This window comes from Eleginops maclovinus, chromosome 19 (assembly GCF_036324505.1).
Source record: "Eleginops maclovinus isolate JMC-PN-2008 ecotype Puerto Natales chromosome 19, JC_Emac_rtc_rv5, whole genome shotgun sequence".
Lineage (NCBI taxonomy): Eukaryota > Metazoa > Chordata > Actinopteri > Perciformes > Eleginopidae > Eleginops > Eleginops maclovinus.
In genome coordinates this window covers 8,662,313-8,734,401 of record NC_086367.1, presented here as the reverse complement: position 1 = coordinate 8,734,401, position 72,089 = coordinate 8,662,313, and the positions used below count along the sequence as shown (strand labels likewise).

The 72,089-nt window shown below is 41.6% G+C and overlaps 2 protein-coding genes and 2 long non-coding RNA genes across 4 annotated transcripts; 3 read left to right on the top strand and 1 right to left on the bottom strand.

Moving 5' to 3' along the window:
* The first annotated feature begins 15,717 nt into the window (after window positions 1-15,717).
* LOC134882052 (uncharacterized) lies at window positions 15,718-19,192 on the top strand. The gene is made up of 3 exons (XR_010168113.1): window positions 15,718-16,101; window positions 17,036-17,215; window positions 18,647-19,192. It is a non-coding gene; the product is annotated as an uncharacterized LOC134882052 (long non-coding RNA).
* Window positions 19,193-20,037: 845 nt separating this feature from the next.
* On the bottom strand, window positions 20,038-58,563 carry LOC134881611 (uncharacterized). Its single transcript, XR_010168069.1, has 3 exons — window positions 58,404-58,563; window positions 33,454-33,545; window positions 20,038-20,712 (listed from the first exon to the last, which is right to left on the bottom strand). It is a non-coding gene; the product is annotated as an uncharacterized LOC134881611 (long non-coding RNA).
* Window positions 53,457-54,334, top strand: olig4 (oligodendrocyte transcription factor 4). The gene has a single exon (XM_063909658.1). The coding sequence runs from the start codon at window positions 53,600-53,602 to the stop codon at window positions 54,332-54,334; it is 735 nt and encodes a 244-aa protein (XP_063765728.1). The 5' UTR covers window positions 53,457-53,599.
* bsdc1 (BSD domain containing 1) lies at window positions 58,492-64,724 on the top strand. The gene is made up of 11 exons (XM_063909090.1): window positions 58,492-58,664; window positions 59,263-59,317; window positions 59,904-60,020; window positions 60,185-60,352; window positions 60,630-60,684; window positions 61,115-61,230; window positions 61,432-61,500; window positions 61,802-61,886; window positions 61,973-62,464; window positions 62,609-62,712; window positions 63,251-64,724. Exons 1-11 carry the CDS (start codon window positions 58,654-58,656, stop codon window positions 63,278-63,280), a joined length of 1,302 nt encoding a protein of 433 aa, XP_063765160.1. The 5' UTR covers window positions 58,492-58,653; the 3' UTR covers window positions 63,281-64,724.
* The last annotated feature ends 7,365 nt before the right edge of the window (window positions 64,725-72,089 follow it).

Genomic DNA, 72,089 nt, shown 5'->3' with positions numbered 1-72,089 from the left:
CTTTCTCTTCTTCTCAACACAGTCAAAAGCACAGGTGGCCCAAAGAAATCTTAATGGAAACAATGACGGGATCTTTCTTGGCCCATGTTACCGCCTTCAACCAACTTTCTTGAAAATTCAGCCAGTAGTTTTCTGTATCAGTCAATGAGTCAAACAAACAATTCGCCCAAAAATCCATCATGCCTTCCTTGGCTCTGCTAGCTACAAGTGGCCCTCTCCAATCAAGCTACGCTCATAATGGTTCACTTCAAAGCACACAACCTGCCTTCACATTCCCCGGCCTTACCGCCATCTGCTTCAATCATCCTAATGAAGCACCCCCACTCCCACACTGGCCCTGTTAGCCTCAGAAAACTTTACCCTCTCTGGCAGTAGTGTTCCAGGCCAGGCCACGTCTCGGCCCAGATCGGTCATTTCATCATCACCCGGCTCTTAATGAACTGGAGGATGGAGGGCAGTGAGCAGAGAGGAAACCACAAGCGTAGCCCCTTTGTACTAATAAAGAGACTCTTTCCCTAATGAAAGTGGCTCTTTTGTTCCACAATGGGCACACTTACAGGACGGGATTCTGCGGTTGAGGCGCTCTGACCACTTTAACATTCAGCTCCGTGATAAATGGTCAAGTCGTGAATTATTTTCCCCTTTTGGGAGGTCTTTCTTCTCATATGGCAGCTCGGAATTAAGCACTCATTTTAACTGATTGGTTCCTTTGTGCTTACAGGCTCACGCTGTTAACTTGCCATCTTTCATTCTATGTGTGTAAAATGTATATTTCTATGCAGAGACAGCTGTTTCTTTGCTCTGCACCCGCTGGGAAAGTCATTCAACATCAAAGGAAAGACTTAAGACCCCCGAATCACAAAAGAGTTAAGTACGTTTGACATGGCTGATGGTTTTTATTTTGCTCAGAACAGTCCTTATAGGTCAGACGTGTTGCTCGGAAACAATGATAAGCGATAAGAGATGCATTGCCATTGAGATGAAGGGGGAAATCAAGGAGGAGTGGCCTTGAAGAATATTACTTTCAGCACACTTTCAACGTTATAATCGAGCATATTAATCATTTATATAACCCCCATCCACCACACACCCTGCCTCACCCAATGCCAGATTGAGGCTCTAAATATAGATCCTCCTGTTCCCCCCCTCCTCTCTACACACACGTACTGTACACACACACAGCAACTTTATCAGACTTGTAACACTTTCCCTGTGGCCGTGGAATCTCTGATAGAGCTCCAAGTAGATAACTCGCTTCTGTATGGACACATGCCAGAGAAAAGCCAGTCAGGTTGGAGCAGGGAAATAACTGAATCAGAATCAGAAATACTTTATTTATCCCAAACTGGGATTTTTTTTTTGTTGCAGCAGCCAAATACAAAAAGAAGCAAAACAAATAACAAATAATTAGAAATAAAAACTAAAACTAAAACCAAAAATAAATAAAAATGTGTGTGTGTTTTCTGATCATCTGCAGGCTGCAGAACTTTACGCTATGAGGCTGTGTTTAAACAAACTTGATTTATATGGTATTCTCGTAAAGTAAGCCCCAGCGACGATGGTGGTGCATTTCCATTTAGAGGAGTTTTATTGAGGCTGCAGAAATGATAAAGCGAATGATTTATGAGCAGGGGCGACATGCCAGGTTAAATCTAATCCCGCAGCGGGGAGGACCTGGGGAGGGCGGAACCAACCAATTCCATCCTGAAAGAGGGAAGAGGGCAGTTTGGCAAATTGCAGATTGTACAAGAAGATGAGAACAGCTTGTGATGTAAAGGGATATGCTACAGGTTTTGAGTATGGACTAATAACATTTTAACGTGGTGGTGTGATGCATCGCAGATTGAAATCTACAGAAGTGATTTTCGCTTCCCATTAGTTTACCTGACAAACTTTGCCACTCCCAGGGTAACAGTATGGCAATGGGAGGTTAAAATTAAGTGTATCCCCAAAAAGTGATTTTACGGAAGTGCCCCCTGAATGAAGCATCTGCCAGTGTCTTCTGGCTACTCTGCACTCATTAGCAGGCAGACTGGTACAGGATTTTCTCCATCTGGTAGCCCCGAGCAATGCACACTGCACTGCACTCAGCCGAGCTCACACTAAATACCGTGCATTCAAACAGTGTGTGCAAGGAAACGAAAGGACATTCATGGCTTTACTAAATCATTGACTTAGCATGGACTTTACACAGCCTTGGATCCATTCAGCTTTATAATATAACATTATGTCAAATCCAACCTAATAAATGTTGTGTTTATTAGAGTTGACATACTGTATGTAGCAGCGATACTATAGAACACTTAAGATCCCATCAGAGTAAGCACTATACTGAAGGCAACAGGAGAACACCATCAGGTATAATAACAACAGCCTGGCCCAAATTATACCTCAGTTCTTTTTTCAAGAGTCACACACACCTAGGGAAACGCACATTTTGTTGTTTGAAAATCCCATCAGAGCATTAAAGTTTTACAATCTGAATTGTCTCTTTTAAACAAAAACTTCAACTCCGAAAAACCATAAGCCTCTGTTAAATATATACATAGCAAATTGATGTGTCAGTTTAAAAGTGTCCCTGTCCAAAAATGCTAAATCTGCCTAAGAGTCACACTTGGCAGGAAGACGAGAAAAACAACCACAATCTTATTTTCTGAATATTTGACTTTACTCACAAACACCATGCTTTCTCACATTTCAAAACATCAGTGCAGATGCAAAGTGAGCACCATGCAGTCTGTGTCTGTGCTGTTTCTTAACTCATGGAAAAGCAGCTGGGACGGGACACTCCCTAACAGCACTGACAGTATGGGCTGTTTTCTACTTGAAGTTCAGTGGTGTAATTTACTAGTTGTATTTCGTCATTCTTTTGCTTTACTTGAATGTTTCCATTTTATACAACTTTATACTTCTACTCCACTTCAATTAATAAAGACAATATTGTACTTTTTACTCCCCTACATTTATTTAACACTAGTTTTTTTTATATTATCTTACTTTGATCCGATACAGCTACTAAAAGTCTCTAAAACTGGCTCCACAAACTCCAAGATTTAAATGTGTATTCATCTCATAAAAACAGGAAATTATAATATGATCTACTAATAAAATACTGTGAAAGAGCATTTGTGACACTTTTAATGGGTAACTATACTTTAAGTGCATTTGGCTTAACAAACGTTATGTTAGTGCAATTGGCCATTGTGTACATTTTACATGTTGATACTGATATGTTTGTCATTTTACTCAAGTAAAATTATGTATTCAGAATGTTTACTGGTATAGAGTACTTGGAGAATGGAATGTGTACTTACTTAAGTACAGGATCTGAGTACTTTATCCACTTCTGCTGAGGTTACAGTATGAGTAACTCATGTGGAGGACAAATGAGCAAATCTTTCTAAAAGTAAGTCTGAAAGGCTACTCAAACCAAACAAATCATCTGGGCCTGTCTGTCATTCTCATCCCTCTCCTGTCAATGGTACATAGTGCAACAGTGCATTACCATTCCTGTCATGCTAGACGGGAGATTTGACAGCATGGCACATCTGTACGCTGTGGTACTTCAGGGCGATCAATGTGATGAACAGAGTCCGGTTTCTTATTCACCATTCAGGGGAAGAAATCGAATCACCTTATATGCTTGAACAAATTCAATGAGGGGTTTTTATAAGATGAGGTCCCCTGAATCCATAAGGAGTGTTCATTGTAGAAATACATTCATATACACCGTTTCGCACAATGCAACTGCTTGATAAGAAACACAGGGCTGAACATGTGATGGTGTTGACAATTCCCTCTGCAAGTCATGAGGCACAATGGCAGGATCAGAGTTGTTCCATTCATTGGAGGGACAGGGACAGGAATGAAGAGGAAGTTGGAAATGAGGTTGGCTTGACTGACAGTCAGATGGAGAGCCAGAGGAGAAGGAAGGAGGTCCATAAGGTACAATATGTATGAATGCGTGCAGTTCAAATATAAATGAGTTACACACTGAAATGTAATGTAATTCTTCAAACAATTATGAAGGAATGCATTGCATTTGGTTTAGTAGAACAGGTTCCTAGTGACTCACTGTTATATGTTTTACAGGGCATGTAAATTCATGTAAATTCGACATTTACATTATAGTTTTTCAATGACTTCTGACAAGGACTTTTGTAAGCAAAGGTTTGTAAACTTCTATCAACAATGTACTTCAGCTATCAGTTTCATATTAATGCTTAGTCTTTTAAGTTTTTATTCAAAAGTATCTTCTCTTTGTTGTTATCAATTAAAGTTTGACTTTTAATATTAAATAAAGGAGGTCATCTTCATAAGCCATTTAGGCTTCTAATTTCTGCACAATGTTCTGTCCACTCTCAAATGCTTATTGTCATTTGTATATTAACTCAACTGAACCATGATGTTTAACAGCTATATTTACCTTAATAACATTTGGAGAAGATTTTAATGTAAGGTAAGGGTCCAAGCATCAATAGTGCTAATGCTGTACAAATTGTAAAGCCTTGAAGGGGGCATTTGGCTTTGGGTTGTATGAGTAAAATTTACAGGATTTTACTATTTCATTCAAATCACTAAAAGCGACAAACATTGCAATCTCTAAATTCATGAAACATTTCAACATGGCTAACAAATACAAAAGATAAATGAGCATGGCAGTAGAAGCACATTGATTGCATTGTTCTAAAACTAAAACTATGATCTCAATATAAAAACAAAGTCTTATTTAAACTCATGTGAGTCTTTAACTGTGGAGAGAACACTACAGCAGTCCAGCTGCTTCCCCAGGAGTGGCCAGTGACAGTGAGTGTGTGTCAGTGATGGAGAAGCCTTCTGCTCTCTATGTCCAAAGGCCACTGAGCCAGATGGAGACCTGATGGGATGGTCCTTATTGATGGACGCTACACACTAGGAGAAGGATTGATCGACAGGAAAAGTGATTTCACATGTGGATTTTGAATTGTGTTCGACTATAAATCAAAAAGCCAACCACAAGGTTAGCTATCTCATACATATTTTAGATAATTATCCGCCTCAATGAATGGGTAAAAAAGTGGTGTGTTAACTCTTCAACACTTGTAGGTCTGCTCCTAACCCTCACTGGCTGTAATGTCTGCATCATTTAGCTGGCAAAGCTAATGACATATTAGCAATTAGAGGAGAGCAGGTTTAATGATTTCATCAGGCCCGGCTTTATTTAATCGCAGTCTACAGGAAGGCCTGCCTGAAGGAGAGTGTGCTGCTGATGGAAGTCACACAACATGTCGGCATGTTTTAATGAAAATTCAATTGCATTTGTTCACAGTGACAATTGTTCAAACAAGCAGTTGCGGAGGTATGTGAATTGGATAGTTTCCAAAGCAAATTTAAATCTTAACATAACAAAAAGTTGTCATGATAATGCGATTTCCTTGAATTATTAGAAAAAAACTACCTTAAATATTTTACTTAGCTGCATGACTGCTAAAACAAATCTATACCAATAAATATAGAACTGATCTTGTAGTGCAGTTTTAGGAAACCAATAAACCATTTTTGACTGTTGTTGGTAAAATAATTTGTTGGTTTGTGTTTTAAATGTTACATCCCAGTGACGGCCTCATATAACTTGTTACCTCGGTCAATTATAGCTCTGTCGGACTGAGCATCTGTTTGTGTGCTCACTTATGATATGATTTGAACATGTATAGCCTCAAACAAAAAAACCCAACGTATTTAAACCTGGTCATACATGGCCTCTCTAAACCTATCTTTTATTTCTTCCATTTACCAAAAATATTGAATCTCTCACACAAGCTCAAAGGATGCATTTTCAAAATGATTTTGCAGTTGAATGGTTGGTTACCCACAGTACATGAATTTCTGAGAGGATTGGCTGGGATTATTAGTGAGATTGTATTATCGCACTCACAGATTCATGCTCAGGATGAACATTAAGCGAGCCTCCTACAAACAGGGAACACATCAGCATCAAAGTCTAAAATTGGAAATTAGATTTAAAACTATTTTCCAATCCCTACATTGTTAACACATTTTTTTCGCTTACACCTGATAATCCAATGCAAACGTTTTAAGTATGTTTTCTTCAATCTTAAATATCACCCGGCAGTTAAGGCTAGGGGCGCTTGTTAAGGCTGTTAAAAATATGGTAACAATAGCATAGTGTTAGGCAGCTAAAACCCTGGCTTAATGTAAGGTAAACATTGTTGTTGCAGACCCTCTTTTCACCCTCTTTCTGAAACCAGAGCCCAGTCTGCTCTGATTGGTTAGCTGGCCGGCTCTGTTGTGATTGGTCAACTGTTCAGAGATGTCCAGCCCCTTAGTGCATCACGTACAATGTGTTGGAGCGCTAGCCATTAGAAGCGCAATTGTTACACAGTGCTGTCACTATGTTACGCAAGTAAACCAAATAGCCCAATGAAGGAGTTTCATGCTACTGGCTATAAATCTTGGAGTCAGATGTGAAAAAGTGACAACTGTACACAAAACTTCCAGATTCACTTGCACCAGTCCCATGTTGGGTGTCCCTGATCCTATCATGCTGGACTCAGTCCAAGACCTTCTGTCAGCTAATGGTGTCATTGCTTCATTATTGGCTGTAAGTCAGCACCCATTACCTCTCTGAGCCACCTCTCCATTTTCCCATGCCAGCCTCTCACCCCACCTCTCATCACTGCCAGCACCAGTACAGGAACACCCCGCTGCTGGGGTGCCTTCAAGCTGAACTCCAAACTACCACGCTCTTCAGGAGCATTGCCACCGGCGTTGTTCCCAATATATACTTATGACAGCAACAGTGACAAAGGTGCTATAAGGTTTAATATTGAATTAATGGTAGGGATGGGACATTTGTGTTGATGGCCAGGACAGGACAAAACTGTTTTATTCCACTAACACAGCACAATATATATGGAGCAGTACATCATGTTTGTGGTCTCTTATAGATTATTCTAGTGTTGCTGCCCCCACTGTGGGAGTGCTACAGCCTCAGACAAAGATACCTTGCAGCTGGAATTGAAATCCATCAATCCAGGCAAAGGAACTGCAGGTAAAGGTGTAAGACAAAATCAGAAATATCCCTTTTTTTCCTTCACTGTCACATTATCGATGAAGACTTTTTGGGTCTTTTCCTACAGAATGAGAGAAAGTGAGGCAGAAATCTTCAAAATAGACACCAGCGTGAAATAGATTAAATAAGATTCACTAGATGTTGGAATGAGGGAATAAATCCTCTCTGGGTTTCATGTAATTTCTCCCTCTTGGCAGAGTTATTAATGTCTGAGCCTTAATTACTTTGTGGACCGTGGTGAGTCAACGCTTATCCCGAGAAGGACTCATTCTTTTTGCAGAACATGGAGAAGCTCTTCACAAAGGCTTGTTTTTCGAGGAATGCACTGGAGGATAACTAATGAACGAGATGAAAACCATGAATAGCAATGTGGCAAATAAGTCATTTTTTTAATGCTCTTCACTCTTCCCCCCCTTCTTAATTTTTCAGCATGTACGCACAACTGTCGAAGTAATTCATTTGTCTGTTTAAGAAATGGATGTGTGTTTAAGTGTGAGAGTGCTCTTACTCATCGTTCATCTTAATCTTAAACCAACTGAGAGTTCCTACTGACCCTGATAATGTGCTGCCAGAGGCAACATACACCACCGCCTTCAGCCTGCTGTAAATCTCCCTCATTGCCTATTATCATTCAGAGCTCTGGGGCCGATGACACCTTCTTGGATTGCCTTTTTGGATGCAAGGAGCAACGTCAGCACTTGCGAGACATTCCCTTTTCTCACAAACCTTTTCTCGTGTGTGTGTGTGTGTGTGTGTGTGTGTGTGTGTGTGTGTGTGTGTGTACTTTCTTGTTTATTCACGTGTCACAGAGTCATGTTGGATAAATTCCAAGCCATTTTACCAGAATGGATTACCGTCATCAACGGGTCAGGATCTAAATCATTCTGCCTGATAACACATACCAGCTGTGAAGGCTATGCCTATTGCATTACCAAACAGCAGCAAACCCTGTAATCATCACAATTCCTCAATCGATAAGGCGTCCGTTCAGTCCTCCAACTGACAAATGGACTCCTTAGCCTCCAGCTCACCTGCTCTTCATCCCCTCTTTCTCTCAATGGCTCCAGATGAAAGTAGAAAAGGCTTGGCATCCCTTTAAACCACATTGTGTGTAATCCCCCCCTTTTCTACAGCTTTTGGGGTATTCAGCCTTTGGACTGAAAATAGCATAGGATTGTTCAACCTAAGCATCAATAATGTGGCCGCTGGCTCTTGGAGGGCGTCTGGCACAATAATTCCATTTAGTGTTCAGCTCCGCATCAGCATAGAGGCCGACATTTGCTGCCTCAGTTTCTTCCTATCGTGCGTCTCTGCAGGAAGATGTTTATTTTTGTACACATGCACAGCAGGGATGTCTGGTCACCATGAAAGTGGAGCTGACACATTGATATTTAAGAAGATGCAGTAGTGGGGTTTCTTCATTGCTGCCCTGGTAAAGTGCTGATAGAAAGTCACCACAATCTCCGGACTGGAGCTCATATATGAGGGATCAAATTGGACCAATTTTAGTTAACCCGCCTGCCCTCCTGTACAAGGAGTCAGCAACCTACATGTCCGTCAATGAGGCTCACTCAGCTCTGATTGACTAGGAACTGAGCCCCTTAGGTGTATTTCAAACCAATTGACTTTCCATCTTTATCGTGTTCTGTCAGTTCAATACCAAAGAGGGTGATTATTAAGAGCTTAATGGAGGAATGATCTTTAGCAGTGGGTTGTAACCTGCCTCATTTAAACTGATGGATATACTGTATGTAGGGCCATGTGAAGGTGTTAAAGGTTGAAAAGTGAGTCAATTCTTTCATCAGTTAGCTTGGAACTTCTACTGAGGTTGTACAAAAGAAAGCAAGTTTTGTGAATTGAAAACCAATAAATGACGTTTTCCAAACAAGTCGAATGGTGGCGTGCCATGCTTTGGAAATGCGGCATTCGTGACTCATACATACTTCATGGAGGATCTGACATTTGTGTTGGTAGTTGTCCTAAAGTGACTTTATTGGCCCAACATAATGTACTGTACAATGTTCCCGAGTATGGGTTACGTGCAGTGGTTTGTGGGTGTCACCGTGCATGGTGGCTAACAGTTTGTGAAGTAAGCAGGTCAGAGTGGCCTCCACAGGCCTGCCACTACAGATGGCTCATTAGACTAGTGTTTGATACAACCCCCACTGCTCTCCTCTTCGCCTCCATCTCCTGTCCCTTCCTTCCCGCTGTCATCCCTCTTTCATCAGCCTAACACCCTACCAGCTGCTCACATCTAACAACCACAAGAGTTCAGACACCAGATAGAAGGAGAAAGCTGTGAAACATATTGCTAAACAGAAACTACTGCAAGTAATTCATACGGTAGACTCCCTGTACACTCTTTTCTCACATGATGCCAACACAGAGATTTCTTCTCTTTCTTTCTCCTGGTAACTCCTGGGAATCAGGAGCTATATGCGCCTTGAGCTGTCAAACTCAGCCTATAACTGTAGCGCACTGTTTTCTAAATGATGATTTACTGTCTACATCACTCCATCAAAATGAGTGAAAAAATTTTCATTTGTAGGGATAAGCAGGTACTTAAAGAATCATATCCAGCAAATGCCACGTGTTACTGTCAGTATTCGTGAATGTAAGTAAGAGTAAATTAGGTTTCATCCAGGAGTTACGAGCTATAACATTTATCTAGTTTCATGTTTGATGAATGCCCAGTATTAACTCTGCTAGCTGTGTTTATGGTTCAATCTAACTCATGAGGGAATCATTTGGTAGCTCTTTAGCAGCTAATGCTTTGTTAGCATAAACAGCATGTTGCTAACTGTGTATGTCTGCCTTTTGGTGCAGTTTGTTTTTTTGCTAAAGACTGACAATGATAGTAGTCGAAAAGAGGGTAAACGTGAGATGGAACCAGAACAGTATAGTTGCCGACTGGGCGACTTAAAAATGAATGGGAGATTCTGAGGTTTATAAAGAATTTTCCTTGCAACCAACGAACACATACCTGAATGTCTTTGATAAGAAATGTTATTTGTGAACCAGATTGATAACTTATGAGTTTGAAACTAGAAAATAGAAAATAGTCCCTAAGAGCTTTGGGTGGACTCTAAAATGGATCTACAAGTGGTGGGCCCAACCCAATCCGATTTTACTATATTATTATTTGTATTAGTCCTGCAGCAGGGAAAGTTAAGGCTTGGCGGTACAGTGCTTTCAAAGAAAAAAAAGAGTATTTTATGGTAAATAGTATTATGAAAAAATATAAACAAATAAGCAATTCCACAAAAAATACACCATGGTCAAAAATAAGTAGCAGTATTTTAAAACATAAGGAAATATAAAAGAATGTGGAAGGAGCTGATTGTAAACACCATTGTTAAGTAATAAAGTGTAAGTTGTACATCAATGATGAAGAATAAGAAGAAGAACAGTTTTTTTTTACTTTTGCAAAAAACACTTTATTACATGTTTAACAAATGTACATTTACCTCAAATAAAGTGCTTTATTGTGCAATAAAAATCAATTTACCTAGAATAAATAAATAAAAAAGCTAAGCCTTAAAAACTTGTGTAAAGTGCAAGTCCTCGTTAACCACAGAACATACAATGTCTTTATAACACCAACGTTGTTTGAAAACTTCCAAGTCCCCGATGTGTTTATAAAAACGATGCTCTAGCCAGAGTCTGGCTCTGATATTGCACAGCCAGATCGCTTTTGCTTCTTGTCCCTTCCTGTTTTCGACTCTGTTCTTCCTACTTAAATAGATAGCCATTTTTGCTTCACCAGAGAGGTAGTTTAGGAGCTGCCACTTTTCCTTGCTTGTCTTTCTGTATGGAGCCCCCATGATAAACACGCTCTCGGTAAAAGCTATACTAAAAAGACTAAAAACCAATGTTAAAAGAGAGAAGAAACCTGTGAGTCTCTGGCACTCTGTAAAAACATGGAAAACAGTCTCTCTAAAACCACAAAATTGACACTTGTTACTAACAGCAGGATTAATGATGGAGATAAAAGAATTGGAGGCGATAGCGCCGTGTAAAATTCTCCACTGGAGGTCGGCAGTACGTTTTTTTAAGGGAGATTTGTACAGAATCCTCCACTGTGGGCCTGGTCCGTTTCCGGCACCCAGTCTGGTGCTCCACACAGTGGAAGCCCTGTCCTTCAGTCCATTTTTGTTTATGCTTTTGACAATGTTCATGTATATTGTCTTTTTGTCAGCTTTGTGCATGGTCATTTTCTCTGGGTTTGCAACCTTGAGCAGGGGGCCCGTCAGCTCTCCGAGCCCTGGGCTCAGGTATATCTCCGGGAAAGGGTCTGTTGGGTCTGGTTTGGCTCTGCCCTGTCCGTAGCTCCTTAAAAGTCTCTGTTCCTCAGCGCAGAGGCTCCGGCTCCAGAGTTGCAGGATCCTCTGGGCCACCCGGACAGAGTGTAGACCCAGCAGAGAGCCCAAGGCCCGGGCATCGCTCAGCTCCGGCCCCACTGCATCCACCACCTGCTGAAGGCTCAGGGTCTCAGATCTGCACAGCGCCACCGCCAGTCCTGGTGTCTCGCTGCAGCTAACGTCCAGCCTGGCTCCATGAATCAGAGGCTCTTTTAACAACCAGTGCAGAGAGTCAGTCTTTGGACAACTTTTATGGTTAAAAAAGGGCCCAAGACTTAAAAACACCCTGATAAAAAGGAGGTAACCCACTTAACTTTACAATGGTTAAATCAGTTAAAAACAGAGCAGCATCCAGCCCCAGGTTACTCACGCATCTTAGAATGCAGCTGCTCACATCTCTCCACACCAAATCAGCCGGGCTGGTAAGATACCTTTGCAGAAACTGCATTCTAAAAGTGGCTGTTCGGCTGGCCAGGTGGACAAGGCCCTGTCCCCCCTCCTCTCTAGATAAAAACAGCACCCCCTGTGGCACCCAGTGTAGCCCATCCCAAAAGACATCTACCAATTTCTTTTGTATTTGGGCCAGTAGGCCTGAGGGAGGGTCTACACAGGTAAGACGGTGCCACAGTTGGGATGCCACAAGGTTGTTTAAAACCAAAACTCTACCTTTAAACAACATCTGCGGGAGTAGCCACTTCCATTTGCACAGTTTTTCCTCAATCTTCTCTGTGACGTTCTCCCAATTCTTCTGGACTATGTTTGTGTTCCCTACGAACACACCCAGGTACTTTATGCCATGTGTTTTCCATGTCATGCCCTGGGGAAGACGCGGGAGACCGCCACGCCACTCACCGACAGCGAGGGCCTCACTCTTCTTCCAATTGACCCTCGCTGCCGATGCTGAACTAAAATCTGTCACAATATTGGTTAAAATGTCTGCATCCCTCTGGTCACTAATAAAAACAATGATGTCGTCCGCATACGCAGATAAAACTGTGTTTCCATTAAAACCAGGTAAAAACAGCCCTTGCAATTTGGAGCGTATTTTGCAGAGGAGGGGTTCTAGGGAGAGTGCATAGAGCATCCCTTTACACACTCTAAAAGGAGCACACAGCCCACCGTTGAACTTCAGCACACTCTCAATCGTATTGTACAACACTTTGATCTTAGCTATGAAACCAGCGCTGAACCCAAACTTCTCCATTACTTTCCAGAGGAAGCTGTGCTCGACGCGGTCAAAAGCCTTTTCCTGATCTAGAGAAATCAGACCAGTATTAACGCCCAATGAGCTGGAGACCTCCAAAACATCTCGAATCAGGTGAACATTGTCCACCATGGACCTGCCGGGCACACAGTAGGTCTGGTCCCGATGGATGACCTGCTCAATAGCTCTCCCCAGCCTGGTGGCCAAAGCCTTGGACAGAAGCTTGTAATCCACAAACAGCAAAGACACAGGGCGCCAGTTTTTGATGTCCTGCAAGTTCCCTTTTTTTGGCAGCAGCGTGATCACCGCTCTGCTGCAGGACATTGGCATAGAGCCAGAGGCCAGACTCTCATTAAAAACGTCTAACAGGTCATGAGACAAGATGTCCCAATAGGCTTTAAAAAACTCTACCGAGAGGCTATCGATACCAGGAGCCCGCCTTCCCTGCATGCCTTGCAGTGCGGCCTGCAACTCCTGCGTCAACGGCCCTGCGAGCTGTGAGTTGGCCGCCTCAAAGACCTGAGGTATTTCCACACAAAACTCCTCTGAGAGCGTATCGTCCTCATTATACTCGCTCGTGTAGAGGGTGGAATAAAAGCTCACAGCTCGCCTCCTGATCTGGCTTGGCTCTGTTAATTCCTGCCCTGTGTCTGACAGCAGTGAGTGGATTACCCGCCTCTGTCCATTCTTTTTCTCCAGGCCGAAGAAGAAACTAGTGGGAGCATCCATCTCACTTATGTTTAAAAACCGGGACCTGACCAGTGCACCCTGAACTTTAACGTCCAGCACGCTGGCTAGAGCCATCTTTTTCTCTTTGAGGATTTCAATATATCCTCGATCTCCTGTGGAATCTTATTGTTTCTAGTTCCACTTTATCACTCTCCAGGTCTTTCATAGATCTGATGTTGTCTTGTGTGACATTGAGGGTGTGCTGTTGACAGAGCATTCTTATCTCAGTCTTACCATGGTCCCACCACTGCCTAAGACTGCTAAACTCTCCCTTCCTCTGTCTAAAAAATACTCCAGAATTAAATAAGGGCCTCTTTAAAATGTTTATCAAATGTTAAAACCGAATTAAAATGCCAATAAGCACTTCTCAGTAAAACATTTCTAATAAAAACATTACATAGAAGCAAAGAGTGATCTGTAAAACCAGCAGGGAGTATACTGCACATTTTAAAAGTATTAAAATGATGCTTAAAGCAATAAATGCGATCTAGTCTGGCTGATGAAATCATATTCTCTCGGATGTGGGACCAGGTGTACTGCCTATCGTCTGTGTGCATCCTTCTCCATACATCCACCAGGCCGTGGGAGTGGACCAGCTGCCCCAGAGCATGCTGGGATGCTGGATGCGGCTCTGCATGGTTGCGATCTAAAGATACATTTTCCGTACAATTAAAATCCCCACCCAAGAATAAAAAATCCTCCGTGGCACAGCCGTTTAAAACATCATTAACTTTTTGTAAAAACAGCTTCCTCTCTGCACCGTTTGTTGGAGCATACACATTCATAAAAACAGCCGTAAAAATGTCAAACCGTGCTTTTATTAAAAGCAACCTCCCCTTGATAAACTGCTCGACCTCCAGTGAGACAGGATTAAAAGACTTGGAGAGAAGGAAGCCCACCCCTCCACTGAGAGAGGTGTTGTGGCTTAAAATGACTTCCCCCTCCCACTCTTCTTTCCAGTCATTCTCATTAACAACGTCGCTGTGCGTCTCCTGTAAAAAAAAAAAGCACCTCGACATGTTTTATTCTTGCCGTTTGATAAATTAAGGCTCTCTTTCTTAGCTCTCTGGCTCCATTGACATTCAGGCTTCCCACTCTAAAAGTGCCCATTGTGAGTGAGGTAGTGCATACAATAATAAAAACAAATAAGTTAATTAAAACACACATAAGGGGTTTTAACCTCATTGCTGCTTATTTGTTTCCTTACTCTATACACAAGTTTTCTTAGTCTCCAAACTTCTTGTTCTGTGAAGACAGACTCCTCTTTTTGGCTAAGATGGAATTTGGCCGAGGAACAAAAAACGACCAAATCACGGAAATACTCTTCTACAACTACCCCATGCTGGTTCTTTGTCTGGAGTAGATAGTTTTAAATCATTTCCGCTGTGTACATTTTTTCCTTTTGACTGTCACTGAACCCCATCACGTCACTGCCATCCACACACACTCATCCCCACTCTCATCTGTCTGCCATTGCTCTCTTCCTTTCTTTCCCTCGCTCCCTACTTTGCTGCTCTTTCTAACAGTAGGTGCGTTGTTCCTTGTGATTCTACGGAGCCCCTAAGGTCACATGAAAAAAAAAAAAAAAAAAGTTTAGTTGTGCTCACCTAAAATTTTCATGTGCTCACGTGAAACTTTCATGTGCTCACGTGAAACTTTCATGTGCGCACGCAAAATATTTTCATGTGCGCACGCAAAATATTTTCATGTGCGCACATGTAAGTTTCATGTGAGCACATCAAACGAAAACGATTTTTTTTTTTTTGCTTTGCTTTTTCGCGCGTCGTTTTCAGCCAGTGCCACAGTCAGGATGTCGGCTGAAGATGAGTTGGAGTTGGAAACGTTCCTGCAAAGGCGACAAATACCAGACAATGTACTACATAAGTTAAAAAACGATAAGGTAAGTTTATCTTGCTTTTAATTCATTGTATGTTGGTTGAATTCATTGTATGTAGGTTGTTCAATGTCAACGTTAGACATTTAGATGCCAATACTGCGACTATCCTAGGCTACTGTTAAATGTAGGCTGTTAGCAATAGCCTATACTAACTAGCCACCTTTGCTAGCTCTCGCTGAGTTAATGTTAGCCTGTGCTGACTTAATTTCTGGAATATTTTTGTCTTTTCACACGTATTTTTCAGATCGACGTACATGTTATAACTTTAATGTCAGATGAAGAGCTGGAACAGTACATCAACACATATGGAGACCGAGTTGCTCTTCGTGCATTTTGTCGGCAAAGAACTCTAACAAACAGTAGTGAGTCCGTGAAGTCAGCCCTGATGGACAGGGTTCGAGGGAAAATAGAAGGAAGAACCACCATCAACATCGACACAGCTCGTAGACCCATCGGCAACAGATACGCAGAAAAAGACACTCGGCGGGTAGAAATTGGATGGCTTCACGTTCTGAAGGGTGAGTGTCACCAGGTCCGAACCAAAGGTGGCGGTGGAACACGGCACTTGTCTGTGGAGAAAACAGTAACCGTGGCTGAGCTGCTAGAGATAGGCAAAGACTTATTCTTCCCAGACGGACACTCTGCCAAAGGACCCATTGGGAAGTTCGAGTTTGACCTTCGTGATTTCAGCCAGAAGTCACTTCCTCTTGATTGTACCGTAAACCAGCTGTATGAAAAGACCAAGTTGAGAATGCTTCGCGTTTATACGTGCTCCAGGGATAAAGACAGCTCAATCGTGCTCTCGGATGCATCCTCAGACGATGAGAGGCCAGTGAAGGTAGGCACTCTCTTCAACCACATTCTGTTTAAAAGCATATTGTTATGGCAGAGATGGGGACTCATAGAGTTCAGGTAGGAATGGCAGGATTTTGCTTATAGGGCCCCTTGAAGGGCTGAACCGGCACTGCCTGCCCCAATAAAGGCCTGTGCTTGCAGACTAAGTAAATAAAAGACCTCGACCCCAATTTAAGGATTTACGGTATGCAAGAACAGGTTATTTCAGGTCACAAATGCAGAGGAGTATTAGGCACATGCTTCATCCAATAGTTCAACTACAAAAGAGGATCCCCCAGAGAAATCTTCTGATTCAGATGCAGCACCTACTGACTCAGTCCAGGAACTCATGAAAGCGTAAGATCCAGTAGATTTAAGCCTACTACATTTTTACAGACCCAATCTGAGATATGTTGTGCAGTGCTTCCCCAATCACATTCTGTGTCAGAGATGGAACCCCCATAAAGACATGTTATGTTATGGTAGACTTGAAAGCTTAAATCAGATCATGCATAGACCTCTGAAGTTCGCCTACAAAAAGGAACCAAAGCTACCATCTTTGCCCATATACCGAGATCCGGGTGTTAATTGAAGCTAGCTACCTATGGCAAGTTTAATTAGCTCTGGGGGTAGCAAAGATACAAGTGTGCCGTCTTCACGAAGTTCACAGTATCCACTCAAGGGCAGAGGACAAAACTGTGTAGAGCAAAACGTCAGCATTTCTGATTTCTTCCTCTCTGCGAGAGTTAAACAGGTGCGATAATTCAAAATCCCCATGTTATTTTCCCATAGAGAAAATCTCAAGATACCGGATCTCCTTATTTGGGCAAAGATGGTAGCTTTTTTTTGTAGGCGAACTTCAGAGGTCTATAAGTAAGCTTAGGTGATAATTCTGTGTTTGTTCTGTTGTTGCTTTTTTTTTGGTTGATTACTACCAGACAGGGGAACCAACCAGGCAATCAACAACAGACCAGTGCAGTCATGAGGTGGATTCCCCACTTGCCCTTGCCATCAATGTGTCTCTTGAAGACTTTGAAGCACAGTTTGGAAGTATTTCTGCTGATATTGGTGAAGACTCCACCCTTCTTTGGAATCCTTGTGACCTCAACAATATCCAGGTATAGTGTTGAACAAGGTTATTCCTAATGGTGATGAAAACTTTTGAGTCATGTAAATACAATTTCTTATGTAAGGTATAATGTATTGTCCACTGGTCGGACAATACATTATCCCGCTTATTATACGACTACTTGCCAAAAGTAGCCGTGTAATAAGTGGGAGTTCTTTTCCTCCCTCTCTTTCATTAATTCCATTTAACAGGACACCTCGGTGGCCGTTATCCCTTACTTACAGTTTTTTACGATTGTTTACACACTAAAATAAAAGATTCCACACAATTTGCGCAATTATACTCCAAGGAGAACATTACACACAATATCTGCTTCACCCTCTTTGCAAAACATTACACACAGTGATTTGTAAAACTCTACACACATTTTTATACCTTAGACACAGATAAGGATTGTGAGGTTACTTCTTTGTCATTACAAAGCCCTGGACTGCCAATGACAACACTAATGAACGAATTGGATAATCACATCCACCAGGCGTGGAAGCACTCATGTGCTAATTTGAAAACTCAGCACTCAGGTGTGCTATACAGTCTTGTTGCTTTTACAGAAGTTGTTCTTCAGAGTCAAAGTGTATGTACTTTATGCAGTCATTTTTATTTGTCTACAGATTTTATTTGTTTCATTGATTTAATTGTTAGTTGATTACTGTAACTGATTATGGTAAGAAATTCTGTAAGTATTGAAAGAAATACTTCAATATTCAGTCTGCAGCATCAGTGTTGTGCAGTGCAAGTGCAAGTTTATAGACCTATTTGTGTACATTTTCCCTATATCTCAAACTAATCTGAAGAATGTTGTGGGGTTGTCACTATTTTTTGACATCTAAATTATCCCTTACATAACAATGTCTGGCCAAAAATGTAGCACATGCTATTTCCTAAAAGAAGTTTTTTTTTACAAATGTGTGTTGCATTTATCACAGCAGTGTGAAACTGGCTGCAATAGTGTCTGATGATCATTGAGGACTGTGTTTGTTAAATGAAAACTAATAGCATTTTCACAAATATGTGTATATGTTTTGACTGAAGTGTGTATGTTTTGACTGAAGTGTGTATGTTTTGACTGAAGTGTGTCATTTTGCAAACAATCCAGGAATTATGCAACTTGAGTGTGGCATTTGGATAAATGTGTGTATATTTTGATTAAAAAAAACCTGTTTTTCAAAATTGTGTGTAAACAAATGAAAAAAACTGTAATAGGCTGTAACCTACCTGCCAATCAGAAAAGACTATTTCTTCTCCCTTGGCGATAATCATAATTTTTGCTGTATGATAAATTGCTGTATTTGCTGTATGGTAAACTGAATGTCAACATGTATTGACAGTCATTAATTGATTTTCTGTCAGTAAACTAACTTATTTAATCAATCAATAATTCATCTAATTGTTTGTTGTTGTTGTTGTTTTTAAATTGCAGCATTCTTCATTGAACGATGGACCTGCATCATCGAACAGTCTTACAGCATCACCAGATCAGTCTGAAAAAGAAGTCCTGTACGTGGAATTAAGACGAGTAAACATAGTTCATGATGTCCTTAATGTCTTCATGGAACCAAGAGTACTGAATGTTAATCTGAAAATGGAGTTAATAAATGAGAAAGCTGTGGACAGTGATGGTGTGTCAAGAGAGGTGTATTCCGCCTTCTGGGAACACTTCTTGGAACAGTGTGAGGGGGAAGAAGAGAGAGTTCCCAGACTACGACCAGACTATTCTGAGAAGGAATGGAAAGCAGTTGGAAGAGTTTGGTTGAAAGGATACTTGGACCACGGTATCATGCCTATCAGACTGTCACCAGCTTTTGTTCTTGCATGCTGCCAAGGAGTCAGCTCAGTGGATGAAGAACTCTTGATGACGTCCTTTGCCAGATTCCTATCAGTGACTGAGACACTTTGCATTGAAAAAGCAATGCAGGGCAACATGGATGAGAGTGATGAGGAGGAATTACTCGACCTCTTCTCAAGAATGGGCGCACACTGCCTGCCCTGTAAAGAGAACCTAAGGGCTACCATTCTAACAATGGCACACAAAGCTCTTCTTCAAGAGCCGAAATGTATAATTGATTGTTTCCAGTCCAGTATTCACACTGCTTTGCCAACTCCCATAACCAAAGGCCGCCTAATGGAACTCTATAAGTCTAAGAGACCAACCAACAGGAAAGTGGCACAGATGATTAAACCGTCCAATGAAACCTTAAATACACAGGAACAGGCAGCCCTCAACCACCTACTACGATATGTCAGAAGCATTGACCAAAAGAAGCTAGAAACCTTTTTGCGCTTCTGCACAGGGTCCACTGTGCTGTGCAAAGACAAAATTGAGGTAACTTTTAATAAATTGTGTGGTTTAAGTTGCAGGCCTGTTGCACACACTTGTGGAGCTGTACTTGAATTACCATGTACCTACAGCACATACCCTGAATTTCGACAAGAATTTGACTGTGTACTGTCTGGTGATTGTTTCACAATGGATATTGTGTAGACACAGTTACACTTGTCACCCTTCTAACAATGATACATTTGTTCTCATTCGCACATAAATGTTATTCTAAAAAGTGAATCTTAAAGGAGTTAAAACATGAGATAGCTGCTGACAATCAATGTTTGTTGTTGAGTTGTTGTAATGGATGTAAGAAATGTCAATGTTTGTTTTGTAATGACACAGAATTTGATTGGTGATTGATTTGGTGATGAATTTGATTGGTGATTGTTCCACAATGGATATTGTGTAAACACAGTTGAATTTGCAGATTTGCATTTAGCAGTTAAATACAGTACACACTGTTGCTGTTCATGAACGTGTACAATGATTTTTATTAAGATAAATGTTGCATTTCACACGTTGACTTGTTTCACATTTGAATGGCAAATACCAATGGCTGTTTTTGTTGAAGCCTCACATGGTAAACATACTCAAAATATCCAAAATACTGTAAAATGAAGATTACAATTTCCTCATTCGTATCATGCCTCATTTCTTTGCTGCGCTTGTGTCCATATTTCCCTGTTAATGACTGATGTGAGGGCAAAGCACAACATCCTACATTACCAAGATTCATAAAACACATAACATAACAGACAAATTAACAGTGCCAGTAGGCTATAATTTATCAATTACATACTGACGGGGGAATGTTGATGTGTTTCATGTAGATGGAATTAGAGAGTGGATCTGATTTCATTTCTTAAGTGCAGATACAAATCCAATGCTTGATAAGCATCAGCCGGAAGATGCAATTGGGATTCAACCATCAGGAAGTTGCAGATGTTGTAGATGTCTGTGTCACATGGTACTGTTGGTCGAAATGTACAGCTACTCTGACAAAGCTGTAAATCGGCTCTTTCCACTGGGGAAATGCAATCATCGGCTCTGTGGAGTTCAGGGAACAGGTACATGATTCTGGGTCGACCACTGGGCACTCTGTCATTCTTTGATGGCCTGATGACATGGGAATCCCACACACGGGTAGTCTCATCTAACTCATCCTGGGGGAAAAAAGTTTATTGGGAAGAAATTCAGTGATTTTTGCCATTTGTTATTCTCATGGGGTTTTTTGTTGTGGTTTGTTTAAATATGTAACCAAAACTAGCTTGTCGTTGCTAACTCTTCTAGAAACGCACCCCTGATAAGCACCTTTACGCACTCCAGAGGGCTGTATTAAGGTCGAGCGGCCACTAGGTGAAACAGATCGATGTCGACAGTAGGCATAGTTCTAAGCCTAATCATAGACATCATGACATTATTTCCCATGAGGCTACATTAAATAGTGAAAATCCAGTTAGGCCTATAATCAACCACTTAGGCTACATTGGAGCTTAAGCATCTTCAGTTTTAACTTGACCAGAAATCATTATCCCATACCCTAGCCTACTTCGTTCAATCTGTCCAACTTCACCGGCACAATTGAACAGTAGCCTGATAATAGCCTACGTGTTAGAAACCGAGTGTAGGATAACGACGTTTCATTGGCAAAAGTAGGCTATTAGACCAACCAACAATATGAAATATTAAGAAGAGTTATTTTATTTCACCGAGTGTATTAGTGCTTGTGGACTGATTTATTACCCCGGCCCGGCCGACCTTTATTTGTCCAAATTGACCAAGCCCCCGGCTATTAGGCTGCTGTAGGTGTGTAACAATGTAATCAACAGTGTTTTGTGACAGCCTCGGTTTACAGTAACAGGCTATGTGTAGCTCACCTGAATGATGCCCATGAAGCAGAATTGAATTAGACCTCTGTCCAAATATGCACCGTCGAACAAGCCACGGTCCTTCAGATCAGCAAACAGACAGATGTAAAACTCCATTGATTCTCTCCTGAGGAAGCCCCACCAACTTTCTATCCTCTGATTGGCCGTGCTTGCCCCTTCAAGGTAGCTGTCAATTGCAGAGCCATCCTGGATGTTTCGACGAAGAAAGCGCTGGCAATCTCTCACTTTGCCATTCTCAGTGCCTCGGTCGCCTCGGACGACCCTCGGACAACCGCCCAACCTTTTCACCGCCTCCATATAATAACCACCAATAAGTTTGGGGTCACTGCTTGTCGTAAACGCGTTTAACCAGATGATTTTACGCGAGAATCCGTCGATGCAGCCATTAATACATATTCCAAAAGGCTTCAATTTGTCGTAGGAATCTAAGTGCCAGATGTAATTAGGCCCTTTGGCAAAATAGTTGCGGCGACGCAGCCGTCTCCTCACCCTGAGCTCCACACCCCTAGGATCAGGCCCGTCGCGTTCAGGTAGGCATGGTAGGCAATTGCCTAGGGCCCCCGAGTAGGAGGAGGCCCCCCAAAGACGACAGGTTAAGATTTTTTTATTTTTTTTTTCAAAATTCAAAGAAAAGTCTGATACAAATGCAACATGAATCAAACAACATGCATACCAATAAGACAGGTCATGTATTCAACAGCAATGACGATTTTAAATAGCTTCATAATAATAAGCAGTCATCTGTATATGAAGGGCTCTGCTGCGACTGCGAGGGCAGCAACAGCGCCTCCCTAGAGCATGCGATGTCCGAAAAGCGCAACGACACATTGTAGTCGAAATACCCCAGCTCGAGGGGGCCCCCCTTTCCCATGCATTAGCGCGACAGCGTCAAGTGCAAGTGAAAAGTGAAAAATTAAAATGAAGCGAAATTATCTCTCCGGCAATCAAAAAAAAGAAGAAGAAAAGGGAAGAGGAGCAGAAAAGAAAACAAGACACCGGTAAGTAGAATATACACAATCAACATGAAAATTGTGCCAGGCAGGGTATACCATATTTTGCTAGAGTAGCGAGGTTGTAACGACGACTAGCTAGGAACCAGTGGTTTGGCATGCTAGCATGCTAACCAAACTTAAACTGCTACCTTTGACTTCACTATAAGTTCATAACGTTATCAGCTGGCCAAATTGATCAACGATTAATTCCTCTTAATATCCTAAATAAACTTCACATATGTTTTCAGTCGTTAGAGCCTTGAGACAACCAGTGAAATAGTTATTCCTGTAGTAGCTAGCTATTTAATAGGAGATTAACATGGGAGTTTACAATAATTTTGCTAGAATACCATTGGGTTGATTTACTTACTTTATTTACATTTTAACGGTTAACATCCCGGCGCAGATCAGCCACATGAAGAAAACAGCCACTTTAGTGTCAATTAATCCTTTTCTAAACCTATTCTGCTGTTTGTTGTTGTTGGTCTCCATGATAGCTGTAAATACCACTGGACCACCGTTAAAAACTGTACCGATAGCTTTGAGCTTTTTCTATGGGACACAGACAGTACACAGACACACACAGACACACCACGGGTGCGGGGATGGCGCTGTTGCCACTCACAGAATTGATTTCAGGAAAACAGCTCGTCTTAGTGACTGTATTTCTGTTTTCAAACCAGTGAAAACGGGATTATTGTAAGATTTTATTATTATTATTTTTTTTACTTTTTTTTGGTGAAGCAGTGCTTCACCTGTAGTCGTATAGAAACCGCCACTAAACCGCCTAGTAGGAACTGTGTGTAATGCTTTTAATATCTATTTCACCACAATTATCAGACTGTAAAATGATAGGATTTCAAAAGCATTTGAAAAATAACCAAGCTAATCATACAGTACTTATTCTTTCTCCAAGGGGCATTGCTGAAATTTCTTCATCCCGCTCTACCAAGTGTTGTCTCTGGTGCTACTGAAGGTAACGTTCTTTTCTACCTATTATTAGTGCCTTCTATCAACACACTTGATGTTATCAAAATGACTTTACATTTTTCTAATTCAAGTCATAGTTGTGTGTATTCATTCCACTTGCCCACAGAGTCTTCTGGACATTTCAAATATGTGGGACATTCACTAATGTTAATGAATAACTGAGTTGTTGAGATCAATGCATGCAAAATGTGCAATATAAATAAAAAGAATATTATTTATGTATTTATTTATTTTTGCACCAGGGCCATCAACATCGTCTTCGTCACATGTTTATGAGGAGGAGCAAGTGGAAGACAACATTGCGGCGTCCACACCACTTCCCAGCAGTGGTTCAACAGAAGGTGCATTAAGCCGCACAATTTCAACTTATCACCTAACACCCATGTGCTATGAAAGTGTATTAAAATGACCCTTTCTTTTTAAAGCATTATACAAGTAGATCACCATTCCCTAGTTGCTGTACTTACCACATGGCAATTGTGCTATAAATTAATTTGCAACTATATGTTTTCAACAGTGCCATCAACTCCATCTCCACTTCATGAGGAGGACAAAGAGGAAGATGACATTGACATGGCAGAGACCACCCCACCATCCAGAACTGGGGTACCTGTAGGTATTGCAAGCACCACATTAAGTGATGACCCAGGATGTTGGCCCAGTGTCCTAACAAGCAGTATGCGCTGTGAAATAGTCAAAAAAGGACCTGTGCAAATCATGGACATTGAATTCCCGCAAAACTTAGACAATCCTCCTCGAAGATTCACCAAGGACAGTTACAAAAGAACCATGAAAAATGGTGAGAATATACATCGATCGTGGCTGGTGTATTCCATCCACACAGATGGAGTGTTCTGTTTCCCTTGTACTGTTTTCGGGAAGCGTGAGCGTGACAATGCCTTAACGACCTGTGGCTACGGTGGATGGAAGAACCTTTCCTATCGCCTAAAAAAACACGAGTGCACAAAGGTGCACTGTGACAATGTGAAAAAGTGGCACGACCTTCAGAGGAGACTGCAAACCAGTACACTGATTGATCAAAGACAGATGGAGTTGATGCAACTTGAAGTTGAACACTGGAAAGGCGTGATTCGGAGAGTGATTGCCATAGTTTCCCATCTGGCAGAACGCAACCAGGCTTTGAGAGGAACTACCAGTACCGTGTATGATCGCCACAATGGGAATTTTCTGGCTCAAGTGGAACTCCTAGCACAGTTTGATCCGGTAATGAATGAACACATCAGACGAATACAATGCAAAGAGACAAAGGTGCATTACCTGAGTGGAGTCATTCAGAACGAAATCATTCAGCTGGTCGGAGACAAAATCCTACAGGAGATTGCAAGAAGAGTGCACAAAGCAAAATACTTCTCCGTGATCATGGATTGCACTCCTGACATCAGCCACAAGGAACAACTTTCTGTTGTTCTCAGGATTGTCAACTGTGAAACACCTGTTTCTATTGCTGAGCATTTTTTGGGATTTGTACATGTTGAAGACACAACTGGTAAAGGGCTCAGTGAAATCCTGCTTGACCAGTTGGAGAAGCACAACCTCAGCATTTCAGATTGCCGTGGGCAGTCATACGACAATGGCAGCAATATGATGGGCCACAAACAGGGTGTGCAGGCAAGAATTTTAGAGCTGAACAACAAGGCGCTATGCATCCCATGCAGCAGTCACACACTAAATCTGGTTGTGTCAGATGCTGCCAAGTCTTCAGTGTTGTCCATGTCTTTTTTTGGTATGCTGCAACGACTGTACAACCTTTTCAGTTCCTCTGTGCACCGCTGGGCAATTTTGAAGCAGCATGTGAAGCAGCTCACCCTTAAGCCACTTTCAGGGACGAGATGGGAGGCCCGAATTGACAGTGTGAAGGTAGTGCGGTACCATCTACCTGAAATACTAGACGGACTGTCAGCACTGGAGACATATGCTACAGAGAAGGGGGACTCAGAGACCATGTCCTCAGCAAAAAGCTTACATGGTGAGCTTAAAACATGGTCCTTTCTTCTGTGCACAATAACCTGGTACAACGTTTTGTATCAGGTTAACCATATGAGCAAGCTCCTCCAGAGCCCGGATGTTTCAATGCAAACACTGAAAAAAGAAACCGAGGGAGTGACAGAGTACCTAGAAGATTTCAGGGAAAATGGACTTGCATCAAGCCAAACGGATGCAATGGAGATTGCAGAAGATCTGGAAATTGAGAGGAAATTGCCTGAGAAAAGGCAACGTAAAAAGAAAAGGCAGTTCCTTTACGAGAGTACAGATGAAACCCAATCGACCCCAGAAGAGGCCTTCAGAAGGGACTTCTTCCTGCCTTTGGTTGACACTGCCATCACCAGCCTAAAAGACAGATTTTCCAGACTGGAGGGGGTGTATGCCCTGTACGACTTCCTGTTCAGCATTGATATCATGAGGGCCACAATCAAGACTGGGAAATTGCATGAGAGATGCAGGAAAGTGGAACAAACCCTCCATGATATTGATGCAGACGACTTGGCATTGGAGATCAACTCTGCTGTCCACACCTTTCCAGATGAAGTATCCAGGTGCCCATTTAAAATGCTGGACTACATATACAGTGAGAAGCTGTTGGACCTGTACAGCAATTTAAGCATTGCACTGCGCCTACTTCTGACCCTTCCTGTCTCGGTTGCCTCCGGAGAGAGGAGCTTTTCATCTCTGAAGCGCATAAAGAATTACATGAGGTCAACTATGAGCCAAGAGAGGCTCTCTGGACTGGCACTCATGTCAATTGAGAGTGACGTCCGCAGGTCTTTGGACTTGGAGGGGATTGTGTCTGCATTTGCTGAGGCCAAGGGCCGCAAGCAGCAGTTTCAGTAGGAAATAAAAAAAAAAATAAAGGCTACTTTTCAGTGTATGTTTGACCTCTTTTGTGATTAAAACGCACAGAATTGCGGAATTTTTTTTTTTAAAGGCCCCCAACAACTTCTTTGCCTAGGGCCCCCAAAATCCTAGAAACGGGCCTGCCTAGGATCTAGCTCTCGGAGTATTAAACGTACATCCTCTTTTCTTATTTTGATTCCATTTTCCCTGCATTTAGTGTACATCCACCTATAACCGTGGAGCTGGCCAGATGTTTGCAACTGCTCATGGATGAAGTTTATTGCCGGATCCAAATCGCTGAATCCCTGGCGCCGGAACAGATTACACGACTTTAGAATCCTTTTCAAATGTCGTATCGAAACAACATGATGGTGACGACTTGCGAGCAAAGCAGCAATGTCCTTATAATAAAGACCGAGATTGAAATATAGCGCAACTAACTCCTGTACTGTAGTCATTTCTTTCACTGACTGTCTCCAGTAGCCCTATGGGCCAGGCTACATCAATCTACAGCTTTCATGTGCTCACCTAAAACTTTCATGTGCTCACGTGAAACTTTCATGTGCTCACGTGAAACTTACATGTGCGCACATGAAAATATTTTGCGTGCGCACATGAAAGTTTCACGTGAGCACATGAAAGTTTCACGTGAGCACATGAAAGTTTCACGTGAGCACATGAAACTAAACTTTTTTTTTTTTTTTCATGTCACCTTAGGGGCTCCGTATGATTCTGCGTTTATTAGCAGTCTTTTTTTTTGTTGCTATTGCTGTTGCCACCTCTTCATCCTCCATCTCAGCAATCTCCATCTGCTCACCCCATGTTTTCCTCTCCTCTCCTGTTTTCACCATAGCGTTTCGTTTTCCATATTTTCCTCCTGTGTTTCGCAGACTTCACCCGTCTCTACCATTTTTTGATTATCTCAATTTTTTTAGTTTTTTTTTTACCATCTTTATTATTTTTTTTCTTTTTCTCTACCAACCTGATTTTCCTCACCTCTACACAAAACCACATCCTCCCTTTCGTGAACATCACCCACACCCTGTGCAACACCCCCGCATGCCCCGTCTGACACAGCAACAGCAGCAGCCGGCTGCTTCGGAGCAGTGGCGCTGTCAGCAGCTGCGGCCGCCCCCGGAGGAGAGCCCCCCACCGCCACCGCCGCTGGAGACACCCCTCCCTCAGCAGCAGCCGCCGCCTCCGGAGGGGAGCCCCCCACCGCCACAGCGGCCGCATTAACGGCCACCGCCGCTGGAAACACCCCTCCCTCAGCAGCAGCAGCCGCCCGCTGCTCCACTACAACCGGAACGGCCGCAGCCGGCCCCGCCGCGGAGGCAGAAGTGACATCGGGACCAGGCGGAGTCGAGTCCCCGCGCCCCGGACAGGCGTTCACGGTGTGCCCCTCTTCCCCGCAACCAAAACACTTCATAACTGACGAGGTTGCAAAAATCACGTAGTCATAATCATCTACTTTAACGTGAAAACGGAGGTTGAGCTCCGCGTTCCGATTGTTCAGTATTGACCCGTCTGCGATGGACACCGCGTGCTTCAGTAACTGAGACTTACACCCAGACAGCATCTTCTTCACCGGAGAAACAAGTTTCCCTTGTCTGGATAGCTCTCTCCTGAGGAACTCATCAGTTATGAAGGGAGGGACGTTGGACAGAACCACTTTGGTCGCGGGGAGCGTCAGCGGCTGCACCCGCACAAACATTTCACTCACCGTGATGCCTGTCTCGATAACGCGGTTCACTTTCTCCACCTGGTCCAGGAAGATCACGACTGCACTGTTCATCCGCGCCAGGGCCTTAATGCTGCTGTGTCCGACCTTCTCCCCCACAGCCAGCCCGATGTCCTCCACAGTGCATGGGAAGCCGGCTGATATTTTAATGCCGTGCTTCCGCGTGAGTTTGGCAAAGTTTCCATTTACCATGGCGTCAGACGACGGCCGACGAGACACCGGTAGGAGAAGCCTGCAAAACCCCCCAAAACCTCCACCAAAAGACCCTAAAGCCGATAAACTATATTAAATTAACACCCATAAACAGGCACAAACAGAAAAATGTAACGTATAAAGCGTCGCTCTTTTCTTCCGCTCACACTCCAAAATCTCCCAGCATGCACCAGAAGAAGAAGAAGAAGAAGAATGATGATGTTATAAAAGGTACAGTTTTAAACAAAAATATTCAGATGTATTTCTCGAAGTATTATAGTGGATCCCCCTGTGATTATTATTATACATTTTACCTAATGGTTCTTATAAGCCGTAGTAGAGCAGAGACTCTGTTCTACTAAGTATGTGTACAGCAGTTTATCAATTTACCACGTGTTTGTGTAAAAGTATCCAGAGTTACAACAAGAACATACATCTCTCTTCTCCAGAAATCACTGAAATGGATGTGTTTATGTGTGTGCGAGGGTGACCTATATTCTGTTGTCCAACATAAAACACAGTTTATCATCACATAAACACAGCATACAAACCCTTAAAGCTACAAATGTTTGACTAGGTAGTGCAAAGGTTTATTTCATTACCGCTAAATGCAAAGCCAGACATTTCATCAAACGAGCTATACATTGTGTTTTACGACACTTACATCATCGCAATGTGTGTTTCCCTGGGGTTTATTAGAGTTTGTTTTAGCTCTGGGGTAGAGACTGCATGCCTGGTGTACTTGGGAGTTATTGATGTGTGTGTAACTGCGCTGAGAGGTGTCTTGTCTATGATCAGGTCATTACTTGAAGCCCTGTGTTGACAGACAGAGTCCTTGGCTGTGAATGTGTCACTGTTTAAATGGGTCTGTAAACCCTTAAAAGAGCCAACGGGGCCGCAATGCCTCATTGCTTCTCTAACAACCGCCATAATTTAACCCACACACTCACACAAGCCTGTATTTATTCAGCAATACTGTACAACCACTTGAATGTGCAAAATGTCAATATGACCTACGGATGGGTTGGCTTTCATAATGCATGAGTGAGATGCAGCATCATGACTGAACTCCTCTGCAAATTCTAGGCTGAAGCGGAAAAATTATAATCGGGAGACCACAACTGAGGGCGAATGAGCAAAGATCAAAAAGTGTTTATAAGCCAGGTGAATCACTAGATATATCCATCACTATAAGGTAGGCAAATCGAATGTCTCGCTGAGAGTTGGGGGAAACAGCAAGGAGCGCAAAAAGGAATAGTAAAGAGAGTCTCTAAATGTGGTGTTCAACCTTTTTAAAATACATTGAATATTTATCACAGCTGTAGCAATTAAACAGCTATAATTTTGAGGACAGGGTCATATTCCCTACTTTCCTCTCCTCTCCGCGAACATCAAAGAGGCAAACAGGATATTTAGTGAAAGAGTCTTGCCTCCCACTTCAAAGAAAGTGTTACCAAACACTTCTTTCACCTTGAACTCGTGGAGGACCTACGGAAAGCTGGGGTAAAGGGCTGGAAATGGACTCAAGGAACCTTTTCCATGAGGCTGTTGAGAGGAAGTTGCATTAAATTTTAATTTCAGGCCCAAGAAATAAAACTGTGCACAGACGGAAAGGGAGGAAACATGTGTGTCTTTAAACTGAGCGTCGAACACATCCCTGGGGAGGAACGTGTTGCCAGACAGCAAGTCTGAAATTTCCTTATGACTTCCTTTTAAATCCTTAACAGGGGACATATTTTTTCCATGCAAAGCCCTTGGACAATATTGGCCACATAACATTGATTTACAGGTAGCTATGTTTGCTTTACTGTTAGCCCCCCAGGGGACGTCTTGTTCCTATCAATCAATAATCATTGGCCACATAACCAGTTAGGCCTTATTTCACCATCCTGCCACTTCTCTCTTATACATTTAATATACATTAAAGTGCCTAAAATAGCAAGTAGAACGATATTAAAGCCCCACTCACAGTAAGAACTAGTGAGCAGCTACTGAAGCTTAAAGCCTCTCTCGATCTCGCAGACGAGTCGTGGAAATTGACTGGGGGTTCGATGTGTGAAAGTGCAGAGGTTGCTGCCGGAGAACAACACATTGATTGCATCTAAAAGGCGCTGTTGTTTGGGTATAGGTGATGTTTCTGAGTGCGGGGAGAGGGACTCTGGAAATGGCTCACAACTGCTTGGTTGCGTTGTCTAATGAAAGCTTCATTTTCTCTGCTTTTTGGATTCAGGGCTCAGCTCATCCATTACCAGAAGCCCATCAGTGAGAGACGGTGGGAAAAGCGTTGAGCCTCTGGGAGTCCCTCCATCCCCATCTCTGAAAATGAGAAAACTAATAATAGAACATGACTGGGCATTATCGCAGAGGGTGTGATAGAAACTTCTGGAGCAATGGAGATGAAACTCAGGGAGATACGGGAGGGCTGGAGAATTGACAAGACATTTGCTGCAGCCATGAGTTATCACAGCGGTTGCCCGAACAATTCTGAAGAACTCTACTACAACACGAGGTGTTAACTAGTTCAGAATGACTAATCGACTAGAGCTGTCGTCCATGGAAAAAATAATGAACGCCAGGGAACCTACGTTCCAGATAAGAAGGGCTTCTAGATGTCTCTGAACAATAAACTATCTCATGGCAGCTTGTGCTCGGTCATAGACTGGCAACAACAATGCGCCCAAGCTGCCCCTCCTTAAGGGAGATTAAAGCAACCCCAAGGCCGAAAGACCTATGCCATGGGAACCGGACAGAGGAAGAAGACAATTATGAACTGTGTCAAAGGTTACCTACCGAGGCCAAAAATTCCCTAACAGAGGGGACCTTGGTGGTGATTTTAACAGGCAGACAAAAAAATATCAATGACCTTGGTTCTTTAGTGTTGAAGAAGGATGGTGGGGTTCAGTGAGTTTGGTCAAAGAAAAGCCATTTCTCATGTTATCTAGCCTGGAAGGGATTTCTCAAAATGTTGCAAACACATCCACTTTGACTCAAGAATGAAATGATTTAGATGAATTGTGCAAAGGCACAAAACATAAATTAAGAATGTGGAAACATGAGTCCTATGTCACCATCCTCCCCGTTCTCTCCTCTACATTTAATATACATTATGGGTGCCTAAAATAAACGGTAGAAAGATATTCCTCTCTGCCTGCATGTGCAGTCAGTGGCATTTTTGACAGAGAAAAAGCTCAGATAGCGTGAGGTAAGGGTGGAAGAAGAAGAATTCAGCTCCTTGAGGGAGTATAGCGATGCCTCTGCCACTAATGAACCCTGCCTTAGCTGACCTCTCTGGGCTCCGGAGAATGTTAGCAGTCACACACGTTGCAGCCAATTAGACCAGACCTAGACCCGAGACACACATGATTAGAAAAGAGCAGCGACAGAGCCACTGGGCTCTATACTATGAGTTGGAGGGTAGATCTATAAATGCAAATGGACATTGGTGAAGTGGTGGAGCTACAGTCATTGTATTTTCAATATATTTAGATCAATGGTTCCAACAAATATGTGTGTTGGGGGCCTTATGCATCAAACTATATAGCGCATGTACCCCTTTAATGTCAGTTTAGCAGATGCCTCTACTGCCTCTATTGACCATTGTTGTTTTTGACAGGAGTAAAGGAGGAAGTCAGGTAATGTTTTATAAAAACAGACAAAGACTATGTAAGAAGAGGAGATACTTGTGGATGGATGGATCAAATAAACAATGAACTTTTACCAATGAGCCTTACCAATGAGAACTAAAAATGAACATTGACTTAAGTAGCATAGTTAACTTATGTCACATATGTTATAACTTAAGTATCAAAAACTAATATTTTAACCCTAACCATGATCTCTTCCTTAAACTAATCAAGGTTTTTGGGCAAACCTTACAAGATGGTTTTGTATGAATTCAAAACGTTTACCACTTGTTGAAATCTATACGACTAACCATCATTTTGGTAAATGATGCTAAACAGTTGCACAGAAAACATGGCAGGTGCATTTAGGTACGTTTTAGCACCTTTAAGCTAATTGTTTTGGTTGTACGCTTTAACATTTTGGAGTTTAACTGCCTCATCATCAAGAGAATGGCGAGCGGGCAGTTGTTTTCAACCAAAACTCTCAGATAAACCCACAGCACCCTACCTACCAGGCAGCAAAAAATGGCAGACCTAGATTGTGAACACAATGATATATTTTGCAGCTATACAGATGGACATTTCCCCCAGGATTTGGCAAAACAAAGCTTAAAGGAGAGTAAATACCAGACCTACAATACATTCACCAGGTTGCCAGAAAAGTTAGCTGTATCAACGTTGTAGTATGATAACACATCAATTTTGTTTCTTTATGCACAGCCACCATGGCCAAGAATATATTCAGACTAAACTACAATGTATCAAATCCAAGAAATTGTCAGAAAAAAACGCTTCAGTCAGTGTTTCTGCCCAGCCAACTTTAAATATAATGCGTTAATATCAGCCCCTTATAGTTTCTAGTGTCATGTTGTGAATGACTACAGTATTTGTTATCCTATAAAGACCTGGGAATCCTACGGTAATATGATCTTTAATGTTTAGCTTCGATGTCATAAAAATGTTGTGGATGATGTGATGTGTGTCTCTTGCTCCACATGCGTTTCCCCTGTGTCTCTCCCTCCTGTGGGTTTTTGAAACTCTGTCTCTCTATCACACAGTGGAGACATTAGGCTCTCTTTCTCCTCCTCCACAGCGCTCCCTGGGGATCACATCACGCCCACCTTCCCATGGATACCTCAACCCTCCCACTCATCACCGTGGAGACCAAGCGAGTCGTTGGCTCCCAGCAGCACATTGGTCCACATAGCACGAATCAACCAACAACAATTGACTGACAGAACACTTTGCTGTATCTCAGGTTAAATGGTTTGTGTAAAAACATTTAATTGAAAACAATCTATTTTGGAGTTATATTCAATAAATTATCTGTTTTTCTGTCCTCATTAGCATCCCATTTGTAATCTCTCCAACATGTTTGCTGACACATTCAACTTGTGTTTACTATTTCTCATCCCCAGTATGGTACATTTTCCCTGAAGGTATCCTTCATCAACATTGATTTATTCTATAAACCCAATCTCTTGCCTGATATTCCGTTTTTTTAATCTTTGTGTGATTTCTCCATAGGGTTTCTCACCTCCTCCCACTCCCCATTGTGGGACTTATAATCAACAGAAATGAGTGTAATGTATATTAAAGACCTGGGTTTCTGTGCCGGAAATACCTTGAAGCGGTTTGGACTGCCTCCCATCTGAACCAAGCAACAAGCAGCCTCTAGGAGATGTATTTCCTGCATACGAAGACTCCAGCAGGACCCTGAAATAAAAACATCTTCGGTTGAATCGGCAAAGACTTACAAGTATCCCTTCAGCGACACAAGGTCAGTGATAAATAACAAATCTTAGTATTACTTAATTATCCTCAGAAACGTCTATCAGACTATTTTTAACTCAACATGTATTCTATGATATGCAGTATACTGACAAACACAGATTCAAGCAACTTCCTCCTGGGACACATTACCAGTAAGCTCAAGAACTCCTCCCCCGAGAAACCTTTAAATAAAACCGTAGCTCCTTACACGGCAGGGAGTTCATGTGGGAGGTCTGACTTTAATTTGGCCTTTAGCAAATTAGGATTTTTTATGATCCCAAATTGATTTTCATACAGTTTACACTTGTTAGGGCCCTTCCTGAGGTCAGTGTTTTGTTACACTCTTTACTGCAGCTGGCACACCAGCAGGATCAACACAATTATAAGGAGGGTTTGCTCTTTATGGGCTTTACTGTGGAGGATTCGGAGAAGAAGGATGCTGCTCAACTTACTGAGCATCATGAACCTTTCTGCCCCATTCAAATAAAGATAGGGATGGAATCGGAACAATCAGAAGCTTTGATTGAGGAGGCTGAATTAGTCAATGCAAAAGTTCTGAATAATAGAGTTTCAAGTGTTTTGAACTGTGGTACCAGCATTGACATATACAGTATGTACACAGTGCTCAGGTTTAAGGAGACAGAAAAGCACAAAAGTTCACAAGAATAGATGAAGTTACCGAAGATTATCAGCAGTTTTCAAGAATTATTTTTGTTGATCTTCTTATGTCAAAGCAAGAATTACACAACAGAGCAGTGCAATGTAAACTGTTTTGGGGCAAATATCGATAGAGTCAGTCTAGCAAGCAAACCACTTTTAATCATCCAGTGATTGATTCCATTCATTTGATTATCTGCAGTTTGATCTATAATGAAAGTCATTGCTAGTTGCATATATATGAATTTCACAACATTATTATAGCGGCCAAAGGAACTAAAAATAAATATATTATTGCCGAAACCTGTGGAAAATTTGAAAAACATATTACAAAAATTATATCTTTGCTTCAACTTTGTTTATTGCTAATTTTGTCTCAATTAAGGCAAATTATTTATGAAAGTCTGTAATCATTACTCCACAATGATGTCTAATTAAGGTAGCCCAGGAATATATACACAATACCATATGTGTATTATTAACATTAGATCAACATTTTTGATCCATTATCATGACAATACACCATACTTTTGAAACACCAACACATGTTTGGTTCCTGTAGTTTGTTTTTTTCTTTAACCGTATGTAGTATATGTGTATTATGTGGCTATTTTCCCTATGTAAAGCAAGCTCTCCCCATCTTATTAAATGATGCTCTACCTGATTTTATCATAGGAAAAAGGGATTTTTCCACCTCAGCATTAACTTGCCTATTCCTCCACAAAAAGAGACCCACATGTAACTAATGCTAATGCTACATTTAGGGAACAAAAATAGAGTCAGTTATTGTATATATATATATATATCATTCTCTTTGCTCCCAAGAGTAATCAGTGGCATCCATATGCACAATGCATCCGTTTGTTTGATTTTGTCCCCTTCTGAGTACATGAAGAGTGTGTTTTATATGCACTGTGGTACAGTTATCCATATAGCTCTCAGCAATCTGACTCAAACATGTTTTGATCATATATTACAGTTCGATTACACCCAGAGTCCATTGCTGTAGCTTTGATATGAGCAGGAGCAGCTCAGCAGTATTCAAAGCCTCAGGCTCATTCACCGCTATCTGATCACAGGAATGTTTTGACATTCATTTAGAAAAAAGTTCCTATGCTGTGTACTGTAAGATGTAAAACAGTTTATTCTACACTTTAATGATTATAATCTCAGTGATTTACAGTTAAATGTCTCTACAGTCACATATGGAGCATGGCAGAGAACTACTGAGCCAAAACTGCTTATCCTGGCTGGCTGGCGGGAGGCCACTGGAAGCTCCACATGGCCACACTAACTCAAGCAGACGCACAACATTATGACCGCTTCTCCTCCAATCCCTTCTCTACAAACTCTCTTATTATTCCCTCATCTACTCCCTAGGTACTACACCATGGAATTATCAATATTTCTCTTAAATTATTAATCAGATTCCCTGAAAAATATGCTGTTGGTTGTGTTTCAGTGCCTGCGTTGGGCTGGTGTGCCGGAGGAGAAAAAGCTCTCTGCTTAACGGGCTCGTAAAAACAGAAGCTACAGTGTACTGGGCTAGTTACTGTGGAGTGAACGTGAGGGGGATTTTTATGAGAGATGTGTGGCCTGGTGTAAAGCCGGGAGATGTACGTGACAATGCCAAGATCCGAGAGGAATCTGAGGCACTGAGAGTACCTCACACCAGGGGGGGGCCAATCCCCTTTTCCATCCTTAAAGTCTTTTTTTTGCAGTACTAGGAACTACAAGATCCATAAAGTTCAACTTACCCTTGATAGTTGAATATAGGCCAAACAACCCTTGGACTTTCACTGTGTTGAAACCGCAAGTCAACACTTAAGTTATTTTAAGTCACATACGTAACTATGTTGGCCATGTCACGTGTAGGTAGCACATTCAAACCTTGATCTTTTTCTCGAACCTAACTTAGTAGTTTTGTTGCACCTACATGAAAAATCAGTTCAATTTCACAACGTTAACTATGTGTTTAATTTGTCATTGTGTTACAATTTCACAATGTTAAATAGAGCCATAAATGTTGTTTTAGGAGTCACTGTTAAACGACCTAGATGTAGGTATAAGGACAGGTTGGCTATCGTTGATGTTTTCCCCTGTGCTTCTTATGCTAATTTAGGCTAACAATTTCTTAAAAAAGGTCCTTTACTTAAGGTATAAACAGGATTTATTTTCTTAACTCTCAGAAAGTAAATCTCCCAAAATGTTAATCTACTTCTGAAAAACTAATGTTGCCATGTTGAATTGTGACCAATCATCTGTTGCATGTGTCTATGACCTGTCCTCTTTCGTTTATGTTTAGATGTCACACTATCCAGTCATTCACAAAAATGATGAGAAAAGAATAAATATAATTTTGTGCATAAATGCTTCTTTTTCTTTTTTCTTCCAATATATTTTGACAACACTGTTTTATGTCTCTATTGTTCTATGTGTGCATTGTTAAAAATGAATGATTTTTTATTCTTATTACAGTTGTCTCGGCAATTATACTGTGCCATGTCTTTGGTTCTCATGGGAAAGATGACAGCTCCTTTCCTTCTCTCCCTCTGTGACACACTGCAGGTAAAACAGCCTCCAGGGACTCCCTGCAGCTCTCCTGCTCTGCTGGGTGTTAAAGAGATTTAAAAACCCCCACAGAGAGAAAGTGGGTATCAACCTACAGTACTTCCTCTTCCTCTCTCTTTCTCTAAACACAACCAGCAACTAGAATTTTACAAGCCGCAATCAAACCCTATGATTGCTGAGAATCTTTCACATTTACAGAAATGGATGTCACACAGCATGCAACATGTATAATTTTGTGTGTGAGAAAATGCCAGATCGGCTCACTGAACACATGGTGGAGTCAGACAGGGAAGGAGATCCACAGCTCCCCTTGTCGGAAACTGGGGGGACTGCAAGATTGATATTCCACTTGTGTTTTTGCGTTGCAATTAGCCTTGAACATGTCTGAACTTTAACTAGCATGCACACAAGCAAAACACAAAAACACACACACAATATCTCTTGCAGAGTCCAATTAACTCCCTCATCTCTCCCTCCCAGCTCCCCTGAAGTCACTGAAAGCAGTGCGTAATGTTTGTCCGCCTATAAACGCACCATAAAATAGATGGTCCTGGAGTAGGCTGAGGTTCTGCAAAGTCACTGTGACATTGCTGAGCCGGGTGCGACGGAGAGAGTGTGTGCTGATGGAGGCTCGAGATAGTACACAGATGAATATTCCCCTGCTGAGAAATATCATTAATCAGGAACTTACCTTTTTCTGTCAGGCTGTGGTTAGCCTGCCCAAGACACACACTGCTTAAGGTTCGGGTGTGATGACTGATACCAAGTGAGAAAAAGTGTGTGTTTAAGCTATTTTCTTTGTTATTTCATCATAAACAGGTGCAATTTTAAAATCAAGGGATGCATCTCTGAGCTTTTGAATGGCTTTTAGGGATAACATACAAAATATGAGCTTACATATTAATATAATGCTGTGCCAATGACAAAGTCAGAGGTACATCAGATTTCACAAATACCATAGCTGTGATCATCCTTGTTAGTGCCAAGCTTTTGTAATTTGTTATGAAGGCGGTAAAAGGAAGGACAAAGTCAACACAACCGTGAGCCCCTCAAGCTCTTCCTCTCCTCCTCTTCGTCTCTTTTATTTCGCAGGATAAACTGGCAGCGGGATTAAATTACTTTTCGGAGAGCGAGAGGAGCGAAAGAGAGGTTTCCTCTTCCCCAAGATATCCCAGCTGCCTGCCTTCCCCAAAGTTGAGGAGCTTTAGAGCGGTAGATTTACAGAGAAATGGGAGGCAGTGATATGACAATTTATCTCCCCAATATGAGAGGGATTCAATAATCCTCTTCTGCTCTCCCCGGGAAGAATGGACAGGATTTTACTCAGAAATGTGCTACTGGTAATAATCTGTCTTTGTGCCAAATTATATTTCAGTGGAAGGAAAATTAAAGGTAAGGAGAATTACCTGAAGCTGAGATGATCTTATTGTCCTTTTGAAGGTCTTTTTTAAATGTTTTCTTCGTAAATAAAAGTGACTAAAAGTTTGCAATTACATAACATTCCCACTGCGAGGAGGGGCAACCAACCCGAAGGGAAGTCTGATTGTTTATGGATAAGTTTCTACTGTTGTTCCTTAATCAGAAATGCAAAAGATTTGCATCTGAAATGCCTGCTTTGGGCCTGTAAGCGCACAAACAGGAGGTTCAGTCTTATAGGGTTCATCAGCATTTCTTTATGCATAAACAAAGCAGCTTGTTGTTCGCTGGTTCACAGCTCTTCCCTGCCGGCAGCATGGTTTATGGTGTGGCTGATTTGTAATTTTCTAGTTCCTGCAGGTCTCCCGGGGGAGCAGGTTTTTGCAGCTTTCCCTCGCTCTTTGCATTAACTCTCATAAATGATAGAGGCACGTGCCGACCTCGGCCAGAGACACTCCCTGAAACACACCAATGCATACTGTATATTCACTGTGTGGATATGAATTAATAAAAACAGAGGATGTACATCTCAAACGGGTTGAATTCGCAGAGACAATGAAAGAACCTGTATTCTATGTGTTAAAGGGGCCTTATTATGTTTTTTTGGGTCCTTTCCTGTGAGGTGTTATATAAGTTTTGTGCATGTAAACATCTGTAAGGGGTTGACCATTCACAATAGAGCCTGCCAGCTAGTCAATCAGAGCAGACTGGGCTCTGGTTTCAGACAGAAGGTGAAAAGAGGTGCTGCAGCACAGGCAGTATGAGAACGATAAAGACCTGTTTGAACATTAAAACAAGGCTATTTGAAAGGAAAAAAAGCACTATCCAGGATAAAGCCATGCACCTTGGTAATGAAATGCCTAGTGGGATAATTTAGCCCCTGAATGAAATTTAAATTGCAGCTCTCTTTCATCAAGCCAAGGTAGTGAGTTCAAGCCCTCCGAGGAAGACAGTGTGACCCAGCAGGTGGTGAAGGTGGTAGTGGGGGCGTTCTTTACTTCAAAGACGGTCTTGTCAGGTAACCTCAGCCACAGCGCTCTTATGTAACAACGCACCTGCCTCTCAACTTGACAACCAAATGTGCTTCATCAGCTGTCTCCACTGAATTATTCATGGGGAGAGTGGAAATGAGTGACTCCAATACACTCCACCTATCTTAAATTAACGTCTTAGCCTTTGGCAGAGCAGAGAGGTGTGTGTGTGTGTGTGTGTGTGTGTGTGTGTGTGTGTGTGTGTGTGTGTGTGTGTGTGTGTGTGTGTGTGTGTGTTCACATCAGGATATTGAAAAGTTCACTTACTTTAATGGCGCTTATAAAAATAAAGGAATCAGAAGTTTGAATGATTCTCTGTTTTTATTAGAAAATCACTGATGTGTGAACATGGAACATACATTTTCATTAATATTTGCACAAAATGTCGTACTAAAAATCTTAAAGAATGATCCTGTGAATGTAATACAAAAAAATCTAATTCAAACTTCCTCCTCTCACTTTTGGTACATTAAAGAGTTACATTATAGATATACAATCCACTGTCTCCAATGGTACTGTAGGTAGTGCAGCCACTAGTGGGCGCTTAAATTCCTAAAAATGGGCTCTTGGAATCCTCTCTGAGGGGTTAATATTTGTAATGGCACAATCACAATAATATTGTATGCAATACAAAGACATTTTTTAACTAGTTCAACATACAAAACATATCATTTTGCTTGTTTTGTTTTAGGCAACCTTAAAATAACACAGATGTGAAGTTTTGAAAATGGAAGAGGCTCATACTGGCACAACATTATCTACACTGTTGACTTTACCTTTTACTCATATAAACTATTAAATATATTCATTATTTTGTAGCTCTTTTGTTATTTTTTACATTTTGATCATTTTTGTATATTTTTTCCTAGTATTGTTTTATAAATAATTTTCCTGTCCCAGTAGAACCATCAAGTCTAGCTACTTGTAAATGAAAACAGGCCTTGAGTCAACAGATTTAAATGGGTCATTCAAGAATTGGAGGACAATTTAGACATCAACCCTTTAAGAACGTTTTTAAATAGTTACAAACAGCTCTGGAAAAAAACAAGAGACCACTGAAAAGGACCATGGTTTGTGTCTATAAACTACTGACAATATTCCTCTGACCCTGTAATAGCTGCCATACATGTAAAGATAAAGATTTTAGACAATTTGGAGTGGTCTCTTAATTTTTTCTAGAGCTGTATATGAACAGAATGATAGCAAACAAGTACATAAAAAGCCAATTTTAAATATTATTTTTGACATGCAAGTTGGTCTCCAAGAAGGTGGGACAAGAGAAAAATCCCATTTTAGGGGGGGCTCAAGAGCTATTTTAAATAATATTTTGAAACCACTTTTTCTACAACTTTATTGACATATTGTCTAAGGACAAGTATATTTAACACAAGTGCATGTTTCAGCATTTTGGTCATGGATTATTTGGCATGTTGTTGTTTGTTGCATTTAAAGTCCGTATTATTTTCAGGTATTTTACTGTGAGTCGTACTGAAGAAGACAATGACCCACTCACTCAGCGAGCCTGTGTTCGTGAGATGTAGTTGAGTAGCAGCATCATATAAACTTGAAAAGTTAATCCACAACAAGTCAGCATAAAGATATTATTTTGTTTGTTACAATTCATATCTTTACTCTCTACTAAAAGGAACACTTTTTTATTTCTTTCTTCTACTAGTTTGATTTTCCATTTTTATAACCGCAGTGCTTTTGCTACACTTATTTGGTTAAATGATCAACCAGCAGTCTTCGAAACAGGTTAGTGTTCAGGCGTCAAGTTAGCAACCAGTTGCTGAGAAAGTGATCTGATGCGTTTCCCCGCTCTGTTTGTTTTCATCTCTCCCCATGCTCCCTGTGTGCGACCTTTCCCCTGGCCCCACCCAAAGCCACGTACATTTTCTTTGGGGACAAAGGCATGTCCCCGAATCCCGCTGGCTCCCTGGCAGTGGTCTTGGTCCAAGGGCCACACCACACTGAGCCCCCTCGGAGCCCCGCGTCCTGAAGGCCCCAGCATCAAAGAGTCCCCGGGCCAGGGGGCTGAGTAGAACCTGGTTTAACCCTCCCGTGCCCTTTGCATCACAATGTGATGGTACGTTCCCACTCTTTAGCCCTCACTTTCCCCGTGATATGCGAATATCAATGATGCCAACCCCCCCCCCATACCTTCCCTAACAATCTCATGTGTCACTCCCACTGCTGCCTGACATACAGGTCACACTAGGAGACACCTGACTATATAGAGCTAGAAGAACCTGAATCTGACCTTGATAAAGTACAGGGGTCTGCATTTCATCTTATTAATGAAATCCAGGAGAGAAATTTACTTCATCAGCTTAGTTTTGTAGTAAGCAATGAATCAGAAATGGTTAATATTACCGTCAAAATACTTAGTTTGAAAAATAATGATGGTGGAAATCAATCCACTTCGCACACATTAAGGAAGCAGCCATTCGAATGTTGTCTGGTGTTATTATTCTATGCAAGACAATTTTTTGTTCTAGACATTTTAGCCATGTACATTTTTCAATAAGACAAATACAAACTGCTGATTACACCCTAATTTCCCTGTTTTAGGACCCAATTTGTTTTCAGAATAAAGAAAATGCACCATGCAGATCCCTCCAGTCAAATGAGAAAATGAACCATAATGAAGTTGTTTTGTCACGCATCACTCGCGCAAGATGGCATTTTCGATCGGCGAAAGTACACGCACAAAACTTTCTGGGGAAGCTTAAGGTCTGACCGATTATATTACACCATCCATAAAGATGTCAAGGCAGCACAAATCCCTTTATCTCACCGCCATTTCCACTCAGATGGCGATTATCCATGCCGCGCGAGACACATTATGCAACAGAGTAAGAGACTTGCCATTCAAAGTTAATGGGATTATATTTCAGTCTGTACTGCTCAGGCATGTCTATAAACAGGGTTTTTGCTGAGGGGGAAAACTTTTTTGGCAATCTATTTCTCGAGACACAATGGCTCTACATTCAGGAAGTGTGGTTAATCTATTTAGACGTGTTCTCAAATCGCTCACTCGAGGCCCCATTATTTAAATAGTGCTGCTGGAGTTAGGTTTAGGAAGACAAAAAGGCTTGTGACCTGCACCATAAATAAACACAAACACAATAGTTTCGACTGAAAGTGAGGCACAAATTCCAAACCAGAAAGTGAAATGACACTAAGGGCTTCCCTTCTGGCCAGTTTAGCATAACAGCATTCCATGTATTATCATGAGTTTACTTTTCAGAGGCCGATTGTTTCACAGGGACGATAGACTTGGTTAACTCCAATGGGAGGAGGAGAAGTGAAGGGCAAAGGGCAAAATCTTACATGAGTTTCCTCTTTCTCTGATGCCCATAAAGTTGTGAAAGGACTGAAATTGAATGGCAGGGATGGGGTCACTGCGAGGGACAATAGTCACTGAGGAGAGAGGATATCTAATCAGCTTGGAGATGCTAATTTTATGGAGCACCAATTAAGGAGAGTTTTTTATGACACTTTTTTGAGAAAACAAAACACAGAGCTGTCCCCTCCTGGTTGGGGGGCCCCTGGTGGAGTGGCCCTCTGCAATGTGAAATACCCCTCCACTCTCAGCATTGAGCCCAGGCTCTAATGGGATGGCACCTCCTTTATGCCTGCCCTCGCCCACATTGGGGAAATGAGGCAGTGTCTGTTTGTTGTTCTGGAAGGCTGTGCGTCCCGTTTATCACTGTCAGAGCACGGAGACACACAGAAAGAGAAGGAATGAAAGGGTGGGGCGGGGGGGCTCTGATGTCCAATCTGTCCTGCTTTGGGCTTTACGACCACAGGCCCCACGCAGCGAATACCCCACCCTGGACCTATACATCTCCATCTCTGCCTTTCGCACACCGACAACCTTTGTATCGGCTCACTCCGGCTGCCAAGATATGCGTCTGCGCTGCTAACGGGGGCCCGGGTGGAGCTGCTAACTAGACAATGACGGGAGATCCGAGACGGCCAATGTTTAACCAGCGAGCGGCCTACTCATGCCCCTGCCTGGCCCCGTAGCCCCCTGTGCCTTTGTGGGCTCAGGGTTAATCTTTTAAAGTCCGGAGCTGGGGCGCACCCCCTCCTGCCCACTGTCCCCCAAATATACTGCCACACAGTCATTAGAGCTGTACTTTTACGGGACCTTTTGTTGAAATGCTGCGTACCTTGCCTGTAAGTCCACAATGCTTCTTTACTCTTAAATCTTTTAGGGGAATTAACACATCATGAATAAAAGATTACTTGGAAAATGAAGAAAAGTGAAAACTAAAAAGGGATGCTTTGAACTCTTTAGTGCTTGGCAAACATAAATATAATCCAATACAAATTCTGGCTGAAAATGAAAGATGTAATTATGAAATTAAACATGGTTTAAGTAAGACACACCAACAGCAGCTGCGACAGGTGGATAGCTCTCTGATCCCCTGATGTGCTCTTCCTCTCTTCTCCTTTACCCCATGGCCCCACTATCCATCTTCATGCACCCCTAGCTTCTCTCTTTCATAGATTCCCCCCTGTATCGATTATTTACGGGCCCTCGTAAACATGTATTGATATTTAATGCCGCACTCAGCAGGGCAGGGTCTGTTGGGCTAAACTTAGAGGCCTCTGCCTACCAGAGACAGGAAAAGTGAGACAAAGAACAATATCAATAACAAAGGTGCTGTAAAGCTGCACCCAGCCCTCGTGCCACTGAGAGGACACAGAGCCATATGACAGCGGCCCGGTCCCAGCTTAGAAACAGGGATGTTGTTGCAGTTTGTCGTTTTTGCTCTAAACAGAAATCCCAGAGTGTACTTTTAATTTCAGAATTTAGTGGCTTGGTTTTTATTTTTATGAAGAACTGATCATATACAGTATCTATCATATTGTGTGAAGGGTCACTGGGGGTCTGCGTTAGCACGTGAATTAATATCGAGGTTCAGTTGGGGACTTATTTTTAGGTATATCGGTAGATTTTTTTTTGTTAAAAAGACAATTACATAAGTTACTATTGCTGATCTTCCGTTATTTTTCTGTATTTGTATTTATTTTTTGTTAATGTTATTATAATGCCCTTATTTGCCTGATACAAATCCTTATGAATGACCTCTGTGGTTGAAAGGTGTTAAACAAATAAACTTGCCTTTCAGTCTTATGTAGCTGAGTAACACAGTGGGAAAATGGCCATACCTAGAATGCGCTAGTTTAGATCCACATAACAGCTCAAAATAATTGAAGTATAATGATGGCCATTATACCACTAAACTGAATAACAACATAGCTGTTCGGAAATGAGTCACAGTCATTTGCATAGTGCGAACAAACACATAAATAACATCCAAGCGACAGTGTAATTGCATTGTGTGTAACAACAAATAAAAATGTTAAAATAACAAACGCACTCCAAGAAAGTAAAATATGCTAAAAGGAATTTATTGGAAAGCTGTTTAAATGTAGGGAGTGATGTTGTTTTATACAATAGGTTTGTATTATTTCAAGTCTCTTAAAAGAATACTAATTTGCCCATATGTACATTATAACAGTTACTTCTTTTATCATTCCATTTACCAAGCTAGAGTGGTTTGTTGGTTGTGTGTTGTAAGTTGTAGAGTGTTTGAGGTTCAAGCCATAAAGATGTTTGGCTTCTCTCCAAGATAATAGAAATAGATGGCAACTAGCTTGTGGTGCTAAAAGTGGCAACAAAAACGTTGGAATAACTTAACAATATGTCTTTCTAAAAATCATGACCCTGTTACTCAAGATAACCTACTGATGCTGTTTTGTTAGTGTATTTGTTTCTGCCAAAGTACACCTTCCATGATATTGTCGAGCCTAAGCTAATATCAGACTTTAGCTGTCCGATTTAGCAAATCCCTTCTAGTCGGTGTTTCCTTACCAAGCTGCAGAGGAGGGATAGAACACAAAGACATTTAGTTTCAAAGAGACTCTCTTTTTCTTAAATCCCTTTTGAACAAAGCCTGTCGTGACATGATTCAGTAAAGACATCTGAAGCAGAATATAAAACATGTTTGCCAAGGGACATCAGTGTGACACCGATCTCCAATGATGGAGACAGGTCATGAACACTGTGTCCTTCTTCGCTCCTCTAGTTAAACAACAGGAGGTCTATAAAGCAAAGGGTCATGGCCCTCTTTTTGTCAGCTAAGCAGAGAAGAACAACATGGCCACTCTGAGTTTGTGCTTCATATTATGTGTCAGTGTCACTGTGCGTGCGTGCGTGCGTGTGTTTTCCTCTCATCTGTCACTCCTATGGGACAGTCACAGATCTATAGGCACTGAGCATGTTTCAGGCATGTTGATGATAATGTGCTAGCGGAGCAGATCCCCTCATCAGTATTCTGATCAAGCCAAATGTGAATTAAGGTTTAATGTGCGTCCATAATCACCCACCTGAGCCCCCCAATCGCAGAGCGAATGTGTGTGTGTATGTGTATGTGTGTGTGTGTGTCAGGATAGAAAGAAGCAGGCAGGGGGTAAAATGCGCAAAAGAGCAAGAAACAGCAAAGATAATGAGATAAAAAATGACTAAATAAAGGATTTTGCCCTTAAAAAGGACAGTTCACCCTAAATTAAAAGTTAGTTAGTTATTTATCAAGCTAGCTTGTTTTAGTTTGAGTTGTAGAGAGTGGGAGATATAAGCCATAAAGATGTCTGCCTTCTCTCCAATATAATGGAAATCATGACCCTGTTATACTCAAGATATTCTACAGATCTTATTGTGAGCAGTTTAGTGTAAAAACGATTTTATTTTTCTACCAAACCACACCTCCTACAGAGCCCCGCAGAAGAGAGCATCTACTTATTTACTAGAGGTTTGTGTTCAGTCTTTGGATGGCATAGTTCAGTAAAAACAAAATGACGATGGCCAACGCTCTGCAACAAGAGTTTGTTTCATAATTGTAAGTGTTTTGTCTGTATTTGAGATGACTAGGTAAGCTATGTTAGCTAGCATTTAGTTAATGCAGCCCTTTTAGTAAACGCTGCACATGTTTCGTGGCATTGGTGAATATTCTCTAAATGCTGCGCATTTTTTGAGAAGTTTGTGAAGATTTTTCTTCATTTGTAATGGTTTTGACACATTTGTGTTTTTATATCTGCATTGTTTTTAAAAGTCAGCGCATATCTCAAATCAGCCACCATAGAAAATAGTTCCTACCTGTAACCGATGTAAATTTATTTCTGATTTGAGTTTGAACCTTTCCTTAAACAGCAGTCAAATTAAATACCAAGAGATACACAATCTGAAAATAACAACAAATAGCTCCTAAACCCCACTTTGACAATTTTTCTAATTACCAGACAAGGTAATGGGCAGCGTGTGCCCATTGAGCTAAATTGCACTTGTTAATTTCACTGCATCAAGCCAAAAGCTAAAGAAGTCAATTGTGTGTCACTAACTAGTCTGATGCCTTCAAAGACCATTCCTTAAAAAACAGACACGCTTAATTCAATGAGCCTGCAGCGGCTGTATAGAAAGCAAACACATGTGGGCGCACACATACACTCTCACTGACCATTGATCAGCTCGTCAATCAGGGGCCAATGAGGATTGCCACTGGCCACCAACACTCAGGTTATTGTGCGCGGTGACCCCAGGGTCAGCGGTAAGTAGCTGAGGACTGAGCCCCTCACAAAAGGACAGCATCATGTACCATCCACATACAGTGCCGTTGCCGGCGGCACCCTTATGAATAGACACATGGCACGCCTATCCACAGATGGGATGGAGACGAGGCAAGGGGGGCTGCATGTGTTGCCGTGGCGAAGGAGCACATGTGGAGGTAACAGACTGAAACAATGGTGCTGATGAAAGGCGGTCGTGCCTGGGTATCGGGGAGGGAGATTATTGGGCAAGCAGGTCCTGTTTTATCAGGCAGCACAACACAGAGGCAAGGGGGCTGGAGTGGGGGGGGGGGGGCGGGGACTGAGCGGCAGAAGTCTGCAGACCGCTGACACAAAGCCACCCCCTTGCTCCAGTGAGCGGCCAACTGTTCAAAAGTGTGACCAGCACAATGCAGAACAGATACACTTTGTGTGTGTGTTGTTTAAGTGTGTGCATCTGTGTAGGCTTGTGCGTGTGAATTTTTGATTGATTAGGATTTGCAAAGTAACTGTTTAAATCCTTTGCTAATCCACCATAACTATACAGACTCATATCCTCATGTATGAATAATAAACACCCCTTCTTCTTATAAGCCTTATCCATATCATTGTACTAAATTACATCAGCTTGAAGGGGACAGTTGACCCAAAAAAACCAAAAACATATTGTCTTTCTATTTATTCTTGCAGACCGTCTACCTCTTCAAGTATCTGTCTCCACTCAACTATAATGAAGATGACATATTTCTGTTTGTGATTCCTACTGTTCTAAAAAGTTCAGCCGCCATGTATCTTTCCAGAAACTGCACTCTTATTACTCTAGATATCTTGCAGATATTTTGTACACCTGTTTTACGAAATGTTGTCTATTCTTGTAGATTTACCCTTATTTCTCCAAAAGTTTGGAAGTTAGATATTGCCTAATTTGCATAATTAAATACACATTTCAGAAAATGTTTGTTTGTACAAAAAGTACAGGTGATCATCTAGGAGAGTGTCATGGTGATATATTTTAGTTAAATCTTAAACCCTATCCAACTGTACTGCTTATAAACAATTTTAATATATCACTTTAAAGGCTGTTATCACAAAAAAATATTGCTTTTCTCATACACTGAGCCAAATATCTGCCCTTAGTAGCACTTGCACACATCAAACCTGCCAGTTTTATACCTTTCTTTATTCTCAAGACTTGTACAGAAGGGTTTTTTGATATATCACTCATGGCTCGATTTAAATAACATCCCTTTTTGGATGTAAGGAGTGATACAAAGAGATACCCCTCGACAAAAAACATTTGACTGTTTTATGTCAACAAGATTAATAATAATCTTGAACCTAGCCTTATCCAACGTTCAGATTTCTGTAATGGAAGTATATGCAAATGAGCACATATGAGGATGAAGATAATTCTTAATTTGCATATTTTAACATAACGTTTCAGAAAATGTGTAATACAAACCCTAATCGTCTTTGTTAAGGTAATCGCCCAGGGAAAGGTAATGGTGATATGTCTTAGATAGGATTTTCATCCTATTAATGGTGTGTTTCAGCAAGCCAACATTTGCCACGACATTCTGCTATCACACAAAACCAAATAAGGCTGGAGCAGAAAAACACTTTTATCATTTCAGGGCACGTTATTTCTTCTTTCAGAAGTCACGTAGTCTCGCTTTAAGATGTGACTGTTTCTCATTGAGCAGTGACAGTCTTCAGGAGGCTGCCATCATCTGGGTCCTGGCAACCTGAAGGCCAACATCTGGACCCGGGCCCGATGCCTCCTGATGGCTGTCTGCTCGGCAACCGCTTCTGCCCTTTCCCCTTTCACTCTCTCCCCCTCTCGCCAGTCTTTCCTCCTTTGGCATCCCCCCAGGGTAATTGTGGGGTAATTTATGAAGTTCTAGCAGCATGGAGCAGGCCAGTGTATGGGATAGCCTGCTGACTGAGCCCCATTCAGCTCCAGAGGAGAAGGCCTGGACTCCTTTTATCCTACCCATAATCAGCACCTCTCCCTGGGCCTGTATCCCCCTCCTGACTCCCCTCGCCCTGCAGCCGTCCACAGCATGCGACCCTCCGCGGCCGCTTGAAGATGAAGGGGAAAGTTATTGGACTCTTTAGTGACTCATAAACATCCTCTGGGATTTTCATAGCGCCTTTGTGTCTTTTTGTTGCAGCCGGGATAATACTATTGTTTCAGGTGGTGTAAATGAATAAATCACCGAACAGTTTGTCCCAGTGGTGAGAGATAACAAAGGGCAGCACTCCCTGTTCTCAGAAACACTTGTCGGCCCGTACAGACACTTTGTGGAACAATTTTATATCTCCCTGTCCAGACATTGGTACTCAGAGCGAAACATCTATATCCATAGATGAAGCAAACCAACTCCACATATCTGATCACTCCTCCTGCTAATATGATTTACATCTCAGAGCCTCAATATCAAGCGACAAGAGAAAAATGGTGGTAAACAAAGGCTGCTGTGCATCCTCTGTGGGGTCTGCTCCCCACCACATGCCCAGATTAAAGCTCAGTGTGTGTGTACAGAAGATCTCCCCACTGATCCTGTTAAACAATGACCAGCCGAGAAAGAGGGAAGCCTAACGGTACACGGCGCAGGTTTGCTCTTCAGCTTAGCGCTTTATTGAGCCATGATAGGCCCTAATCTGGCCTGATCCTCTGTCGCTACAAGCATATGCCTGTGATAATGCCCTCATTTTCTGGTCACCTGAGCACTTTCATTGGAGTGCACCCAGTGGGGCAGCAGAAAGGGGGTCTCTAAAGCCCCCAAAAGAAGCTCTTGAATTGGATGAAGGGTCCTGAAAGGTGGCATCCAGAGAAGAAAGTCAAACACTCTGATTCAGGGTTAAAAATTGAAGGATTATGTTGAAACATGGAGGGTGGCTACGCTTTCATTTGTAAAATACAAAGCTTGGAGATCCTTGGGTCTCTCTGTGTGGCCCCGCTGCCTCTGTCAACACATGAATAAGAATAAGAAAGAGCAGGAGAATGGGATTTATCTGGTTCATGCATATAGTGATGGAGTAAGAGAAGGAGTGATTACAGCCCTTTTATTCATTTAGAGCCCCTGGCAAAGGTCCTTATATGTGTTCCTAGTGGTTTTACTTTTATTAATACACTGCTCTGAGCTTTTTCCCATTAATTTCATCAGTTTATATATGTGTGACACTCTCACTAATATAACTTCATACAGAGTTAATGACCCGTCTTGACACATTTTCCCTGCATTTATATATAATTAACTTCTACTACTAAGGAAACATTGTTGATCGTTTTTCTTTTCTTTGGATAGCGAAGAACACAATGGCACAGAACCAGCAATTAAAAGCTCCGAAAGACCAGACAAGAATAAAACTGGAGCATTGTGTCCAAGGCAGTTAATTAGGACCTGACCCAATTAGCAGAGGAGAGTCCAGCAGCCATGTTGGCCCGGAGCCTAACGATGGGGAAATCCATATGCTCCTTATAAATGGCCCATGTTGGCTATCGCGGTTCTCCAATTATAATATCACTGAATGTTAGCTGAGCCAAAACACCCTGCTGGGCCCCCTCATGGAGTGGTGGTGGGGGGTCCTGTGGGCCCTCTTGATTCACAATCCTAACTTTCTGCAGGTCAGTGGGTGAGAAAGATTTTTTTTACTTTGAGAATGCTAACACAGCAAGGAGAGCAGCGTGAGCTTCAACGCAAGTCCATGGAAATTCATTCACAAGCACAAGAAATATGGATCTGTTTAACACAACAAAAAAGGTTGCTATTTATTCCATGTGGCAAAGGATTTATAGGAAAATGTACAATTTGATTTTGTTCTTGACTGATTGTCTTGTCTATATATGACATCATCAGCCTCTGAAAAATATAAGACCACATATAAAAAGTTGAAGCTGAGTTTTTCAAATGTCATTTTAATTAATTTTATTTCTTTGAAGAAATGTATTTGTATTTCATTTATAAATATGTTTTAAATTATCATTGTGTGCGTGCTGTTTTCTGCATGGGTTTGAGGGAAGAAACTGAAATCTGGGCACTTTTTGTTTTTCTAAACAATAAAAAAAAAAATCAATGAATGAGAGTACAACAAGAATAAAAAAAGAAATGCCATAAATCACACAGCTTATTTTATCAAATATATGAGAATTAAAAAGATATTTTTGTCAAAGAGAGGGGGAAACTTATGAGGGAGGCATTCTGGATATATGGACAGCCAAATGAGAAATTGGTGTTTAAGCCATTTTTGTGCATGTTCAGATGGCATAATATTGCTGAGAACACAATTGAAAATTTAGCCTATGGATGGATGTGATGAAATCCAAGATTAACTTAGTTGGTGTATCAAAAATATTAGGTGATGTAATGGATTTAAGTATAATTTGTTTTTAAAATAAGTATAGAAAATTACAGAATTTGCCCACGATTGAAAAGTATTTATCCTCCATTTTTTTTATGAAAGTCAATGGTGTTTTCATTCTGCCCACGACTGGAGGAGAAGGTTATATAGCTGGATAAACCAGGGGTTGCACCAAGGAAAGAAAAGCAAATAGTTCTTTTGATTATGGAAGCCCATGCACATTTCTTATGACGCCTGTATAATGTTATCTTCCATTTGAACTGTATCGAACCTTGTTGATCGCCTTGCCATTATTATACTCCAGGCCAAAATTAATTCTTCAACCAAGGTTGAATGTTTTTCCAAATATCTTTTGCTCCCACGAATAGTGTAGCACAAGTATATTATTGCATTCCCAAACTTCTGACCCTCTGGCGCTGCCTCACTGAGGCTTTACTTGGCAGAAGGCGGCAGGAAATTCCAGAGTCGAGTGGAGAAATCCACCGCAGAGAGAGAACTTTTGAAAAGTCAGCTCTATCCAGCCCAAGGATTAGATCAACAGAGTCATGCACGACATTAATCACGGCAGGAATTTAGATGTCATGAATGGAAACTTGTCTATTTGAGATAAGTTTGTCTGGTGTTCCTGACAGCCGCTGTTTAATATAAAGAGAAAGAAAATACAAAACCTGAGAAAGTGCTAGTAGCTTTACGGTTGAATTAGGGGAAGACAATGGCGCGCCCACTCTTTAGTATCTTTTTAACTACCTCCTCCCCATCTCAAGGACCCCCTTCCAGTGATAGTGATGTGATTTCACAGACTGTTTTGGGAGCCAAGTCAAATTTATCTGACCTCTTTTGTCTTGGGCTCCTGGTTGAATTGTACCTAGTCTGCCATTAACGCCGCTCTTTACATGTTGAAGCACCTCATATGGTGCTTCATACCTTTCTCCAAAGTGTCTCATGGATACCATATGTAAATAAGGCCTTGAAGGCATCATATATCTGGTATTATGGAATAGGGCAATAAACATGAGGGCTTTTTTCACCCTTGAGCAGATCCCTGGTTTACACTCTCACTTTGGTAACTCTGAATGTCTGTTTGTCAGTAGGGCATCTAAGGGGGAAACAATTCTATTCATTTAATATCAAGACAAATAATATGAAACTTCTCTGCAGTATTGCAACAAAAAAATATAGTCTGCTCACTTGGTGAATGTAGCTTTGGATCAAACTTTAGGTTCACACATGCGCTGTAAACACTATCTTGACAAGGAGACAACCCAGATGAATAGGGACATTTCCACAGCTGAAGACTGCAGGACAATCATTTTGTGTATTAACAGTTTTCTGAAAGGTTACGTTGAAATGTGCAAATGTTACACATATCTGAAATTGGATGAAGTCATTCATTCATTCATTCATTGTGTTATAGTAAATAGTCAATGTTTTTTACAGAGGAAATGTCCAATGTTTCTTCATATCGCTCCATGAATCATAAAATACTGTCAAAACAAGTCATTAAAAAGAATCCATGTTTCCCAAAAATGTAAGTTTGTTACTTTATTAAATGTATTGAAGAAGTCCATGCAATTTGCAGTACAATACTACTATGCGAGTAGGGTAAAAACTAAAGACCTTACTTTCATAAAGACAATTTGTATTGGTTTAACAAGTTTAACTTAACGTTATGTAGAAGTGATGCGTTACCTAATATCTCATGAGACTTTTGCTGAGATTAGAAGAACGCAAACAGGCGCAAATAGACAGGGTTAGTAAATTGAACACCTAAAAGTGAATTTATATTGCTTTTCCACTTGCCTGAAAGAGAACATGTTAAGGAAGCAAAATAGCCCAAACTCTCCAAATTACCGGTTAATTAAGAACAGTACTCAGCATAGTTTTAGTTAACTCCTGTCTGTGCAGCTTAACACAACATGTGAACATACCCTGTTTAGGTTAATGTTTAGGGGGTTCATAAGGGCTGGGGGTGTTAAAACGTGGGTGTGGGAAGGTGAAGTGGGGGCTGCAGGAAGGACATGTGAGAGAGGGGGGTGAAAGTGTGTCCCTTCTGCAATTGGCTGTGGCTCTAAGTGTCTCATTATGCAGCTTTATTGTTCCTTTGTTATGCTGGCGGTATAAATACACCCCAGTGGGCCCACAGGGTGACAGTTTAGACAGACTCACTCCTGAGGACAGACTGATCAACAGACTCAAAGGCACAAACTGAGAGAAAAACAGGCAACTGTAAATTCTTAAAGCAGAGGAAGCATCTCTACAATTTAAACTCAAGCTTCAAGTATTCGGCGTACTATTTTTCTGACCACTTTTTTGATTTGTGCAACACTTTAAACACCTCAAATGGAAATGGGTTCTGACTGTGGCTCAAACTGCAGCCGCTCCTCATCCCCCGACCTGGTGGTGGATGACTCTGCTGGGAGCTTTTTTTCCAACAAGATGTTCCAGTCATACTGCCAAGAGAACAGAGAGGACAGCGAGGCCGGCGAGGGCGGAAAGACCCAGGCCAGGACTGATCTCAGCAAGATCGACACCCAAGACCTGAGACTGAAAGTGAATAGCCGGGAGCGCAAAAGGATGCACGATCTGAACACGGCCATGGACAGTCTGAGAGAGGTCATGCCCTACGCTCATGGGCCTTCAGTCCGCAAGCTGTCCAAGATCTCCACCTTGATGTTGGCTCGCAACTACATCCTCATGCTATCCGGCTCCTTGGACGAGATGAAGAAGTTGGTGGGGGATGTTTACGGAGGAAGTGCTGCCGTCCAGAGCCGCACCGCTGCCCACCCTGCAATCACCCCTGCGGCCCCAACTGCCCATCACCCTCTGCATCATCTGGCCCACTCTTTGCACTCTCTGGCGGCCAGCACCCCTTCAGCTCTGCAGCATCACCCCACGGCCCTGCACTCGCCTCCCTCAGCCAGCTTCCTTGGTTTCCATGCACCAGTGCAGAGCCTTATGAAGGACCCCCTCCACCTGGCCGGGTCCTACAGGCACTTCCCCGGCATGCCCTGCCCATGCTCGCTCTGCCAGCCTTTGCCCACATCCACGCTACACAGCCTGTCTCTGAGCAAGTGAGCTGGACTCTCTTTAAAAGCTGACCTGATACTGGGATCAACACAATGACTAAAGCAGCTCAGAGAAGATTGTTACATGAACTCCTAAAATGATTGCTGGTGCCAGAGCTTGTAAATACTGTATATATCTTCTGCCGTGCACACTGCTGCTATTTTCTATCAATTGACTCTTCTGCATTGTTTATAAAGAAAATAATCTACGTACACACAGGTTGTTTTTTTTACCAGAGTGGCAAAACTGTAATTTATCTGATATATGTGGTGATAAATCATTGTCAGAGATGGAACTGGTGTGTATTATTGTATTGCAGGATTTCTATTTTCCTAAATTAAAATGTTGATATAATAAGAACTCTTGTTTGCCTGCTTCTTCTCTGTGATATACCATGATATTTATTTATTTTTCCCTGACTGCAGTTGTTTTTATATTTGTGATAGTCTGCCAGGAAGTCTTGAAGGGTTCTAGACATATACTGACAAACACAGCAGCTGTATGAAAACAATAGAGCCACATCTTCTTAAACTAAACAGAAGGGGTTTGATTTGTGCTTTAGGGGACAGAAGGGCAATGTAAAAATGGATATCTAGAGAGGGCTGTCATTGGTTGCTAACCAGCCTTGGACAGACTAACCTCTAAAGAGCTAAAGAGGGACAGAAGGACGAGACAATGTGCCAGCACAGGGGCTGAATGTGGTGTTCTGGAGCAAGGGGACCATCCATCTTCACCTCAACAGGGAGTAAGAGATGAAAGGACGACACAGGCGCCAGGAAGGCGCGTCACTTTTGTTTGACGCGGGCGAGGGACAGAGCCATGTCCTTAGTCTCTGGCCAACGATTTGTCTCTGTCTCATAAGAACATGGATACAGGCACACAAAGGGCAAACTTAAAGCAGGGGACATAATGCGGTCAGCCTAAAAAGTTGTAATAAGTTTATATCTAAGTTTCGAGATATAAACTCATAGTTTATTTCTTTAAATTGTAGATAAAATATATCCACATACTTTCACAACACAAATGTTCAAAATAAAGTATTTAGCTGATTCATAACAATGATTAATCCACTAAAGCACAAACATAACACACACTGATTGCCATGAACATGATTTAGTCAAACAACCTGACAATGGCTGGCCCTCACTTAGCAACAAATCAAGCGTGTAAAATACATGCTTATCCTCCCACGGCTGACAGATGAGCTGGGGATCAGGGGAGAAATGAAGAGATGTAACTCATTCTCACCCACCTCCCTCCTTACCCCACCTCCTCCTCCTGAGAGCCCTGAATGGGTCCGAACAATAGCCATGCGTGGGACACAAAGGCCGGGGGAGTCCAAGCTCTCGTGCCTGAGACACAGACCCCCTCCATTCAATCTACATTTCATCATGGTAACAAGCGCTGTCGGGCCAAAAGGGCTGACACCCTCTCTCGCCACAAAGGCGGTTAGCTCTAATATATGAGGCTATTGACACTGAAAGAGCCCCTGTCAGTACTTGGGGATTGTCAGCTGTGGGATGTCTCAGTGGGGGGAGGCAGCTGCCAGCCAAACCAAGCGGCAGAGCTTCTGTCGTGGGGACCGGCGCTGCAGCGTCACCTGGTTCCTGGTCCCTTGACACAGAGACCCCGGGTCCTCCCACACGGCCCCCCTTCACTCGGGCACAGGTGGGAATGGGAAGCAGAACACATTGTGGAGATTAGCGGGGATCGGCCTCCCTTTGCTGGAGGTAGATAATTAGAGACACTGACTTGTGCAACGCTGGTGTTTCCTGATCAGCACCAGATGGTATTAACCCATGGTGTATCAGTCGTCTGGAGCATGTGTGTGTGTGTGTGTGTGTGTGTGTATATGTGTGTGTGTGTGTGTGTGTGTGTGTGTGTGTGTGTGTGTGTGTGTGTGTGTGTGTGTGTGTGTGTGTGTGTGTGGGAGTAGGTGTGATGTGTAATGGATATGCTTCTTAAATCATACAATATGGACAGGTCCTCTGTGTGCCATTATGGTCAGCCTCTTCTGTCATCATGGTGCTCTTTAGCATACGCTAACCAGCAGTGGCAGCTCTGGTTTAAGTCATAATCATCATAACGTCAAGTAAAAGCAGCAGTACTGCAATAAAAGATAACATGAATAGTTCTGCATTCAAATTCCTGCTTATGTAAAAGTACAGATGTATGAATAACAAAATGTACTTAAAGTTTTAAAAGTAAAAGGTATATATTTTGCTAAATGGCCCTTTTTACTCTGCCATATATATAACATAATCATCAGCAAGGATTCACATCTTTTTCAGCTAGTTACATGTTCAAATCAGAAAAAAAGTAATGTAGAAGTATAAGTAGCATGACATGGAAGAGAAAATACCTTCAACTATGCTGAAGTACACTACCAATAAGCAGAGTAAATCTACTGAGATTTCTCAGAGAATCCGATTTTTTAACAAGAGAGTAACAGTTTATAACCAACCATGGGACAATAGTTTGTTTACAATCAACTGCATAGATAGAAATCCAAAGTCTTGATCATTTTAATTTAATTTAATCAGTTGCTTATAAGCCAAAAAAATCAGAATACCTTTAATAGTCCCACAGAGGGGACATTTGCATTGTTACAGCAGACAGAGCCAAAGACAACTTCATTTTACACCCAAGATACTAAACAAATATATGTACAAGAATCACACAATTGCAAAATACACAAACACAAAAATAAATAAATAAATAATAAATAAAAGTAGCTTAACGCAAAGACACAACGTTTTAAACAACACAAGGGATGAGGTGATGACACTACACATTTACCCCTATGTGCAGTAAATGTAATGCAGCTGGACAACCCAGGGCCATGTAGACAGATGGATAAGTTAACTGCTTCAGATACTGATCAATAGAGGAGTGCTTGTCCCAACTTGGCTCAGCTAAACTTGCATTGACAGAGTTAATTAGGAAACTGAAAGACCCAATTAAGTGGATTGAGGTGAGGGACGGAGCAGACATATTGAGGGACATACGCACACGTTGTGCAGCGTCTGGATAAGGGGGAACTTCAATTAAGGGAGAACACACTTCCAGGGGCTTGTTGCCTGTTCTTTTTCATTTTGTGCTCGGTAAAGCTTACAGCCCCCTTTTCAGCCCAGAATACTGATGAGGGGAAAGCACAGCTGCTGGGGGTCAACACCCATAAGCCAAGTGGCATGCACATACGCACATAAGCTCACATGCACACCCACAGATGCAATCAGAGCAGGAGATTGATGAGGGGATTCAGGTTGGAATTGCTAAACACTGATTAGCCAACCTAATGGCTCAGGAAGGAGAGCTGTAGTCTGGATTAATTTGTTTGACTTCATACGCAGCTCATTGGTTAAATGACGCTTAATTAAAAGTAAACAACTTGCATATGCACAAAGCGTTAGCATCTCTTATGAAACCAATGTTTATTGTTTGTCTTCCAAATGCATTTAGTAAATTGTTCAAACCGTTCTCTTTTCTTTTCCACACATAGGGCCTATATCACATACGTAGGCAGTATGGATGGCAGGGCATTTAACCCAAAAGCCTAGACTGAAATGTAGCTTTCATAATATAGACTAGAGACATGTGTTTCTGTTGGGTCTGCAATAAATATACAAAGGTACAAAGATTCTGACCTTAAAAACAGTGTGAAGTAACTTGGAAGATTCTCAATCATTTTTTTAAAACAATACATCGAACAACTGAAAGTGTTGAAGTCCATGTAGCCCACAGAGCTTTTAGTATCCTTTCCCACTCAATCTTTACAAAAAAAGAAAAGAAAAGCCGATCAGAAAACTGCCTCAACTGTCAGTTATTTTAAGACTTTTCTATTTTAAGAAAGTCATTGTTTTAGACGGCTATTTTTCTGATATTGTTATATCTGTCTTATTCTATTATATCTTGTTTTAATATTCTGTTCTTTTGGCTCTTTAATGACTATTTTAATTTGTATTTCAACATTTTGTGGTGTGTGTTTTGCACTTTGTATTGACGGTTTTGATGTTTAAGGTAAATTACTTTGAGTTACCTTGTTGTTTAAATGCTAACATGACATAAACAAACTTACCTTGCCTGCAGTGTTGCCGTCCCATTTGCTCCTCTGCAGCCACCATAGATAGATAGAAGGCTGTAAATACTTCAGCTAGTTACAAACTGTAAAATACACATGTTTAAAACAGTGATTACACTCTTTTGCACGTGAATGTGATTACCTGTACTACGCAGGAAGTAACACATATTGCGTCACGTGTTTGTTTTTCAACGCCGTGCAGATGGGGTTAGGGTTCAGTAAATACTGATGATGTCATCATCTGAAGATGGCTGAAGGGTGAGAGTGAACTCGCGAATTACTTTTTGTTTTGAAATATAATATAGCAGAAAGCAAAGAACCGACATCGTGTACACATTGAGTTCCTTATAATGTTGTGTGTGTAATAAGATGTGGTAAATGTACTTTATTTAAACGCTGTGCGGTGCAGATCACGAAACCAGTTCAGGAAATGCATTTGTTTACCAAAACATAGCCTGGCTAGCGTTAGCATAGCTTCGTTAGCTACGCTTGTCAAGCAGCTAAAATCACGCAGAAACACTGTATGGACCATGTATGTCTTTATTTTTTACACCTTGCATTTATCTTTAGTCTTACCAACTGCGCTTGCTTGTTATTTCCATAAATTAGCTCGTTTGGGTCTGCTAGCTGCTCTCGTTAGCTTACTCGTTTAGCTTGCTAGGCTGTGTATTTGTAAGTTAGCTGAAGACAGTTCGAGAAAGTCAACAGCTGACAGTTATTGAGTTCGAAGTGTCACATTATCATGTAACCGTTTTTCAGTCTTTTTTAAATGTAAAACGGGCGATGGAGGGGTTATGATTAAGGCTGTCTTGACTGTGACAACAAGCTAATATTCTTTATGTCTGCATGTTTACAGAGAAGGCTGGTGGGGAGGCTGGCTACAGCAGAGCTTCCAGGCCGTAAAAGAAAAGGTAATAATCAACATTATGGAAATGATTACTGCTCATTTTGGTGTTAGTATTCGCTCAGCACTTGCAATGTTTTTTTTCAATGTTGATCTCAGTAATAAACGCCAACCCCTACTCCAACTTTGATGTTTACATATCATTAATTGTTTCAATAGATGCATAAACCCATATGGAAAACACAGCGTTCACATTTTGGCTTTGTGTCAAACTTCTGTTGTTGCTCATCCAGTGGTTGCATAGTTTTGCAGCCTTTACCTCTGTCACTCAAAACTGGTTACACAGTATTGATAAAGTGAAGGCTAATAGCTGTTTGTTGGGCATTTAGGTTAGTTAATCTCTTGAAGTAACTTGAGAAAAGTAGGTTGCCAGTGCGATTAATTAACATTGCCTGCAAGATCAGATTTAGCAGTGGTAATTTAGGCCATCTTGATACATGTAGATTTTACTGCTTCCCTTAAAGTGCTAATATTTAGATTTATATGATATGTGTGTTGACATGAGTAGCCTCTTATGTTGTTTTATTTACATACACACAAGGTGATGCTACAGTCGAATCTGGTGGTGTAGCATTTGATTCTCTTTTTTGCAGTCATCTGAGGCTTTAGAATTCATAAAGCGAGACCTGACGGAGTTCTCCACTGTGGTGCAACATGACACAACCTGCTCAATTGTGGCTACAGCCACTGCTGTCCGGAACAAGCTTGCGGTAAGTTGCAGCCTTCACCTTGTACACCTTGTAAAAAACAATTTTACTGTCAGTTAAAATGGCAGTTGTATGTGTTTCGCGTAGACTCACTTAATAAGCATCTCTCCTATGTGAAAGGGGTATTTTTTGCTACTATGTAATCTAACCAAGTCTATTGATTTCAGGTGGAAGGTTCCTCTGAGACTTCAGAAAAGGTGAAGAAGAGCCTCTCTAGTTTCTTAGGGGTGATAACAGACACTCTTGCTCCACCGCCGGATAAAACCATTGATTGTGATGTAATCACATTAATGGCAACTCCATCAGGAACTACAGAGGTCTATGACAGCTGTAAGGTGAGAAATCTATGTCAGAGTCACTTATATCACAGATACAAAACAATATAACTGCAGAGCTAAGCATGTGAATGTGTTCTTGTGAGTAAGCAATTGATGGGAAAATACTGTTTACCTTTCTGGTTAAGCTCCTTGAAAATACTGAACAACGTGTTCCTTCCAGACATATTTGGTTTTCTTTTGTTTTGTCACAAGAAGCTGCAGGACTATGTAAGTGAGCACATGATGTGCATGTGGAAACAATATGAGCACAGCTAAGCGTTTGTTTTTCCTGCAGGCGCGTCTCTACAGTTTGCAAGCTGACCCCGCTACTTACTGCAATGAACCTGATGGTAAGACAGTAAAGTAGTGCAAGGCCCCAATCAGAATTTTAGAGTGTGCTTATTTATATTCTGTTTGAAGTAAAGTATTTATTTTTCCTGTTTCTCAGTATATTAACATTGTACACTTTGTAAAAATACAAAAAACTTATTTCTATACTTCCTTTTGCTGCTCTGACCCATAATTGTCACATCATAGTATCTTATCCGTCTTTAATCCTCCTTCTTACAACCTTCAGTCATATTTTTTACACCATTCTTGAATCCGCCAACATTTGAAGGCTAATGAGGAATGAACATATCAGCTGAATTATTAGTGTGCCGGCTGTCTTTGACTTGTGTGGTGGACCACAATTCAATTAAAACGGTGCTGATTGTAGGTGGTTGTAATAATGAAGGATTTCTTTTGAGAGTATTCAAATGAGAAGTTATGTTTGTCCAGGTCCCCCAGAGCAGTTTGACAACTGGCTGTGCAGCTTCAGTTTGGAGGATATGAAAGGAGAAATCTCCGAGCTGTTGGTCAGCAGCCCCTCTATACGAGCCCTTTACACCAAAATGGTTTGTACCAATGCTTTTGTCAACACCTTTTCATCCTCGGCATTGAGCACAGCCTCCAATTTATTTTAAACTAAAGCATTACAATTGTTTGGCAGATGCTTTAAATGCAAAGTGATTTGCAATATGTGCTTTTAAACAAACATGTCAAATTAAGAATTGCTGTTTAACAAGATAAATAAAAGTTATTTTTTTCATTCACAGGTGCCAGCGGCTGTAGCCCATTCAGAATTCTGGCAGAGGTATTTCTACAGAGTCTTCCAGTTGGACCAGGTAATCATAGTATTTTTATAGTGCAGCTTTGTACTTTGTAATGCAGCCCGTCGTCCATTTTGAAATGGCCCTCAGCAAATTCTAAAAGTATAATGGAATATGGCCCACACATGAAACTGCTGACTATCCTCAAGATGTCTTTCCCATTAGCACAAATGTAATTGTCTTTGGTGCCCCCTGCTGGCAGTAAAATCCTCTTCGCACTCAGTCACTGTCAATGGCTCAATCTGACTTGTTTTGTTATGCAATGTTAGAGCACTTACTGCAGATAATAAACTTTTCCTGTGATTGTGTTTTTTAGGAGGAGGCAAGGAGAGTGGCCTTGAAGCAGAGGGCGGAGCAGACGACGCACACAGAGAGCCTGGGCTGGGAGGAGGAGGAAGAGGGTACTCTATCTACAATGTTACGTTGTTAATAAACAGATTAACTTTATAATCTGCCACTCACACTGCCTCTCTGTTGCTCCCCTCAGACGACTTTCTCGGCGCCGCATCATCATCTCATCTCGACTTCACCCCCCCGCTAGACAATAGTTTCACCCATCTGCCTGCCACCTCAACACCTCCCACAGGATCATCTCTGCTGAGCCCCATCATGTCTCCAAGCGAAGAGCGCGACACCACCCTCTCGGTCAGCAGCGACAGCGTCAGCCTGCCGACACAGGTGGAGGTGCGGCCAGGGCCCCTCGCCGCGGAGCTGTCCGAGAAACTGACAGAAGCTAGCTTAGAAGACGCTGCGGACAAGACACAAGAAGAGCAGAGGCCCGGAAAGAGTGACTTACCTCCTGAGGCCCAAGTGGAAGCTGTTACCCAGCCAGAGGTCCATGATGATGATGCGTCAGTGCCGCCTCCTGCCCCGACCCCTAAACCAGAAGCAGCGAAGGAAGAAGGACCACAGGACCTGAGAGTGTTCGAGCTCAACTCTGACAGCGGGAAATCTACGCCCTCCAACAACGGCAAGAAAGGTATGAAGATGTTTTTCTGTTAGCAAAGAGATTCTTACTGTTCCAGTTTGGGAGTATACACCAAAAAGGGATTAAGTTTAGTGATGTGGTTCTACATTTTCCAATTTATCGGCTTACAAAGTCACTGAAATGTTTTGTTTCCAGGGTCCAGCACGGATGTGAGTGAGGACTGGGAGAAAGACTTTGACCTGGACATGACTGAAGAAGAAGTCCAAATGGCGCTCTCTAAAATAGAAGCTTCTGGAGAGGTCAGTGTTATTACATCCACCATAATGTTAAAGGGGCCCTATTCTGCTCATATTCAGGTTCATGTTTGTATTTTGTGTCTACTGTGACATTTCCATGCTTTAATGTTCAAAAAGGTCTTTATTTTTCTCATACTGCCTGTGCTGCAGCAACTCTTTTCACCCTCTGTCTGAAACCAGAGTCCAGTCTGCTCTGATTGGTCAGCTGGCCAGCTATGTTGTGACTTAGGATCTATCGGAAATGTCCTGCACTTAGACTATCACGCACAATGTGTTGAAGCGCTAGACGATAGAAGCGTTAGTGTTAAATAGTGATGTCATTATGTTACAGAAGTAAACAAAGGAGTCCAATGGAGGTGTTTCAGGCAGGGGGGAGAAACTCCCTCTGGAGTGAACTTTGAGATTATATCCTATGCAGATCATTTACATATACAAAACCTATTTAACATACTACAGGAAAGGGAAAACTCCAAAAAGCGTATTGGGCCTCTTTCAAGAGGGAGTGTATTATTAACCCGTTTTCATCTCTTTTTTCAACTAGGTGGATGAAGACTGGGAGAACTGGGAATGAGAGCCTCAGCAACACAAACTCTGTCCCGCCATTAAAGCTAGTTCTCGGCAGATGAACCATGCTTAATGTGTTTTAACTCTTTGTCAACACTGTCACCATGTCATGATTGTCAGTAGGGGACTTTCCGGCGGGTTTGGACCATTTGGTAAACCCGTTTAAAAAGAGCAACAGGAAAGACCAAGGCAATAAGAATTATAACGCTGTGTCAGCTGTCCAGTTAGTGCAGATAGGCCGCTAGCGTGGGTAATGACTCAGGTCTTGGCTCATTTCTTGGATTAACTTCTGTCTTAGATACACATGACACTAGTCACTACCTGTTTTAAACCCTAATGACACACGGTGACAGGTCGGCGAGGTATCATTGCAGCAGGGGAAGGATCTATCTGTCTTTCTTTCTCTTATTGCCATAAATAAATCCTGTATGTCGCGAGTGCATTGCAAGTTGAGCAATGACTCTAAAACGGCTGTAAAATCGCCATAAACTATAACGCTGCTTTTCTCCCCTCTCCAAGATGAATGATGATGATTGATTAACCCCGTGTCCCTTTCTTTCTTTCTCATCTTTAATATGCAAGTGAGTCTTCAAAATGGAAAGAAAACATATTTTGGCCTTCATTCATAGAGCACTTTGAATTCTTTGGAAGTTCTCCCAACTTTAAATATATGGCCTTGTAAAACCACACATTAGTGTGATACATTATCCAAATATTATTTTTGTTACAAGTCAGTCACCTGAAACACAACCAGCTAATGTGTCATCATGAGTTCTTTGCTGTGTGTCATATCTTGTGATTCATTTGAGGTTATGAGCCTGTTGCAGCCTGTAATTCTGTCACTTTATGAGTTGTGTCTTATTTGGGTAGAGGGATTCATCAATTATGACTTGTTTAAGAGATATTTGACTTAAAGAAGATAATTCAAACCGATGTTATGAAACCGGATGTTCTGGCTTGAAATTGTTGTTATTTACTTGTATAGGATCATATGACAAATCATTGGATGTTAATGTTTCTCTGGAGCGAAGTGGCTCAGCAGGGAGTGTGCCAACGAGAGACGTGAGCACGCTCCATGCTTTCTGGGTTCCTTTTCCATCATCTGTAATGTAACCAAGAAAAATAATCCTAGAGATGTAATATTTATACTAAAAAAATAAATGCTTAACTATTGTATAATGTGCTTTGGATTGCATGTCTGTGCAATAACATGCAAAACATTGTGCAGATAGTGACCGTTGAGTTTTATTATTTTTTTGTTGGCTGTTCTTCAGGTCTTTGTGTTCTGACAATGTGTTGCATGTCTCTTCTGTGTATTCCCTTCAGATTCACTCTTGAACTAATCAAAGTGGTTCTACACACATCTGTTTTCAAAGCTGTCCAGTTCTTTCTTTTTTTTAAGTCACTATATTTTCTCTAATGATAATTGTCATTAAAGGATTCATGGCTAATGGGCTTAGTGTCATGCATTAGGAAATAAGCCAGTAAGCAGTTTTGCTACTAAAAAAAAAACAAACAGACAAGTGTGTTCAAACCAGGCGAGGCTACAGAAACATTATAATTAGTGGAGCATTGGGGATATTCAATTACAGTGCAGGGAGCGCACAGGAAGTCACCACTCATACCAAAACCATTTGCTCATGACACCAGCCGAGTGGTTTAACTACTGTGCAGAAAGGTCTATTTAACAAAGTAGAATTTCATGATAAAAGTAAAAAACTACAAAAAATCTTAAAAGCTAGCTCTTGCCAAAGCTTTGAAAATGAAATTGTCGACTTTCTTAAGTTTTTGCTCCTGGTGATACGGAGGAGTTTTAAAAACTATGTGCCCCCATACTGAATTATTTATGTGTCTGTGGGTGGGGAATTCACTACTCAGTTCTATAAATAGCAATTGAATGTATGATCATTTTAGAATTTATTGTCAGTTCTGGAAATGTATGAACCCACTGCTTTGTGAAATTGTGTGGGTGTGCTTTTCAGGTTTGACTGACTCTAAAACCTGTTCCTCTGTATCGACAGTATTAGCTACAGTTTATTTTTTACATATTCTAGTCTTCCTTTTATGACTTATGTATTGTAATGCTTCCATTGCAAAATAATATTGTACATCTTTATATCCAGCCCCCTAACTTTATATCCTTAAGTATTTTTAAAATTGGAGAAATCCTTAAACCCTTAATTTTATGCTGGTAGTATACAGTATATATTTACAGTTGTGTACATCAGCATTAGTTATTTGACAGAGAATCAAATATTTAACTTGAGTGAAATAAGACTTTCAAAACAATTAAGATCACAGCATTAATTGGTAATATTTCTAGATATTTTGTGCACAATTCTTCAAAATGTAGCTCTACAACTGCTATCTCTGGACATTTTGGGCCCTTTTTTACATTCTAAAAAGGGTTTGAACAATGTTTGGCTAGACCGTATGTGTTTTTAATGAATGTTTCTCTAAGGTTGTTGAGGTTTAAACAAGTCAGATGCAGTATTCTTTATGTAGGGTTTTGGGATTATACAGTATAAAAGGTAAAAACATGCCTGCAGTATAAAAGATGGTCACCAAATGGCGCTGTTGCTCCATTTCGGCCGCCCCTGTCTCAAGCTGCCACTCCTTTTCTTTCAGCTGCAGCATCCATCTCACAGACATGGATCTGCCACATGTTCTAACATACCGTCGTTGATCATCAATCGCCTTTACAATTTAATATCTCTATTTTTCTTTCATTTTCAGACAGAACTTTTTCAAACTTGCCCTCTCTGGAGGCCCCAGGAGCAGTAGCAGGCAGCAATTGAAGTGTAGATATGATCTATGTGGTGGCATCAGCTGGGCTAATGTAGGTCAGTGTGCAGGGACACCTGTGCACTAGCTGGCTCTGCAACATGGATGCTGATGCTTGTAAAGGTGGCTACTGTTTGTCTGTATTTCTTGGTACACACAATAGCAAGTGATGGGTGTGGTCTACGTGGGGCTGGATGATGAAACAGATAAGGGGGTGCCAATGTCAAGAGAAACGCAGCATCAACAGAGGAACATTTGCACAAAACGCCAACCTTCCTTTCAAATTTACCCAATTTAAGAATACATAGGAAGAACCTTGGACCATGACTTGCTGCAAGTATGCTAATAGAGATATTAAAAAGAGATTAGGGTGGGAAAGTCATACAATTATCCATAAAGACTTTGACTTTTTGAGCTGTGTTTTTGTAGCTGCAATGAAAATATATCTGCTTATTTGTGGAATGATAGCACTGCTTTTTTTCTGAAAACCAGCACCCTCACACCCCTATGGTAATGGCTTATGCATATGCTGCCCTAACCAGAACCCCAAAAACACACACACACACACACACACACACAACATATACATTACATTCTTACTCTGTTCCCACTCAGAGGCCTTACTCAGCAGAAAGGCTGTAAAGGAATTTCCTGTTGAAGCCCACCGCTCCCTGGGCCTGGTTTGTGTGTGTGTGTGTGTGTGTGTGTGTGTGTGTGTGTGTGTGTGTGTGTGTCTAACCAATGTCATTTACAGATCATTTCAATGTAGACAGACAATGGGGGAGGATGCCGATCAGACAGGGCAGAGAAATACTTCTCCCCTGAGGATCTATACATCCCCCCTCCATTCCCATTGTAATCCATCCTTGAACCAAACACTTTCTGCTCCTCTTTGACTTTATCTCTCAGCTATCCCCGTCCATGTATATAGTTTAATTTATGCCATAAACATACTCATTTTCAGTGCGTCTGACACACATACATACAAATGCATACACACAGAGAGACTGAGAGTGTCAGGATGAGGTCATTGTCTTGAGAGCGAGTATTATTCTCGGCACCCTAAAGGGAGAAACCCTGTAACCCCTCTGCCTTTCAATACGCACAAAAGACTCCCTTTGAGAAAAGAGGCAGACTCCTATGGAATGTGTTACCAGGGTTTTCTGTAACGACTTGCCTCTCAATGCACACTCATTTCATGTGTGTGTGTGTAGCAATGCATCTTTATTCTTTTATGCACCATGTGAATTCTCTGTATGAATTAGCTTGTAATAAGCTTGAGTGTATGCAGTTCCCACTATCCTCACAGTTCTTTCAGACAGTTAGCTATACTATCTATCTAACAGGACAAATGCGAGAACTACATGTCCAATATAGTTTGCCATCAAGAGAGAAAATGCAGCCACTATGCTACGTGTTGATCCTTTGCTGAGCCTTGTGGGGGAGAAGAAGAAAAAAAACATCCAAAGGACTCTTGAGATGCCTCCGGATTTTTCCATGACAAACCATCGCCTTTCCCAATGTCGAGCGGTGGGAACAGGCCACTTTGTTTGTACGAAGCAGTGTCTGGGAGGAATGCGGGGTTTAGTCCACAAGGAGGGGGGGAAGTATGATAACTCCCACTCCATTCAGATTTATGGTCAAGACAGAGGGGCTCCTCTGGATGCATGTCAGGGGACTAGTACAACACCGCCCTTCTACTCCAAGCCTGCCAAAGCAAATGTTTAGCCGAACAAACCCCTTGCCATTCTTTACATCCTTCTCTCTCTTCCTATGCTGAGTCTCTCTTTATGTCCCATCATATGGAAAAGTGAGTCTTCTGTGAAGCTTTTACACAGCACATTTGAGTTCACATTTCAATCTGCACCTTATATATGCGGTCTATGGTCTGCGCTTTGAGTAAACAGTAGCAATCATAAGTAGTATGTGGTTTTGAGTTTTAAACATGATTATTTACCAGACTTGTCATGATGACTGATTTTAGAGACCGTGGAGAGAATGCACGGATCACAAAAAGTGTCAGGTTGGTAGTGTGAGACGGTTCATGTTTGAAAAGTCTTGCTGTTTAAAAGGGTATTCTGGTGATTTACTTTAGCAATTTCATTAATAGGTTGACACAGAGAGTTAGCTGGGAAGATTGATACAGTGCTCTATGGTAGCTTAGCTTAGCATGAAGACTGGAAACAGAAACAGCTAGCCTGGCTCTGTCCACAGGCTATAGGAAGTCCCTGATCCCGGCCAAGAAAAACACTGTCACATAATGACCCCCACTAAACCTTTTACATTATTGAACTTCGAGGCACTGGTGGGGGAATTTTTTGATAGCAGTTGAACAAAACCAAGCTGGCTCTTGTATTGTTCACATACAATCTTAAATGTTTTTCCCTGGCTTTAGCAACTGCTTTTGCAGACATCACTTCCTGGAAAACATGTACACTATAGATGGAAAACACGCTGAAATATCATGTTCAGATTCCCTTTAAACTGTTTATCAGATTTTTGTGCTCGATATGCAAGTTTTTCCACAGGGGTCGAACTTTAAAACAACTTTTCCAAACTCTTCAAAACCCACCTGTTCCCAGATGAACCCAAAAGAGACAATTGCAATCGCAGCCCTGAGCCTGTGACTCAGCTGTGTTCATTATATCCTCTCTTCCAATTATTTTAACAGCAATAGACCAGCCTCTCTGAATGTCCTGTTCCCCTCCGGCTCCACCTCTTTTCATTACTGTCCCATTCATTCATTTATTCTCAGTCGGGAGACCAGTTCACCCATTCATCTCTCTCTCAATGTGTCTCCCTCCCTCCCTCTCTCCCTGGTCTAATCAGAGGACCACACACTCCCTCATCTCATCTGATGTTGGGTAATTGAAGGTGAAATTGTTTGGGTATTGCGGGAGAGCGGAGGCGATGGTGAGTTGAGTGTCTGCAGCCATGCAAATAGGACTGTCCGAACTTGATAGTGAAGCTGATACTTGCTAACCTGTTATATAAATCATCTTTGTAAATTGTAGCATACAAGTCAATCTCTGCAGATTGCTCTCTGTAGACGAGGCTGAGGGTTTTGTGAGGGCTGCTGTTCGACGAAGTTAATTAGTTAAAATAGACCAGTTAGGGAATTATTCTGCCAAGTAAACATGTCATCGTTAATCAGTTTTCGCTATGAATTAAGTAAACAAAAATAGATCTAGTCAAGTGTTGATTTTTGCTGGTAGGTGAATATTGCAACCATCAGAAAGAGTTACCCTGGTTAGCCTTTAACCCTCCATCTGGTGCCCTTATCAGGTCCAAATTGAATCGTAAAGGCCTTCCAATTTAGTAGCATTCCTATCAGTCTTAGCTCATCCCTGTGTTGAATGCTAATTAGCAAGAATATTAAAGTACTTACTAGCTAAGCTAAGGCAGCTAACATTGAACATAACATTTAGTAGACATTTTGAAATTGTCATTCTCATGGTAGCATACCAATGTCAATCTGTTCATGTATTCATGCTAATCTCTTTTCACATTGCTGACATGCTACAGGAAAAAATGTGCAACCTGAACTCCTTTCTCATAACAAGGACTCCTTAGTTGGCACAGGAAGTTGGCAAGTGGCCATTTGGTTCAACTCCTCTTCTGTCTGGAGTGGAAGGTGAATCATTCTTGGGCAAGCAGCAAAGCAGCAATGTGTGTAAAGGAGATATGGTGAATCTATGAGGTGTGTGTATATTTGTATAGAAAGGAAAAGGGAACAAAACAGGAATGTCACATAGGACCCCTTGGCTAATCCTAATCCTAGCCTGCAATTGTGTCCAGTGTCCACCCCTCTGCTGAAAGTCATTACTAGGTCTGTGCTTATCCTGGAGGGAAAAAAAGGTGAGGCAACTTTCTCCTCCCATGAAGCTGAGGATGCCCCCTGGCCAGCAAAACCTGCTGATCCTTATGCTGGCGGCCCCTGGAGACCTGTCCTCCTCCACTGGCCCAATCCAAGGGATCCGATTGACAGTGGGACCATGCCATCTGCCCCTTGACAAGATTACACAGTGCACTGAGCCAAGAAATCCTCCAGCACAGCAGATTAAATATGAAATATAGGGCAGGAATAGTTGTGCGGATTGCATGTCTAGATTTAGCTGTAACTTTTGCCATATCGCTATTCTATATTCGAGCCACTGAATGCTTTTCCCAGGTGTGTGTCTGGATAAGTCTTTATTTGATTTATTTGGTGATTCTACTATTCCTGGTAGTGTTCTGTCTTTTGTGTGAATCCTACAGTGAGTCTCGTCTCTTCTATTTACATTTGAATGAATGCGGTCCCTTTCCCACCTTTGGGCTGCTTATTTACTAAACTCGCTCTGGTGGATGATTTATTCCAAAAAAAGAGGAAACTGTGAACGAAATAGAGAATTCAGCAAAAGAGAGCAAGAACAGAGAGTGAGCGTAACCACTTAGTCTGAAAATGGTTTCTATGGAAACTGTCCCTTTCTTTTCTGTCCTCTGGACCATTTGGAGTCGCACAGTTTCTTATAACAGTGGATACAAATTAGCACACCCACCCCCACGTATTCTGCCATACAGCCCCGGAGCAATAACTAACTTAATGTAACTTGGATTTACAAAAAGCATCACTGGGAATCCTGTGCCATAAAGTAAGTGTATAATCAGGACTCTTTTCCTTCACATACATTTGCACACAAATCTGTCTTCTGATGAGTTTCTAAATATTTTTGTATTTTTCTCTTGGCTTTGTGAATGAGAGATGTCGTCATGCCCTGAATGTGTCTAGGGGAGAACAATGACGGGGGAGTCATCTGCTGGCCGCCTCAGAAAGGATTTATTTTTTACTTGAAGCTTGAAACAATCCAGAATCATGCAGCCGTGACCCTCACAGTCACAGCTCTACACATGGCTGCTGTCAAAGCAATATGTGTGCATGCTTTTCGTCAGCCTGCCAATTTCATTCATCACATCCATGAAAACAATACTGTTCAAGAAGTTCAATTCTGAAAATATGTTATGCTATGGTAGTATATAACTCAAGAACTGTATGTTTTTAATTTTATGTTCAGTTTGCACATCTACTTACAATTTTAGAATTACTGTTGTTCTTTTCACTTTAGCAGATTTGACAGCTGTAGTATCCAGTTACTTTTGCAATGATAAAAAGCTAACAAACAGGCTAGCGGTTTCTCTGCTTTTACTCTTTGTGCTAAGCTAGGCTAAGCTAACTAGCTGCTAGCTGTAGCTTCATATTTAGCATACGGTCATGGGTGATATCAACCTTCTCAGCTGACTCTCAGCAAAAAGGCAAAGTTTTTAAAAGTTTGGATGTTGCTTTAGAACAAGCTCCATCACATTCAGCTTAAAAGTCCCTTGACTTGTTATGGGGTGCAACCTCTATTCCGACATCCCCCTATAACGACATACCCCTATTCCGACATACCCCTATTCCGACATGCCTCTATTCCGACACAATTTTAGTACCGCCATTCCGACAGTCTACCCAGGGGCGTAGGGGCATTTTTTACATATTCAGTTTATTTTGTATAATATAATATAGCCTATTGTTGTAATGGATGCACTGACTGGTTGACACTCAATTTCGTTGTTGTCCGATCGCCCCGGAATCCGATCTGCAAGGGAGTCGCTCAAAGAAAGTTAAAGCTATGCAAGCCATCGAGGCTGCTCCCAATTCTGCGGAGCTGTAGACCGGAACTGATGGGATGACGATGGAGAGACTTGGAGGAGCAATGGCGGTGGATTCGGGAGGGCTATCAGAAGCGTCCATGAGGTAGGAGGGGGTCTGACAGTGTCAACTACCGCTCCGAATGCTTCCACTTAAGTGGAGCTATGCAGACCCAACGCACCATGTCGGAATGTTTGAAAAAAAAGGGAAATGCCGCTACTCCGACAATTAGATGTCAATGTCGGAGTAGAGGTATGTCGGAATAGCAGCATGTAACCACTTGTTATGTCAGTTGGCCACTGATGCAGTCCCTTCCCCAGGCCGTGTTGATGTAAATGATGATATTATTCATTATTTTTTGTCT

What these genes read in the sequence shown, in the direction of transcription:
- bsdc1 (XM_063909090.1), top strand. An exon ending in TCCAGGCCGTAAAAGAAAAG is followed by an intron (nt 59,318 to 59,903) that starts GTAATAATCAAC and finishes TCTTTTTTGCAG; the next exon opens with TCATCTGAGGCTTTAGAATT. An exon ending in GAGCCCTTTACACCAAAATG is followed by an intron (nt 61,231 to 61,431) that starts GTTTGTACCAAT and finishes TTTCATTCACAG; the next exon opens with GTGCCAGCGGCTGTAGCCCA.
- olig4 (XM_063909658.1), top strand. Translation starts at nt 53,600, where the DNA reads ATGGAAATGGGTTCTGACTGTGGCTCAAACTGCAGCCGCTCCTCATCC.